Raw genomic sequence first — 69,815 nt, 5'->3', positions numbered from 1 at the left:
TATTATAGACTCTAGTTCCATCCAAGTTGCTGTGAAATTCATGATTTTGTTCTTTTTTATAGCTGCATAGTATTCCATCGTGTATATGTACCACATTTTTTTGACCGAAAAACTGAAAGTTACTTTTTAGTTTAAATGAACACGTATAAAAATATTATTATTTACACATACACAGATAAGTAGCAGGAATCTCAAAATAGCTTTTTTTTTTAAATGAAGTATTATTAGCTGACAGTCCTACTTTATAGTAATCGCTTACCAGAACTTTTGAAAGTGGCCCTACCACATTCTTTAATTCATATTGTAAAGCTGCTGTGAGAATCAAATGAGATGAATTTTAAAAAGTATCTAATCCATGAGAAGAGCTCAATAAAGTTTAGTTGTGATTGTTATTTCTTTGGTGTTGTTTAGGATGTGTTGTTTCTGTTCAGCTTTGTCTTTGCTCAAGTGCCAGGCAGGTTTCTCAGACTGTTGCTCTCTCTAGAGTTTTTGCCTTGAGGCAAACTGCTAGGACCCCTTCTCAGCCTTGAGGCAAACTGCTAGGACCCCTTCTCAGCCTTGAGGCTTTGTCTTTGCTCAAGTGCCAGGCAGGTTTCTCAGACTGTTGCTCTCTCTAGAGTTTTTGCCTTGAGGCAAACTGCTAGGACCCCTTCTCAGCCCCAGTTCTCTACTTTTAGTTAACCCCAAGAAAAGGGAGTCCCTTCTTTTATGATAATGATTAGTTACCTCAGGCTTCAGGTTGGCTGGGAAAATACTTACACTTGATCCCTTCATCTCTCCCAGAAGATGCCCAGGTTCCTAGAATCAGTCTCTTGACCAGTTTCTCTCAATCCTGAGGCAGAGAGAAGGAGTTTAATTTCAAGGATATTCGAATACTAAACCCCTCTTAGTACTTTTTGTTTTGTTTTACCTCTCCAGCAACGTTTGTCCCTCCTGCCCAGAGTTTCTAGAATGAGCTCTGGATTCGGGTGTCCTAGAAATAATGTCACTGGTGGCAGGAGCCACTGTCGCAGAGACCTGGTGTTTCTGTAACTGCCCCTGTCAAAAGCTCCCAGGGACTGAAGGTGGAAGTAACACAACTGCCCCCATTCCAATCTTCAGTTGAACTATGGTGAAGGAAGCTCACATCTGAAGTCTTAAAATCTTACTCCTCTTCTGGATCTTTTAGTGAAAACAAACAAATAAATACAAAAACAACTCAGTTTTGCCTACCCACTTGCTGGGTGACTTGATCAAGTCCTGCTCCCTCTTTAGATCCTAATTTCCCATCCGTACAAGGACTTTTATTCTCAGGGTCTATGGCCTGCTTGAGTTATTTTGAAGTGCATCTAGGGAATTTCTATACAAAAGAAATTGGAGGAATCCTTTATTTCTCAACTACTATTTTTTGGTACAATACAAGTTAGTAGTTTATTAACTGTAGCTTTTTATCCCTTAAGTGGAGGTTTAATTTATTATCTAGGGAAGAGCCTTGTGCCCTCAACTTAAGGACATGGAATGGACCTTAATACTAGAGGAACTTTGCATTCCCCCTCATTTATATGAGTGAACATGTCAGCTCCCACCTCGAGGTTATCACTTTTCAATAATAACATGGGAGTAATGATCCTTGGCTACCTACCCATATCACAATGCTGTCACCACACAATACTTAAAAGGCACTCTAGAACAGCACTTCTCCTGGGATAACTAAATGAGTGGAAAATGACAGTAATCACAGGTGTATATGCCTCTGTGGGCTGCATTAGCCACGGTCCTTTGGAGGTAGTGGGGGCTACTGATGGGGAAATTGTAGGCATGTGGGATCGGGTTCTGTGAGGAGTAATTACACCCAGAATACAGAGCAATTGTGGGAGGAAGTTGACAGATGTAATTGAAGAACATAATAGGATGTCAATGAAGTAAAAAGGAGACAAAAGAGTGAAACTCACAACAACAGGATGGCAGTGAAACGCCTTCTGTTTGATCATTTTGTGTCCCAATTCTTTGTCTATAGAGAAGGCCTATAGAAATCAGGCCAAGATTGAATCCTGACTTTGCCTTTTACTAATGATACCATCTTCAACAAATCACTTACCCTCTCTTAGGCTTAGTTCCTTCCTCTGTGGAAATTAGGATGATAATGCTTTGCAAAATTCTTGCAAGGAGTAAATGAATTGGCATATATAAAAGAAACTGATGATGACACTTCAAGTCAGCAAAAATATTTTCTGAGTTCTCATTGTATGCCAGGCACAGTACTAGTCAGAGAGGCAATTCAGATAAAAATTACACAGTTTCTGCCTTTCAGAAGAATAGAGGTTACTGGATGAGACAAATATAGTTATCTTAGATCAGAAAGTAGACGATTAGCTTACCACGAGAAAACCCAACTCATTTTAAGATATTTTTTCAGATACTTACAGATTTGTCTGATCTCACTTTATTGTTGAAAAGGATCATTTTTATAATTCAGTAAAAGTGAATTTTTTTTTTTTTTTTGAGTTGGAGTCTCACTCTGTCGCCCAGACTGGAGTGCAATGGCACGCTCCCGGCCACTGCAGCCACGACCTGCTGGGCTCTGGTGATCCTTCCGCCCCAGCCTTCCAAGTAGCTGGAACTACAGGCATGCGCTACCACACCCGGCTAATTTTTTTGATTTACTGTAGAAATGAGGTTTCCCCAAGTTGCCCAGGCAGGTTGCAAACCCGCAGGTTCAGGCAATCCACACACCTCGGCCTCCCAAAGCGCTGGAATTATAGGCTAAGCCACCGACCTGGGCCAAAAGTGAATTTATTTGCATATTTTATTCAAGGGCCTCATAGTGAGTTATTACTTTAGTAACAACTATCACAATCACAAATTAATCTATTTGTAATATTGTCCTTGATTTCATGTTTGAGGATATCCCTTTTAAAAAAATTCAATAATTAAATTGAATTGTCAAGGAAAGACAGTGTTCTAAACTGTATCATTCTTAAGCATTAGCCATCTAAAATGAAAGTTGGAGCCAAGAAAAATTGAGATTTGATCTTGGGATTTCCTTGGGCCTAAAATAATCGCTTTAGATTTCCCCAACTCTACACAAATCTGGTCAACCTTCTTGACTCTGAGGTATGTGATAGGAAGAGCTTGACATTCTTACTTTAATAACATTACTCGGCCGGGCTTGGTGGCTCAGCTTGTAATCCCGCGTTTTGGGAGGCTGAGGTGAGTGGATTGCCTGAGCCCGACGGTTCGAGACCCGCCTGGGCAGCGAGACCTCATCTCTACAATAAATCAAAAAATTAGCCGGGCGTGGTAGTGCATGCCTGTAATTCCAGCTACTTGGAAGGCTGAGGCGGAAGGATCGCCGGAGCACAGCAGGTCGAGGCTGCAGTGGCTGGGAGCGTGCTACTGCTCTCCAGTCTGGGCGACAGAGTGAAACTCCAACTCAAAAAAATAAATAAATAACATTGCTGTATTCTTGTCTCCTTTGTAAGCAGTGTCGTTTTGGAACCTGCCAGTCTTTTTAAGCAATCAAACACTGCCCAATTGCCACTATTAGTGCAGCCCCAAATTGGAACCAATCCATATGTCCACCAACTGGTGAATGTAAAAACAAATGTTAACACATTTATACAATAAAATACTCCAGCAATTGAATGAAACGACTACTGATAAATTGCAAATTAAAGAAACCAGACACAACAAACCAAATCTTGTATGCTTCCATTTATATGACATTTTTAGAAAAGGCAAAACTATAGAGCCAGAAAGCATATCAGTGCTTGCTGAGGCTAGTTGTGGGAGTAGGAGCTGAACGTAAATTCTGGCATGAGGACACTTTTTGGGTGCTAGAAATATTCTAAAGTGATTGTGGCAATGATTGCACAACTGGGTAAATTTGCTAGAAATCACTTAACACTTATGGGTGGATTCTATGCTATGTCTTTTATATTGTACCTTAAAAGAAAATAAAATATATCATATATAGAAAAGAAACATTGTTATGGTAATTGCCAAGGAATGAATGTTTGGTATATTACTGGATGCCCTACTCTGTGGAAGTTATATACTCAAAACTCACCTTGAACCCAACTCTGCTATGCCTGGAAATATGACCTTTTCAGGAGCCTCTTTCTTGACTCATCATCCCTCCTTGCTTCGTCAGCTTTCAGCACACAGAATATCAGCTCTGGAATGCTCCAGAGTCTAACCAAACTTGGCTCTGTCATTTACCAGCTATGTGAGATGGGGCATATAATTTGAGTTCTCCAACATTTGGCTCTCTCACACATAAATTTGGACTAATAATTTATATCTCATGGGGCAGCTATGAGCATCATATGATTATTCCAATTATCTATTGCTGTTTAACAAACTAACCCAGACTCAATGGGTAAAACAACAACCATTTTATCACATTGAATGACTCTGCGAATCATTAATTTTGGAAGAGTTTGTTCAGATGACCTGTGTTTGATTTAACTGGTGTCAGCCAGGGCAGTGTGGGCGGGAGGATTTATTTCCAACATGCCTTCTTCACTCAAGTTCACTGAACTTGAATATCTCTTAGATACTTCCCCTCTCCACCCAGAATCTCATCTGTCAGGTTCTTTCTATGCAATTTGGGCTTCTCAAGGCATAGTACACTTTTTCACTATAATTTGACCAATTTTTAAAAATTTTTGTTGTCATTTTCTATAAAGAGTGTAGAAAGATAATATAGTTTGTCTAGCATGGATAATCCATTTTCTTAGAAAGTATTGATGGTTTAGATAAATTTCTTTCGGCCTCATAACTCTTTATTAATAACATCATGCAAAATTTTAGAATTATTTTCCAGTCAGAAGATACTTTTATCAAATTTATTTCACATGTAAACAGAAGGTCTTCAGGGCATTTTTGGTTTTTATGTATAGTGATTTAGCTTAAATACTCTTTGAATTAGTGAGTAACAAGTCTGTTAGCATTTTTATTAACAAGTGTGTCATTGATATCTTTGTGGTAGTGGCAAATTCTAGGCTTTATATTATCTTCACCAGCATTAGTATTCCATGTCAAATCTACAGAATATCTTTAAATTTTCAGTGTGTTATATGATTCACTTTATTCATTAACTGGATTATCAAACAATCTGAGAGCCTATCCATTATTGTTATGGAAAAGTTATCTCTTCTGTTTAATTAGTTACTTTCTTTGGTAATTTTTGTTTTTGTTACAATTTGCTTCTCAATATCAGAAAACGTCTATCAATTTCTTTGTTCATCTTGATAATTATTGTTTTATATTCTGTTAAGTTTTTTAAAGTCTCTGCATTTTATTATAAAAATGTTCAAACACATAAATTGAAAAAAAATACAATAAATATTTACTAAATTTTAACTGAATTTTTCTTGAATTCTTCAATAAATAATTATTTAAAGGACAAAACAAAGTATGCTTCCTGTACATGCAAATCAAAAACCAATAAAATCTCATTTGATTTACTGAGATGCTCCAATATGTCTTTTTAGTTAAAATGGTATATTTAAATATTACCAACTTCCTGCATAAGAATTTGCCTCTTATTCATGTGTAGATATGTGAAATACATAAATGTATTCCACTAAATCCAGACTAAGTGTATCCTCAACTCAACTTCCTCATGGCTGGGCCCCCCCAAAAAATACCTTCAGCCTGTATTATGCCATGTGACACTACTGAACACAAGATGAAGGCAGATCAGAGTTTCAAAAAAAAACTCAGTCTTAACTCAATGTTAGTATAAAATATGTGAACTTTGAAAATTTACAAGAACAAATCAATATATCGCTAACTTCTACCACCATGCTTAGTTCTGTTTTGGGGAATTTTTTTCCTAAGAAAAAGTAGAAAAGGTAGGCAATATAGTACAGTGAGAATCATCGGTTAGAGATCAGCAACCTCTTCCATTAAATAGCCTATGAGACTTACTGTTAATCTCCTTCCTTTTCCAACTCTGTCTCTGTGTCCCCAGCACAATAAGAATCTTCTTTAGCCTAGCTACAAGTGCAAAGACAAGGGCTGAAAAGGAATTCAGATATCCAAGACAAAGTTATGAGAAACATTTGATTAACGTGATTGCTTTGGGTTGTCATCCTTTGGTACTACTTCTCTTCAAACTTTATCTTTCTACAAAAAAAGAGCTGTAAGATTTTTACCAAGTCTTCATTTTCTGCATCATAAACATGATCAAATTATACCCTTTAGTTAAAAATATATTATCTCAGAGGCAAAAGAAAACCCCATTTAATTTCCTACACGATGACTCCAGAAAACAGAAGACAATTGATTTTCACCAGCACAGTCATTAATTTTCATGACACCTTCTTTAAGTTTTGAAAACAAATGGGGTTATTAATATTTGAAGACACTGGGCAGTATTTTCTGGGCCACCTCATTAAAGAGACTCCACATCAACTAAAGACAAGGAGGGAGGTTTAAATCCAAAGTCTAGAATTAGAAACAGGCCAATGAAAAGCTCTGCCATTGTGAAGGGAAGTTGGGGTTTGAAAACATTGGAGGCATTGAACTAGTCTTCAAAACTGACATTTCTCAATCCTATGTAACTAAAAAAAATAGTACATGGGAACAGGCAAAGGGATATGGGAATTCCAGGCCTGAGTCTCACAATGCCACCCTGGATAGGGGCTGAGATGGATTTATATCTTTCTTAAATAGAAACAACAATTCCTTCCAGAATACAATTTTTAAAAAGACCAGCCTATAAAAATAAGGGTGGTTTTTTTTTTAACTGTAGAGTTATGTAGAAATACAAGTTATTAAAAAAAATAAAAAATAAAAAATAAATGAGTTGATTTCAACATGGCTACTTATTTAGAAATCTTGTTTAAGTTCCCATCAAGCTTCCCAGCTTTTTAGTAATAAAGAGAGCCAAGAAATAAGTAAACAGTTCTGCTTAAGGAAATGAGAAGACAAGTTATCCAGGCTTTCCTGACCATTCAATGGTAATTTGTAAAGGTTACCTTAATATTCTCAAAGGTTAGATCCTTGGACAGGTTCCTTCCTCTCTCTGCCGCCGTTTCCCCAGGAGATGTGACTGTGACTTTTAAGCTGCTCCTCAGCTCAGATATTTCATAGCTCCAGCTATGTAACATGGTCAGAATGGTTCCTGCTGCCCTTTACCTCTCCCACTACCAAGGAACTTCTCTACGAGCCAGGACCGTCGGCTTTCTCCTGCACAGCCTAACAATGCTAGAGGCCCCTGCCAAGCTCCACTATCAAGCAGCCCTGTACGACCAGGCACTTAGGGTGGGACAGCCTGAGGGGCCATGCTTAAAGATTTTCTTTTGAGCTCGGATATTCCCTCACTCATGAACTTTAGCATGCTATCATGTGTAAAAACATTCACTTTCTTTTGATTTCTGGGAATAACTCTGACTTCTTCTGTGGAAGAAAAACAATTAGACTATTTCATTTGACCTTAAAAGACAAGATTCTCACCCTGTGGTCAGGTTTGAATCTGGAATGTCGACAGCTGTGATTTTTTGTATAAACATGTCATCTTTTTTTTTTATGACTGTACAGAATTTTTTTAACTGTATCAACAGCAAAGACGGAAGACAGAAGGGCCTCAGCTGTCTGGACTCGCTTTGCGGCTGGAGGTCCTCAGCGCACCTGGACTTTGTCAATCAGGCAGTCCTCTAAGGTTGGCTCCCAACATAAACAAATGAGGCATTTACTGGTTTTTGAAACAAAGTCCAGTGGTAGGGCAAACCTCAGGGCCCACATAGACCTGTGGCCCTGAATCTGACTTCCTCTGAGGTTTCACCTTCAGCCTCCTAGTGAGACAGCTGTCGACATTCCAGATTCAAACCTGACCACAGGCTATCCAGAGAAAATGAGAGGGTCACTTCTTAGAAATTCAATTTGAAAAGTGAAGCCGGGCTCGGTGGCTCGGCCTGTAATCCCGCACCTTTGGGAGGCTGAGGTGAGTGGACCCGCCTGGCAGGTGAGACCTCATCTCTACAATAAATCAAAAGATTAGCCGGGCGTGGTAGCGCGTGCCTGTAATTCCGGCTACTCGGAAGGCTGAGGCGGAAGGATCGCCTGAGCCCAGCAGGTCGAGGCTGTGCTGGCCAGGAGCGGTCACTGCACTCCAGTCTGGGCGACAGAGTGAGACCCCAACTCCAAAAACAAAAAGAAAAGAAAAGTGAGAAAAGGCTTTCCCAGAAGTCCTCTGCAAACTTTTCCTTGCATCCCATCGGCTAGCTTTGTATTTGATGCTCATTTATGAAACAATCACTGTCCAGAGGGATGTGATTTTTCTTGGATACACCAGGTCATCTCTTGATGCTAGGAATGAGACCTTGGGAATTTTTTAAGAGAAAGGGAGACACCCCCCAAAAATGAAGACTTTGTAAGGAGGCAGTGGAAAATGGATGCTGGGCAGGCAAACCACAAAAGTCCACCAAATCATAGTTTTATATCTTGGCTCTGAACTTAACTGCCCCTTCCCCTTGCCTGTTCAAACTTTCTAATTCCAGCCTGGACCCAATGAAAGTGGCTCCCACTTGTCTAGAAGTGGAATTTAGTTGGCAGAGAGCAAAGCAAGATGACAGACAGCATGGAGATGATATTGAGTGTGGAAGACCATGAAGCACAGTACCTAAGAGCAGGTTTGGGAGTGAGGTTTCCAGCTCCGTATTCATCAGTGGTAGGATCTTGGGCAAGATGTTCTATCTAACTGAGCCTCAGTTTTCCCCTTTATCAAATGAGGCTGACTGCACTGGCCTTAGTGTTACCGAAAGTTTATTGAGATACTAGAAGAAGAGTGTAAAGAGTTTGACACTTCTAATGATCATTTAATAAACATTACTACTTTATTATTATTTTGGGGGAGAGCTGAGAAGACAACTCATGCTTAAAATGTTGGGGAGTGTGGTCAACAGAAGATGACAGCAGTCCTGGAGGCCTTGAGAGCAGAAACTTAGGAGTGAAGAGAGAAAGCATTAATTTGAAGAAAGAAAAAAATGGGCCAAAGTTGCTTCTTCCTGTCTCTGTTCTCATTGTTTATAGCTCAAGCCTCAGAGAAATATCCCTCACTCCCTGGCCCATTCAGTAGGTGGGGTACTAGCTTCCCCATCTTAGAATTCTGTTCCTCCTTCCCCTTCCTCTATAAATCACAAAAAATGTGTGCCTCAACACAGCTATGTGAGCTTGGGCAAGTAATGTTCCTTCTCTGGGCCTTCATTTCTCAATCTGTAAAATGTTGATGTCTCACATTTTTTTTGCCTTACCATGCTGTCAGTAAAGGAACTAAATTGAAATCTCTGCCCAGCACTTTTGAACGGTTCCCATTTCCATCCTAGACTTGTGGTCGAAACTTTATGTTACGGTGGTTCTCAACTTTACTAGCCATAAGAAACTTATCTTCTTTAGAAATGTTCACTTATTATTTAGACGATAAAAGAAATCCAAAAACAAACCTCAGAATCAGGGCGTGGGGGTTGATGATTCATTCCCATCATGTTATCTTTTGAAAGGTTAATAGCTACCCCTGTGCTACACCATTCCTTATCTACCTGAATTCCATTTCAGACAAACAAACAAAATGATCATGAAAAAGGCAATCTGAGAGAGACACTGTCAAGACTGATGGACTCTGGTAATGAAATTATTTCAACCTCTGCTGCCCACGCAGATCTGGCAAGAACAAAAGGATGAGTGTTTGTGCAGATGCCTTGTCATAGCGGTAAGCAGCTCGGTGTCACTTGCCTCAGGCTTCCTCAGAGCCCTCCTAGAAGGAAGGACATTAGTATTCACTCTGATGAGAAGCCAGGAAATGAGATTTTTCCTAATGCCCCAAAACAATGCGGGCTTTGCAAACCCACGTGAGGCTTTCTAAGTTCTATGTGCAAGTTATCACTTCTATTTGAGGGAATAAACTATTACAGAATCTTTGAATTTAAGTACTAGAAGGACTTCTAAAGAATACCTGTGCCAATTAAGCACATTCAGTATGAAAATTCTGCTGGTTTAGTATCTCAGCCAAGGCATCAGCTAGCCTCCCTTGAATACCTCCAATGAGAGGTCCAACTGAGAGCACAGAGGTAGAAAGGGAGTTATAGGGCCCAATGTGGAGCCCAGAGGTGCTGAGTATGAGAACTGAGTGACTGTGTGGGGGTGGAGTAGCTAGGGGATCCTGTAGGATGCTGGAAGAAAGATGAAAAGTATCAAGACCACGCCTTGGATTTGGGGCATGTGGGAACAAGAACTCAATGTGGGCTTCCTCACAGGTGCATAAGCAGCATTCTAAGGAGGATGAGTGGGCTGGGCATGTAGGTTGCAGGGGATCCACCACTCCTCTGGAAAGTCCATTCTACGATTAACAATCTGGCTCCTGGACATCTTGGTCTTTCTAAATTATGTTGCAAGGACAAAAATATCAGGCTGGGGATAATGAGACTTTAAGTATCATCTTACATATGCTAGCAATTACCAGTGTGACCATAGGCAGGTAAAAAAGAAATCTAAAACTTAGACATATACCAAAGATATATTGGGTGATCTTTCAGTGCCGGACTTAACTTTCAATTTACTGGACTATTTTGCTTTACCGTAAGGCAAAGTCTCACTTAGAAATTTTGTTCAGTAGAGATGCAAATAATTTCTGTCCAGTGGAACTAATAACTCCAAAGTTTACGATTTAAAATCCTATTAAACATAAACCAGTTTTTGTATAGTTTATAAGTCTGTAAGCTATTTAATTGCCTATATATATCTGGCTTCTCAAATGCTCTTTGGGGAGGTTTTAAATCTTATTGTTTCCCCCATTAACTAATGAGTTCAATAGAATCTTTGAAACATATGCATTATAACTATTTGTATGAGAGACATGATTTTACCTTTTTGAAAATTATACTTTAAGAGACAACTCACTTCTGCCTCCAAGGATTTGCTTTCCTTATCTGATAAAAGATGCATTAGGACTAGAGGGTCTCTAAGAGCCCACTCTAAGGTATCTGAGCCACTAAGACACCTGGGACCCCATCTTTCCCAGCATTCCAACGTCTCCAGAGAAAGGGCCAGCCTAACTCTCTGGAGCCAAGAATTAGTGACTGCCAATACTGCTTCCTGCCACAACCAGCCCCAAGGCGGTGACCAAGTCACATTAGAATACTGAAGATCTCTAGCAACTCTGAGATTCTTTGGAAGTTCCCAGGAGGCAGAATACATTGTTTTGCCCAATTTCTTGCATTCCTCTGCCTCTCACTCCTTTTAACTATTCCCTACTTCCCATTACCAACTTGAGAAATTCCTGGTTCTGCATCCACAACTTTTCATTTAATCCAAAGGGTAAGGCATCACCCCTGAGTGTTTACCTACCTGATTTCCTTAAGTGGTAATCATCGGTGCCTTTGGCCACAGCTGAGCCAGCAGGGGTCAAACAGCTACTCTCTTCCCTCCCACTGAAGGGGATATGTGAGGATTTCACTCTAAAATCACTTCCAGCTCTGACATCTGATGAATATGACCTTCCAAGCCTCCAGAGGCTTCTTTCTGCCCTTTGGCCTATGGATATTTGCAGGGCATCATCCTTTAGGCTAAAAGTGCCTTGAATTCACTGAGGGTCAATCTGAGACACGTAGATGGGGCAGAGGGCAAGAAAGGTATGTCAGGAAAGGCCAGACATTGCACTTTGCCTTCCTGAAATCCATAGTTTTTGGCCCTTGGCTACAATTAATGGCCAACACATGGAAAAAAGCTTTTCCATTTCAAGGGATGACTGATTTTGTTAACAGCAGATTTTTCTGAGCTTTCTTGGGTCAGAGCTCTGTTTGCTTCAGAATCAGCACAATCATGCTGTGATTATAAAATAAATATTTTTCTGTTTTTGATCCCAGCTTAGCTGCCTGGTCTGACTGGTAATACTCACTCATGGTGTGGTGGGGCACTGCTGAATTTCTCTCCAAACATTTCTTCCTTTCAGTGACATCCCAATCCATTATTTCAGAGTCAAATTTACTTCCCCAGCTTGAGGAGGAAATGATGCTTCCAAGGCTGCTATTTCCTGGGGCCTTCACCACTCCAGAATTATGCAGCTGGATGGCAGGAGTGTTGAAGTTTAAGCCCAGTCCAGTAAATCAAACAGTACTTATTGTGCTTTGAGTGGATAACAAAGGTGTCATAGAAACAAAAATCCCAAGTACTTGGATGTGAATATCCTGGAAATCTAAAATGAACTTAGTCAATCAGTGATGCAACTGTTTGACATGGTAAGTGGGTCTTTCTGTAACAACTCCCTCCAGTTCACCACCAAGAGCTTGAGACCCTCAGGTCCAAGAAGTTTCCCCAGGAACATTGGGGACATTTGTATCTCTGAGAAGGAAAGAAACTGAGGCCAACTCCAAACAGGTTCCATATTCCTTTACAAATCCTTGAGCCTGTGCAAGACAGTACTCTCCAGGCTCACATCTCCAGCAAAAGAAAGGAGTTTGGGGAGAGGGACACCCTGCCAGGGAAAGATTCACCTTCTCACCCTGGCCATTCTTAGAATTTCTGGGAGTAATCAGTTCTCAAGTCTGGAGATCTGTGCACAGTGTGATTTATTGGTTAGATCAATACTTGTATTATTAAAATTCAACAATAACTGCAGAATTTTTAGAATTTAGAGGAACAAAATGTTATTTGGGGGAAGTAATTAATCACTGGCATTATTCAGAATTGGCAGCATATGTGGTCATAAAAAATAGACAACTTTTTATTGGTTTTATTATGAATTTGAAATTTCCTACAGTCAATGCATCCCTTGTTGCCTACACTGAGCTCTTCCTCTGTCCCCTTTTTAATATTCATCTCTAGCTAATGGACTTGAGTCTTTAAAAGACAGTGTTCATTTAGGGTTGTCTAATTGTTTATAAAGTAAAAATATCTGCACTATCTGCATTTTTACAGTTGTGACTATATCTAAATTGTGGTTGGAGGAGGAGTCAGAGAAAAGAAGACATGAGAAGACCAGGGGATGCAAAATTAAGAAGGGGAGAGAGGCATATTAGAATAAAGAAAATAAATAGGGAGAATGTAGCTAGGCATGGTGACCACACTTGTAGTCCCAGCTATTTGGGATTCTGAGGCAGGAGAATGGCTTGAGCACAGGATTTTAAGGAAAGCCTGGTCAACTAGCAGGACCTCATCTTCATAAAACAAAATTTTAAAAAGCAGGAAAAATGTGACAGAAATGAATCTTGAATATTGAATAAGTCATTATTTTAAAGTGATATTTTATACTAATTGTCATCAAAGTCATATGTGTAGATAGCTTAAGAAAAGGAGCATACTTCTATTATGTTTATTACAAAAATCAACTTTTTCTGACCCATCTCAACTTCCATTTTTCTCTCCCCAGAAGCAGTCACTTTTCTACTTTTAGCTTTTCTTCTATTGTTTAGCTCCATGTTTCTGTTTCTTGCTTTTTTTAATGTTTGATTTGATATTAATCACTGACTTCCTACCATCAAGATAAAAATTTAACTGGCTTACTCCCTCAGCCCCTAATCAAGCAAGTTTCTCTTACCTTCAAATCATAATTTTTCTAAAACTAATATTTAGTCATACTTCTTAGTATTATATCTGTTTGAATATTAGTATAGCTAAGCCATGTAGGGTACTCTGCATTTATTTTCTAATTACGATCTTTTTCTTTTAATGCCCTGGCATTAATAATTGCCTTGGTTTTTATTTTTTGTTTCTCTACTTACTTTTCTATGTTCTTATCTAATTCATCCTCAAATTTTGCTGGAAACGTAAACTTCTCTTTATACATGCAAATGCATCAGGTAACTTCCTGGTCCTTTTGGCTTTTTCTTAAAAACATCCCCTTTGGAGCCTTCTGTCAGCCTGCTTCATTATGGTTGGGTTTCTCTCTAAGCTGACTCCACAGCCAGTGTTCTGAGAGCTTTTTAGTGTCTCACACTTGGTCTTGGACAGAGAGGCAAGGACACTTTGATATTTGAAGAAATCCTCTAACATGAAAGTAGATACCAAAACAAACATGGGAAAAGTGAGCCAGAAGAGATAGTACAAGAATCAGAAAATGATACACCCAAACAAATAAAGGCAGTAATGCCTCAGAGAGATATTAGATGCTGAGAAGTCCAACACCATTATAATTCCAGTTCCTCTATATGTGACCCATTTCTGGTTGTTTTTATGTTTGCTTGTTTCTTATTTTGTTTTTCTCTCTAAAGGTTTTAAGAATAGCTTCATATTTTGGTGTCAGAAATATCATAATGATGTGACTTGGTTTAAGTCTTTGTCCGTTCATTGTATGCATGGCCCCTTGGTGAACCATTTAAATCAGACAGTTATATCCTTCAGTTCTAAGAAAGTTTTTAAATGTATTCCTTTAATAATTTTCTCTTTCTGAAGCTCCTATTGTTTGGATATTGGGCCTTCTAGTTTACCTATCCCTGTTTTCTATGTATGGGCAAATAGATGAGAATTCAGTAAGGGTATTTCTTAATGTACACAATTAAAAGAAACAAAAAAATGAATGCTCAGGAGACTGAAAGCAGTCTTCCAATTAGAAAACAAACAAATAGCAACAACAAAAGACTTCTTTTTCTGACACCTGAGCCAATTTTTAGACTTATAACTCACTGACTGAAAAGGCCAGGTGTGCAGGAGAAAGAATGCTACAAGGAACTTCCAGTTCTTCCCCAAAGTGGTATATGGCCGTGTATGTGGGTAACTGCATCTTGGGGAAAGAGGGATACTCAGACATTCTGACAACTTTTGAATTCAGGGTATAAATTGATATTGATCCCAAGGCATCTAAAACAAATCATAACCCACTGTTAGAGTGGAAGCATATGAGAGCCAGGTAATAAAAGGAATCTTAATTCAGGTCAGGCTTACAATGGGTGCATTTGTTCCATGGACCACCCGGTGGTCATTTCTCCAATTCTCACATTTATAATTGGAATGGTGCATGTGGTTTAAGCAGAACCCCTTGTTGATTTTTTAGACTATGGGTTAAGAGCTATCATAATAAGAAAACCTGAGGATCCTTCCCCCAATGTCAGCACAAACTCCAAAATATCACATCTCAGGAGTATTGGCAAGGATTAGTGCCACCTTTAAGACCTAAAAGTTCAAGACATGGTGATCTCCAGCATATTTTTATTTAATTAATTAGTCTGGCCCCTAGAAAAACCAATTCAGTCCTGGAGTATGACATTGGACTATCTCAAACAACCAAGTAGAGACCTCAATTGTAACTACTGTGCCAGTAGTGTTATTTTTGCTAAATATATGCAATAGTCTATATGAACATTGATCTGGCAAATGCATTCTTTTTCATCCAGTAGGACCAGAAGTTGTCTGTATTCTTACAGGAAGGATAATATCACCCATTTACCATTTTGTCTCAGGGTTACATTAACTCTCTCACCCTTTGTCATAATATAATCTGCAAAGCCTGAACCATCGGGACATTCTGAAGGAAATCACACTGGTCCACTCTATCAATTACATCATGTCAACAGACAATATGAATAAGAAGTGGCAAGTGTGTCAGAAGACTTGGTAAGATGCATTCACTAGAGAGTATGAGATAATCCCTATAAAGATGCTCTGCCATATCAGTAAATGTTGTAGGTATATTGCAATTTAGAGCATGCCAGGACACCACATCCAAAATAGATCAAATTGTTGTACCTTGTTGCTCCTACCACTGAAAGGAAACATAACCCCTGATAGTTGACGCTGTTCTGACCTATTTATCAAATGAAAAAGAAAGCTAAAGCTTTGAATAAGAAAGGGCTCTGCAGCTGGTCCACAATGCAATGCAAGCATCCCTGCCACATGGGCCATGTGATTTAGCAGACTCTGTAGAATTAGACTTACCTGTAGTAGGAAATGGTGCCATATAATTGTTTATAACAATCCCAACAGAAGAAATACAATTTATAGCACTTGTGTTCTGAAGCAAGGCCATGTCATTTGTATCAGAGAATTATTTCCCATCGGAAGAAAAAAAAAAAACAATTCCTGCAAGCTATATGGCCATAAAACTCCTGACCATGAGCCATCAAGAGACAATAGGGCCAGAGAACCTCATCATGGGCTAGGATCAGAAAGTCATAAGGCTGAACACTCCCAGCAGCAATCCTTCGAAATATGGAAGCAGTACATCTAGGCCAGAGAAGTACAAGTCAGGGCTAGAGAACATAAGTGAGCTGGATAAACTGGTGGTCCAAACCCATATAAACCACCAATGTTGCACTGGCCCCTCTCCCTCAGCTTACATCTGGCTATGCAGTAATGGGAATAGGGGAAGCAATGTCACTTATGACCAGCCAGCAAAAGGAGGAAAAGGTCAATCTTAGTTCACCAATGGTTTAGTTCAAAATATGACAAAAGCTAAAAAGAGAGTGGCTGCAATACAGCCCTAATGAGCGTGGCCTTGAAAGGTAGGGGAGAGAAGAAATCTTCTCAGTGGACAGAGCTTTGATTGGCGCACCTGGTCACCCACTTTATTTGAAAAGTCAAATGAAAACCAAAAAAAAGAAAAGTTAAATGTATCAGTAAGCATAAATATTGGTGGTTGAATTCATGTACAGTGGTACATGGCTTAGTTTGTTAGTTGGAGGCCTGGGAGGAGAAAGTTGAGAAGATTAGAGACAGTGAAGTTTGAAGAACAGAAACGTGAATGAATCTTTAAGGGTGGGCACAAAATGTAAAGATCTCTATATCTTATTTTAATGTCCACCAAAAAACACCCATTATGGATAGGCACTGAACAACCAAGTAGTCAAAATGTCTCGGTTGAGGATGGTAGCCTCTGTCATCAACCATTCCAATACTGGCACTTTGGGTGCATAATTGGAGTAGTCATGTGAGTGAGTATGGAGGGTATGCATAGGCCCAACAACATGAGTTTCCACTCACTAAGATTGATATAAATAATCTTGCTAGCCAGGGTCAGTGGCTCAGCCTGTAATCCCATACCTTGGGAGGCCAAGGTGAGTGGATTGCCTGAGCCCACAGGTTCGAGACCCATCTGGGCAACTTGGCGAGACCTCATCTCTACAATAAATCAAAAAGAAATAATAATAATAATCTTGCTGCTGAATGTCCAATTCGCCAAGAGTAGATGAGTCCTTAATATGGCACCATCACTTGAGTAGACAAAACAGCTACTTGATAGCAAATTATTTACATTATATCACTCCTATCATGGAGAGGGTGATGATTTATCTTGACTGAAATAAGCACATACTCCAGACATGGCTTGCATTTCTTGCTTGCAGAACTTCAACCAGTACAACTCTTCAAGGACTTATGGAGTATTTGATCCTCAAACCTAGGATTCTACATGTTACAGACTGAATTGTGGCCCCCTGCCAACAAAACTTACATGTTGAAGTGCTAACCTCTAGTATCTCAGAATGTGACCTTATTTGAAAATACGATCATTGAAGATGTAATTAGTTAACATGAGATCATACTGATGTAGGGTGGACCCCTTGTCCAATATTATTGGTATCCTTACAAAAAAGGGAAATTTGTACATAGACATGCACACAGGGAGAACACCATGTAAAAGTAAAAACAGATATCAGGGTGATGCTTTCAAAAGCCAATAGACTCCAAAGATTAACAACAAACCACCACAGGCTGGTGATAGACGTGATGAAACTGACTCTCCCAGCCCTAACAAATGAATACACCACATAATGTCACATTAGACAAAGGGACCAAATTTGTAGCAAAAGAGTTACAGCAATAGCAATAATATGACCATTGGATTTCCTGGTTTTATTAAAAGCTGCATCACCCAGAAGCTGCCAGGGAGATAGATCAATGGCAAATCAATGATTCTCAAGATGCAGCCTCGGTGCAGCTTTGAGATACTATTTTGTAAAGATGAGTCACCATCCACCAGAATGCGGTATACACCCTGAATCAAAGACCATGTCATGATACTGTGGCTGCAGTAGGAGAACCTATGGTCTGGAAATCAAGAGGTGGAAGTAGAGGTGTCCCTATCTACCATACCTCACATGAAATCAGTTGTCATTTTCTGTGCTTCACTTTGCCACAACATAAGGCCTGCAGGTCTAGAGATCCTAGATGGTGAATGATTTCACTAAGAAACACAGCAAATATCTCTTGACTAGTGATGGGTGGTCATTCAGAGGTATTTTGCCAGCAGAACAACAGGCAAGAAAAAGAGCATCTTGAACATCAGAGGGAAATAGGATTGTTATTACACAACGGAGCTGGTAAAAATATGTTTGTCACACAAGTGATTCATTAGGTCATCTCTTGGGATTTCCTTGTCCAGTTTTGACAGTAGATGGACATTGGAAGAAGCCACAGACTGAGAAGTTCCTGGTGACTAAGGGATCAAACTCCGCAGGGATAAGGATCTGGATAGCATTATCAGTTAATCTACCTCAACCAGCAGGGACGCTAGGGTAAGAAAAATAAAAAACAGATATTAGAAAAAGAAGATCATGAGTCTCTAATTGCTGTCCCAAGACCAGATACAGTGGTAGGGTCTTAGTTTATCTACTAACCTTCCTCTTGTACATTTCTACGGATAAAGAATCCTGGAGGATTTTCTCAAGATACAGTTAACTTTTTATAAAAGTAAGTAGATTTGAGCTGTGCAAGATGTGGATGGTAGTGAAGGCTGTAGTGCACCACCCAGATCACCTCCTTCAGGACTGAGACACTCATTTCCAAAACTTTTGGAAGCATTGTGTGCTAAAGGCTTATAACTAAAACTCTCCCAAAGATCTGTCTCCAGCCAACAGTAGCTGCCTCATCCGAGTTTATTCCAGAGGATCATATCCATTTCTTGTTTTGTGAATACTATACCTTCCCTTATCTAATTATCTCTCTGCTGTAGAAATAATAGCTTTTCTTTATAAATATATATGCATATTTTAACTTTTGAGTCAACTCTTTCTTCTGAGTTACTTTTTTTTTTTTAACTTTTTTTCTCTTTGCCTTTACATTAGGAGACTCTATCAAATATTTCATAATCCCTGGGCAATCTGTCCAAGGACAAACATAAGACCTTAAAAAGCTGACTGGAAACTCTGTGGGGATATTGGCATTTGATGGGTTTACTCTGGGGTTATCTGAGTTGAATAGTTCATTGTGAAACCCCACCTCCTTCAGTATATATACTTTTTTTTTCTCTTGAGATGACTAGTTCTCCCAAAAAGGAAATCTCCACTCATCTATGTAGTTGAGGGGTGGTCACTAACTTATAAGACTGGCTCCAAGTTTTGAGAATGAGCTAAGGGACTCTTGTTATTCAGTGAATAGACTTTCACAGTCTTGTCTCTGATTAATCAGTGGCCCCTCCTTCCTTATAAATTCCCTGAGCCCAGAGTCCCTATGAGTAAATGTCTTTAGAGAGGAAACCTCTGTCTTTTCCCTGGGTTGGGTGAAGAACCATTACCAGGCTACCTAGGAGAAGGGGGAAGAAACTTGTTACTAAGTCTTTGAGTCAATCCTCCTACAAAAGCCTTCCCAGTGTGTACCTTCAGAGCTACTTCAGCCTACAGTTTCAAGCTTTTCTGAAGTTGCCTTACATCTTGGTTTTCCCATACTTAACTTACATTCTAGATCATGCTACTCTGCTAAGCCGGTTACCAGCATTCTAGCTTCTAACCATTCTCCTTGCCCTTGCATATTAATGCTTCTATTTCCCTTTTGCTGTTGCTCAGTGTGGTTTCAAAAGAAATCGGAGGTAAATACATGTGATTAATTCTCTATGTTTTACCTCTACCTAGTTTATAGATGGAGAAATTAGAGCCTAGGGAAGGATAAAGACTTGCCTTAGGTCATACAGCCTAACTAGGCTATAAATAAAGTCTTCAAGTGGGTTCCCCAGGCCAATGTTCCTTATAAAAGAACCAAGAGGTTATGAAAAGAAGAGTGTAGAAATTCAGTAGAGTGGTTTGGGGAGGGATATAGGTATAAAGAGAGAGTGCTGGTGGGAGTGGCCCATGAGAAAATAAAAGAGACGGCCAGGAAAAAAAGGAATTATTTTATCTTTCGGTTTTCTGGTCTCATAAACTTCACTGCCTTCAAATTCATTCAAGATGCTTACTATCTACAGAAGCCCCTTTCTGTGTTTACTACTATCCTATTGAAAGCCAGACTCTTTACTATTGTTATTCTATACTCCATTATTTCCCAGAAATGTATAGCATTTTAAAAATTTTAAAACTCAAATTACCAATATTTTCAAATGTTTGCAGTGATTTCCCATTGCCTATGGGATAAAATACAAATCTCCAGGTTATTCAATAATCTTAAACTAGGTGGGGAGGGGGGATGAAAAAGTAGAAGGAAGAGATGGAAGCACCTTCAAAAACAGGTAGAAGTTAAAGATGACTCCTCCAAGGTGATAAGCTTGGGTGGCCAGGGGCAATTAAAACAGGAAAGTCAGAGATGCTGTTGAGCTAGTTTTAAACACGATAATATAGAGAAGGCAGCATGAATACACAGAACTACCTAACAGGCAGATGGAAACAGGGATGTAGCCTTGTATCACAAGATTGGAAAGTTCTGTGCTTCCCAATCCAGTGCTGAAAGAAGTGAGAGAATATGATAGCTCCTGGGATCACCAAATCAGAGGGAATCTCTTTGGATTGGGGACATTTGAGTGAGTTTAAGTAGAAGAGAAGGAAGAACAAGACGGGATAGAGAGGATCTATATTTTTAATGTGTAAAGTGCTTTTTTTCTGTCAAAATTGAAGTATACCTAAAATATAACTGCCTGATTTCTACTGAAATATTAATAATTATAGTAGCTTCCTATTGTTGCTGGAACAAATTACCACAGATCTAGAGCCTTAAAACAAGACAAATTTACCATCGTATAGTTCTGGAGGTCCAAAGTCCAAAATCAGAGTTGCTGAGCTAAAGCCATGTATGGAGCAGGGATAGTCCTTCCTCCAGGAGAAAATTCATTCCCTTTTGGGTTTCTAAAAGCTTACTATAATCCTTGGCTTGTAACTCCTTCCTTCAGTTTCAAAGCACATTACTGCAACCTTTGGTTTCATCATCAAATCTCCTTTTTCTGACTTTGACCCTGTTGCCTTCCTCTTATTATCTTCCACCTGGATAACACAAGATAATTTACCCATTTCAAGATCCTTAAACTAATCACACCTGCAAAGTCTATTTTTACATGTAAAGTAACATACTCATAGGTTCTTCGGATTAGGACATGCACATTATGTGGGGCAACCATTATTTAACCAACCCCACTTTCTGATTTCTCTTTATATATATTTATATTGATACCAATGAATGAGCAAGTGAAGACCTTTTAGCGATTCAACAAATATTTATTATTTGGTCCATTATGTGCTTGGTCATGTTTTAGACTATTTTCAGAGGATATCTAAGAGACCGGTGCTTATTCAACAAACTTGAGACACACTTGGTCTCAAAGTAAATTCTATGTCATATTAAAATTACAGCCAATACATTGATTACCATGAAACGTAATGACAAGGGAAGACGGCAAACTTATTTTCATCATTCTAATGAAAAGCATTTGACTATAATAAAAAAAAGAAACAGCAAAATAAATACACAGATCAACGGATCCTGGCAACAGCAGGTCCCTGACCCCTCAGACCCATCCCACTTAGCCTGCTTTGCCTCAGATAACTGGTTCCTGGCTTGGTTTTGGACGTACAGCACATCACCAATTTGAGGCGAGGATCTCCCAATCTTCAAGTAAAAGAGTGGAGATTTGGATGGTTTTGTCACACAGCTTTCTAATGCCTGCATGCAGTAGCCCAGAGCGCATGCTTCACAATTGGCCATGTCATGGGACCCTTCCAAGGGCACCTCCAGGAGCACTGGCATCTCCTTAAACTTCCTCCTGCTACCTCCATGGTATGTCTTCAGAATATGCTGTACAAGATTGTTCAGAATCCTCATTGTGCTATCCGGGAAGAATTCAGGCATCTCATATTGGGACCGAGAACACTTCTGGCACCTCTGAGCAAACAGCCGCATACGCACCTGGCCCTGGGACATACAGTGCTCGCAATACATGTGGCACAGAATCTGCACTTGGGCAGAAGCCCAACTTCGCTGGCACGAGGAACACCGGAACCTGCAATCAGAAGGAAGATGTCCATTATATTCTCAACTAATTATTAACATTAGGGAAAATGATCTTGGTCTCAGCCTCTAAGATCCCTTTAAACTTGAACAAGTTCATGTGATTTGGAATGTCCCAGTCATTGACAAACAGGAACAAGAAGGGTTATATTTTGGATAAAGCTTCTTTTTTTTTGAGTTGGAGTCTCACTCTGTCACCCAGACTGGAGTGCAGTGGCCGCTCCCGGCCACCGCAGCCTCGACCTGCTGGGCTCCGGCGATCCTTCCGCCTCAGCCTTCCGAGTAGCCGGAATTACAGGCACGCGCTACCACGCCCGGCTGATTTTTTGATTTATTGTAGAGATGAGGTCTCGCTGCCCAGGTGAGTCTCAAACCCGCAGGCTCAGGCAATCCACTCACCTCAGCCTCCCAAAGGCACGGGATTACAGGCTGAGCCACCGAGCCCAGCTGGATAAAGCTTCTTGCATGACCTGTGGTGCTCCAAGCCACATGTTATCCCTAAGTCTTCCTCTTTGCTAGTAAAACACCTCTGGATGCCTCCAAGGGAGAATAACTCCTGCCATCTGCCAGAGAAATTTATCCCTCATTTTGGTCACAGAACACTTTGATAAGGTGCCCATTTGGAGGCAAGCACTGTAATTGGTGCTTTACAATGTTATCTCAATTCATCTTTAAAGCATTTCTAGGAAACAGGCATTATTGAGCCAAATACCCAGATTAAAAACTGAGTCTTTAATATGGTACACAGCCTGCTCAAGAACACACAGGGCAAGTGGTAGAAGCATGTGTCTGACACTAGGCCATTTGAATTTAACCATGTTTGTCTACCAACTGCAACAAACACATCACCTCTAATAAGCAACATGACTAGTCTTGCACATAGAGAAGCAGACTAGGACCTGGAGCCCTAACACATGGATTGAGGGGGCCTTGGATAAAGTCCTTCCCTTCTCTGCGCCTCAATTTTTACATTCATAAAAAAATTGTTTCTCAGCATCAAATAAGACAATATATGTGAAAACACTTTATAAATTACAAAATGCTTTTCAGAAGCTGATTGATATTTTCTAAAAGTACGCTGACAGGTCCCATCTCAAAATGACTGTCAAATCAACTCATCCAAAGAGGAGAAACACCTTCCTGTTTGGGAGAGTGCCAAAATGAGGAAAGACATCATGAGTCCCTCAAAGAGCTCTGGTTGATGTAGAGAGAAACACACCATTCGCTACATTACAAAGCAGAACAACATGACTGCTCTGTGGGCCCTGGCAAGTGGTTTGAAACCTGTTCTGCAGAGCCTTAGGAGGCTTTGCTTAAACAATGGATTCCACAGCTAAAAATAAATATATCTTGTATTTGATATAATATGTAACAGATAAATATATATTACTTATAACAGTATTAGTTAAAATATATAGTACATATTTCTATATGATTATATATTATATGCATAACATATATCTTATCCCTTTATCTTATGTGAATGTAGAAGAACACTGACCCTGCCTAGGAGGACTAGGACATGCTTTTTGGAGGAAGAGGCACTTGAATGGGTCTTGAAAAAAGAGTAGGAAGGAGATGAGGAAAGGGCCTGCCAAACAGGAAGAACACCATGAACAAGGGTGTGGATGTCTGAAAATTCATGATATGGCTAATAGTCCCTAAAGAATGGAGAATGGCATACTTGAGGCAAAATGGGACAGGTAGGCAGGGTAACAGGTTAAGTGAAAAGGAGACTGAAGTCTTGTGTGCCATATAAAAAGAGAGGACTTGATTGTCCAGGTCAGCAATTCTCATCTTCCTAACACAGGCAAGGAAGCTGGTTCCTGAAACCTGAAAGCTTGTTAAAGAGAGAGATGGTCAATAAAGGGAGAGGTATTACTTAGGAACTCCAGAACTCCAGAAACTAGATTTTAGATTTAGTTTTTGCAGCATCATTCTTTCCTATTATATCCAGTAAAGCAATGTTCAAAGTGACTGCTTGATCTTAGACAATCCTTAGGGCATTAAGGGAAAGACCTAGTTCCCAGGCTTGTGCTGAACAGGGCCAGGGCTTGGAGAGCTGTTGCAGCCTGGGAATGCCAGTTAGGACTGATGGAAACTACAAGAAACTCTAGCGATAGTCTGGAACTGATAAGGTGGTGAGAGAAAAGAAGGGCAGATTTATGGAATATAGAGGCAGTCCATGTTTTCCAGAAATATTTAGGAAGGGAAACCTAGTAAGAGAAGAAACTTTCTGCAGTTAAACAAGATGGAGGCTTGGCATCTTATCAGTTAGAACCTACAGAACACAAAAGGATGGAAAGCCTGCAGGCATTTGTTCCTTTAATACACTCTCAAAGGATAAATACTGCTGACCGGATCCTCTCAACTCAGCAGGCCTATTCCTGGAGAAACCCGTACTCACCAGCCAAATGCTCTCTGTTGGTACTGCTTCCACCCCTTCGCCAGGTAATCTAGCTGAAGCTTCCCATCCAACTTCAGGGTCCAATGGACCCAGGGTTTCTCCTCTTGGATCAGTTCTTGAAATGTCTGCTCCCACATCCCAATATTTAAAACCATTCTCCTCCTTTGAGGCTCAGAGTCTGTGTTCAGTGAATTACTTTCAGTTTTGCTCGATTCCCAGGAAGAAGAAAACACAGTTTCAGTTTCTGTGTTTCAGTTCAGTTTCAGTTTCTGTGTTTGGGCATGAGCTGATTTTTAACTTTCATTGTAGATTGTTTGGATACAAGCCTTTGTTCCAAAAACAGAGAAAGCAGAATTTTGTTAGTTAACAGGCCTTGCTGAAAGAGACGTCTGAGTATAGAACTCTTGTAAATTTTGGGGTCACATAAAAGTTAGCTTTTATTTTTCCTCTCTCATCTTTATAATAGGCAAAGCACTATTTTGGACACTGGGATAAAGGAGTAGCCTGTGACTAAGAAACAGTTTCTACTCCCACAAATGCTCACATTCTGGGGGGTATGCGTTCAACACTCATAACATGAACCTAATGAATCCTCACTGCAGTCCCCTGAGGGAGGATTATTCCTGGTATTTTTTAATGTGAGCTGCACAGAGAGCTGAGGTATCTTGCCAAAATCTACCCAGTTAGTGAGTAGTAAAGGTGAGACTCGAATCTGGGTCTGTTTGACTCCAAAACTTACAATGTCTCCCCCCAGCTCACTCCCTGAAAGGAAGCTGAGAATGACATTTCAGGGCCCTGGCTGGCACATTGGAGCCAGTGTCAAAGAAACCCTCTTAAAACCCTGATCCTGGCCGGATGCAGTGGCTCAAGCCTGTAATCTCAGCACTTTGCGAGGCTGAGGTGAGAGAATTGCCTAAGCTCAGGGGTTTGAGACAAGCCTGAGGAACACAGAGAGACCTCATCTCTACGAAAAGTCAAAAAATTAGGGTGTGGTGGCACTAGCCTGTGGTTCCAGCTCCTTGGAAGGCTGAGGCGGAAGGATCACCTGAGCCCAGCAGATTGAGGCTGCAGTGCCATGAGCATGCCATTGCACTCCAGTGACAGAGTGAGTTAGCCGGGCTCGGTGGCTCAGCCTGGAATCCCGCACCTTTGGGAGGCTGAGGTGAGTGGACTGCCTGAGCCCACAGGTTTGAGACCCGCCTGGGCAACTTAGCAAGACCTCATCTCTACCATAAATCAAAAAACTAGCTGGGCGTGGTAGCGCGTGCCTATAGTTCCAGCTACTTGGAAGGCTGAGGCGGAAGTATCGCTGGAGCTCAGCAGGTCGAGGCTGCGTTGGCCGGGAGCGGCCACTTGCACTCCAGTCTGGGTGACAGAGTGAGATTCCAACTCAAAAAAAAAGACTGATTAAAAAAAAGAAAAGAAAAGAAAAAAAAAAGCCCTGACCCTGACCTGACCTAGCAATTTGGTCTAGCAAGATTGTCTGGGTCCTGGGGCAGGAGACCAACTAAATCAAGGGAATATTTGACTCTCCCATTCACTATGTAAATTATCTGAATGGGCAAGTATACAAGCAGGTGTGGGAGCCATCTTTCAGAAGGTAGCATAAAGAGAAAGTTTCCGTTCTTGGGGTGTTAGGGATTGGGACTAGAAGACCTTTAAAGATACTTCTAAATCAAAGAGTCTGAGATTCTGCAACACAAGCTTTGTCCCCTTGGGGTTTGCATTCAAATGAGGGAGCTAGGACAAGCAGGACATTTATGTCTTTGGAAGCCACCACAACTTCTGTGTCTGAGACAGGATCAGCCTAAGTTTCCTTGGGCTTTCGAGGCCTTAATGTTCCCTGTTTGGGAGCCAAAAGCACCTTCCTTCTTTTCCTCCCTTTCAGGATCTTCTGTTCTACACAACTTCTCTCAGCTTTCATAGCCTTATGAATTGAGGGCACTTATGTTTATACAGATGATATAGAAAACTCTGGGAAGCTAGATTTGGATCCACAGGAAATCAGAGTTGGAAAACCATTATATATTGACTTGTTTTCTTTCCCTTTCAATGTTTTACATAAGAAAACTGAGATGCAGAGAAATAATGTCTCCTGCCCAAGGCCACACAACAAATTAGGGCCAGTTCAGGGCATGGTTGCAAGCTCTGCTCACTGACCCCACCTATACATAGACCCTTTCCCTACCATTAGCTCTTCTACTTTTCTCGGGGTTTAGGATCACAGGTCCACTGTTTTTATCCTGTACTTTCTGAGTATGTCTTCATAGGGTTCCCTAATCCCTGCTTTTCAAATGGCTCTGTTTTGTCCAAAATGTAGCCTTGCATTTGGAATCCATTGCACTCCCTCACGTTATCCCTTTGCCTCTGCTTTTTGTGTTCCCTTTAACATACACAACTGCTTCTGGTTGGCCTGGTTCATGGCATGGGAAATGGAAAGGAGAGAGAAATTAAGGATATTATGAGTTTGAAAAAGAAACTCAAAGTGTTTTCTCTATTTTATCACTCAATAACAATCAACACAAAAGACATCAAAGAAACTCAAAGTGTTTTCTCTATTCTGTTACTCAACAACAATCAACACAAAATACTTCTATGATCAAATGTGTGTAGCATTTTCCCACCAACAAGCAAATGTGGACAAAAAGGCCAAACTCTGTAAAATATCTAAAGAGGTTTATTCTGAGCCAAAAGTGAGTGACCCAGGCCCATGGCATGGTCCCAAGAGGTCCTAAGAACATGTGCTCAAAGTGGTTGAATTACAGCTTGGTTTTCTACATTTTGGGGAGACAGAAGTTATAGGCAAAATAGAAATCAGTACCAGGTGGATTCTATATTAATTGGGCCCAGAAAAGCAGATCTCAAAGGGGTGAGTATACAAGTCATAGGTGGATTCAAAGATTTTCTGATTAGCAATTAGTAGAAGGATTTAAAGATCAAACCCAAGGAGGGAGTTTGTAAATTCAAAGATTTTCTGATTGACAATTGGGAGAAAAACTTAAGAATCAAACTCAAGAAGGGAGTTGTAGAAACCCCAGTTTATAGCCAGTTTGTCAGAAGCACAGGTAAAAGAGCTGGGGCTTGAGACTGGCATCTCAGTGGGAGAGGGCAGTCTTGGAAACAGTGCCCTCAACCCTTGTGTTAGGTCACAATCTCAGTAAGGCCTCCAGAATGTTAGGTCAGGCCCACTGGGGGTATGGGTGTCTGGTGTGGGACCTGGTACCGTGTGAAAGATGCAAAGTATGACACAGAAGTTAGATTGGAAAATACAGTTTATTTAAAAACTAAATTAGAGAGAGAGGAGATTCACCTCCCCAAGGAAGGGGGGGGGGTGCCAAGGCTAAGAAACAGGTGACTGTGGCTCAAGCAGACCATGGCTTAGTAAGGTAATGGCAGCTGGCTGTTCCAGGTGGAATGCTTTTAAACATTCTCCTTGATGGGGGCAGGTCATTAAGATGATTGGAGCCGGGCTCGGTGGCTCAGCCTGTAATCCCAGCACTTTGGGAGGCTGAGGTGAGTGGATTGCCTGAGTCCGCGGGTTCGAGACCCACCTGGGCATCTTGGCAAGACTTCATCTCTACAATAAATCAAAAATTAGCCAGGCGTGGTAGCGCGCGCCTGTAGTTCCGGCTACTTGGAAGGCTGAGGCGAAAGGATCGCCAGAGCCCAGCAGGTCAAGGCTGCAGTGGCCGGAGCGCGCCACTGCACTCCAATCTGGGTGACAGAGTGAGACTCCAACTCAAAAAAAAAAAAAAAAGATGATTGGGTGGTGGTCTGCTCCATGTCATCATGAAGGACAGATACACACAGGTACTGACTGTCAAGTGATAGACAGCAGGCAGATAAGTGGGTTAGTCCCGTGACAGTTTTTATGTTGATGGGGTCTGTGTCATGAAGGTCATGAAGAGCTGATTAGTTTAACTTGTTTACAAAACAAGCTGGAGATGGGGTTTTAAGGCAATTATCATAGCTACCTCTGAGAAACCAGTTCTATCCTAGGCTAGTGGATTAGAGGGTAAATTGCTAGAGAAATATGACAGATATAAAAAATGTTAAAATGACAGTTCTTTAGCTATATTGACTCCATGTTATGTCCTTTCACCTTGGAATCTGACAATATCTCCAGGTGGGTTGTGTCAGAATTGAATTGAATCTGTGAAGTTGAAATCTGTTAAAGAAATGCTTGAGTTAAAGTAAGGAGAGGTTGTAGCAGCCAAACTTCCAAAGCCTCCAAGTATCACGCTTTAGAGAGGATAGGCAATATATGTTTTAAAAGGTATTATTTATAGATACAAATTTCCTTAAGAGATGGCTTTCCGGGGTCGCTTCAAAATATGTCAAAGAAACATTTTGAGGTAAAATATTTGTATTGCCTTCTATCCATCATGTGATGCAATACCAGAGTCAGGTTGAAACTTGGTGTCTTATTTCCAGAGAGTCTGTTTTGTCAGTCTATTTTAATGTTAATGCTGGTCAGTTGTACCTAAAACTCCACAAAGGAAGGAATATAAGGAGGAATGTCTGACCTTTCCTGTCATGGCCTGGAATTTAGTTTTTCAGGTTTCCCTTGGCCCAGAGAAGATCCGTTCAGTTGTTTGGGGGAATTAAAATTTTATTTTGTTTTACACAAGCAATGGATTCTGCAGCTGACACTAACTGTCCTCTTATTCAATTCAATTCTGACACAACCCACTTGGAGATATTGTCAGATACCAAGGGTTGAGGGCACAGTCTCCAAGACTGCCCCCTCCCACTTAGATGCCAATCTCAAGCCCCAGGTTTTTTCACTTGTGCTTCTGACCAACAGGCTGTAAACTGTGGTTCCCACAACACCCTCCTTAGGTTTAATTAATTTGCTAGAAAGGCTCACAGAATCCAGAGAAACACTTATGTTTATCAGTTTATTACAAAGGATATTACAAAGGATGCAGATGAAGAGATAGGATGAGGTATGAGAAGGGGTACATCACCCTCCAAGAGTCTCCATGTGTTCAGCTATCTGAAAGCTCTCTAAATTCTATTTCTTGTGGGTTTTTATAGAGGCTTTATTACATAGTCACAATTAAACCATTCGCCATTGGCGATCAACTCAATCGTCAGCCCCTCTTTTCTCCCCAGTGATTGGGAATGGGGCTGAAAATCCCAACCCTCTAATCCTGCTTTGGTCTTTCCTGTGACCAGCCCCAATTTGAAGCTGTCTAGGGGTTGCCAGTTATCAGTCAATCATTAGCCAGTTATTAGTCAATCAGTTATTAGTCAATCATTCAAAAAGACATAACTTTGGTGTATCTAAGGATTTTAGAATTCGTATGCCAGAAAACAGGAAGCAGGGTCAAAGACCAAATATGTATTTGACAATGTGACAGATATGCTTTGAGATTTGAGGGCTGGAGAAAGCCACTACCTTCCCTACCACTGAGAAGGAACAGAAAAAGGAAGAGAAGGAAAAGAAGAAAATCATGGCCTCTTTTGCAACCCCAGAGTGCACTTAAGCTACTCATTTTATTTTGTTTTGTTTTGCACCAAGACATTGCAACTCCAGTGGGACCTGATAGTTAAAAGAAACCTTAGAAATCATCTTGTGTCATCCCCCAACCATTTCACTGAGACCCAGTGGGGGAAAATGTCTTACCCAAGTCGCATAGATGGTGGTAAGGTTACTTTAGGTTCTCGACTGTTGGGAACTTATCATAGACTGGTTTCCCAAAATAGTTCCCTGTGCCTCCTGCCTGTTCTTCTACCATTAGCAATTCATTCATTCTTTAGGAATGCACATACTTTTCAGGTATTGTGTGTGGCATCAGACTGCTGAGAGACAGTTGGAAAATAGGATGGATTCCCAAAGAAAAAGAACATACAAAAACTTAGATTCTCTACATTTCAGAGCTGTAATGAATATACAGAATCATGCAATACTGGGATAGCAAGCAATGAATGTCTCTTCCTTATCTTACCCAAAACAGACATTGCCAATCAATCCTTGCACATTTCTCTCAGAGTCTAGATACAACTTCAGAATTTATCTCATCACAGTGTTCTAGGCAGACACTACCAACAGACTGGTAGACTGAAACACTTTTTTGCTACTCCTGCAATTGTTCAACTCCCTTATTTTGGAAGTTGCAGAAACTGAAGACAAGACAGATTTGGTGTAACTAAAGCTTGAATTCAGTTTTTGTAATCTTAATTATGCACTCCTTTTTAAAATATTTCATGACCCATCACAAATAGGACTAGCAGAAAACTTAACATAAAGAAATATGCTCTTCTTAGGGACATTTTAGACTTCAGAAGAAGGTAGGTCAGACATGAATGACAGGATTGTCAAATATCAGACTGAAAGAGGAAATGGAAGCCCTGATTTTGGCCCTTATTCACTTGGTAATTTATTTCTATAGTGAGTCTAACTTGGGAGTGGAAGGGGATGGAGAGATTCAGTTTGGTTAAAGAATAGAAAAAAGAAAGGCACTATTTAAGGTGGCAATAATTCTATTTACATTTTTAAAATCTCTTTAGTTAGAATAATTTGTATAGGTATATCAGGTAAAGACACAGAAAAAATTTAAGGTGATTGAATGGGAAAATGCTTTAGCTCTTCAGAGTAGGAGGAATGACTTCTAGAGGGCTTTCTGCTATGTTGATGGTGCCAGACATATATCTTCACATCCCTCACCCTGAGATGACCTGTCTCATAAGTGGTAAAATCAGGATTCAAATATGTCTGATGCTACACTAAATACCCAGAAAGTATGTGCATTTCTAAAGAATAAATGAGTCGCTAATGGTGGAAGAACAAGCAGGAGGCACAGGGAGCTATTTTGGGTAACCTGAGTAGGTATCCTCATGCTGCTCCTATAAGAACTGTGCTCTCTGGACTGTACCCCATTGGCACATCTTGGAATGGACTACTAATGTTCCACTAGAACCACCTCTCAACAAAAGGTCAGCCTGAAAAGTGAGAAAGGTGTTGACATCACATCATCCTGGAATTTGACAAAAGGAGCTTGTTTTATTACCCATCATGGCCCCTACATTACACATTGTGAATAGTCACAACAGGGAGCCAGTGGAGATAAAGGAAAACAGAATTAGAGAGTTGGTTTAAAAAGTTTAAATGACATATTTAACAGATACCTATAAACTTCTAGCACCACAGTCCTTATCAGACAGGGCTTAGTTTAGCGAAGTAAGGCACATAAAGGAACACCTATCTTAATTTTCCCCATGTCTCACTTTTGTCAGATTTTTCTGCTTGTTAATAACATAGGTCTAAAGCCAGACTGCTCATGCTGAATCCTAGTTCTGCCATTTATCACCTTGGTGGCCTCAGACAAGCCTGTTAACTACTCTGTGCCCCAGGTTCCCTATCAAATAAGTGGGAATAATACTATCTAACTCACAGGGCTCGTGTGAGGATTCAATGTCTTTAAAGTAGTCATTGGCACCTAGTAATCAAATAGAAATGTTTGCTGTTTTGTTGTTGTTGTTGTTGTTGTTGCTGCTGCTACTATGTTGCATGTTTCTTTAAAGTTAACACAAAGTATTTCTTTTTTTTTTTTTTTTGAGTTGGAGTCTCACTCTGTCGCCCAGACTGGAGTGCAGTGGCCGCTCCCAGCCACCGCAGCCTTGACCTGCTGGGCTCCGGCGATCCTTCTGCCTCAGCCTTCCAAGTAGCCGGAATTACAGGCATGCACTACCACGCCCGGCTGATTTTTTGATTTATTGTAGAGATGAAGTCTCGCTGCCCAGGCGGGTCTCGAACCCGCGGGCTCAGGCAATCCACTCACCTCAGCCTCCCAAAGGTGCGGGAGTACAGGCTGAGCATCGAGCCCGGCTAAGTATTTCTTAAACATGTCGGAATACAACAAAATAAAATTGCACATACAATTTTTTAAATTGTAGTATAGAAAGAAAAAAACTACAGATAGAAATATATCTAAGTACTCAGCGAACACAAGAGTCAGTTAAGAATCCAGATTGAGCAAAGATGTACATTCCTCTCATACCTTGTTATCTCTATATTACCTCCCTGTGCAAGACCAGCTCTTCTCCCAGGACTCATGTCCAACCTCTGTCTTGATGGCTCACTCTCCTGTAGAAGGTGAAACAATAAGTGAAATGAAGTGTGATGTCCAGGCCCAGGGCCTAGCTAAGAAAACCATTTAGGAAAGCAAAGATCACACTTTAAAAAAATCCTCTGGGAAAGAATCAGAAGGAATGTATAAAATCAAAAACACTAAAGCAAAAACAAGTTTTCAAAGGAGAATTTTGTTTCACAACTTACATGAAAATCTGTTTAGCTTCAGGCTTCTTGAAGTCCATTACCAAGATTCTGGGATTTACCTTAGTAGACAACCATTTCAATAATTTCTGGTAGAAAAAACTTCCATGAGCTTAAATAAAGCTGAGTCCCAGAGAAGGAAGGGGACCAGCTCAGGAGTGTTCAACCAGTCAAGGCCACTGCAAGTAAAGTCCTGACTCCCATTCTTGATAGCTACTTCCTCTTTTTCAACACTGGTGGTCTTAAAAGTAGAGGCAGAACTATCCCTGCTTTGTTCTAACACTATGGTGAACATAGGTACCCCATAGAAGCAGTACCCTCAGTCACCCCTGTGGCAGATTTTACAGAGAGAGACACACGGGACACAGAGGCTACTTTGCCAGGAGGCAGTGTTATTCATGCCGGCTCCGGCTCAGCGGATTCACACCCAAAGGATGATCCCCGAGTGCAGAGGGGCATTGCCTTTTATACATTTCTAGCTTCTTTGTCTCCCCTATTAGGCTTATATATTGGTAACATACATTATGATTGGGTATTTCACAGCTTAAGGTTGCAGCAGAGTTACACATACGCACTACAGACTGAGAGTCACATTCCTTTCTAACAAATCTTTCTAAGAAAGCTCTTATCTTATGGTGCTAGGAGGATCCTTTCACTGTTCTGGGAAGACTTTCATCTTATTAGGTTGGGGAGCTCCCTGTCTCACACCCACTCAAGCACAGTGTCAGGAAACAAGGAGGTCAAAGCTATGCCCTTTAATGAGCTTTTCTCCTGTCTCTAGTTCATTTTACCAACCTTCACTTCTGTCTTCCTAGGGATCACTTCTCAAATTACTTGCACCAAGTTCTTATCTCAGGCTCTGATTTTATAAGAACCCTAATCAAGATAGAAAGTAACTTATTTTATTTTTCTTCATTGTCACTCCATGTGTAAAAAGTCAGTTTCTGGCTTGTAAGAAATTCCCATCATTATAACAAGAAAAAGGGTGAAAATCAACAACTCTTCTTAAATATATTAAAAAAAAAAAGAGGTCACAGGGGCAAAATTCTGCCCTGAAAACTGGAGAGGCAGACGAGTGGATACAAAGAATCACAGTTTACCAGAGCCAAAGCTCAGGAAATGGGCTGGAGCTAGTACTGGCAAGATAGGAACTGTAATTGGTGATTGCTGGAGGCTCGGTGAGATATAAGATTGAGAGTTAAACCATGTAGGTGGGGCAACAATTTTAGGAGGCTCCTACACGTTCACAAGTTTTACTTCCAGAACCCCTACAGGGTTGTCACTGTGAAGATGAAAAATCTTGTGCTTCCAGCACTGGAGGAGACAAAATAGCATTTTTTAAAAATACCCAAAACTCTCTGTTCTCCCTAACCTAGTCTGCCCTCAAGGAAAACGTTCACCATAGCATTACTCTCTTGAGTTTACCAAAGCATAACCAACCTGAGAGAAGGGAAATGGCCAATGCCAGTCTTCTCTAGCCTTCAATGTGGGGCTGGGAACTACCCTTTTTTTTTTTCCTTGTGTGACTTCCTTTCTGCATAGTAGTCAGAACAAAGTCCACCATGTTTACAATGACAAGAGAAGAGAGCCTGGCATAGTCATTGTGACTCAAGGAGGCAGGGCAACCTATATGCTTTTTTTCTGGGAGCGGAACCAAGTATCACACAGTTCAAACTAATTGTCTAGCAGCTCATAATATCTCAAAGATAAATTAATAATTTAATCAGCCATAAAAATTTCTAAGCATACTACAAGAATCATTAAACTACCAAGTCATAGAAGATATTCTAAAGGTCCCCTAATTCCCATTCTTTACTTGCTGGCTTTGTAAGAGTTAACATTTGAATTATAAGTAAAATCTCAAATACCACTCTTGAAGTCAGTCAAAGGGAAAACCAATGGACTTAAAATTAGAAGACAAGGGTATAAATTTCAACTCCAGCTCTTACTGAGTTAATTAACCTCTTTGAACATTAATGTCTTTATAAAATGAAAATAATACCCATTTCATTCGATTTAATGATGTATATACTAATATGATATAGATATGAATCATAACCACAAAATATCAGATAGTATTATTTCAAAAAGGAAAGAATATGAAGAAGCTTGAAGTAATAGCATTTGGATGGAATAGAACATTTAAACACAATAGAATGAAACTTTATCTCCATATCTTTATGGTCCCTACAATAACACTATGGCTAATGACTCTTATCAAGAAATGTTTCAGAATGGATGCATCTAATGGAGCTTTGTAAAATACAGATGACTAGGCCCATCTCTGGAAATTGATTCCACAGGTCGGTGGGGGAGGGAGAGGGCGGGGATTTTATTTTTTAAAGACTCCAAGAATTACATTGAAATATACTACTGGGTAAATATCACCATAAATACAAAATCTGAAGCTCAGGACATTTGAGTGACTTTCCAAGATCTCATATTTGAGTGGCAGGGGCAGGATGTGAAGTAAGGTGCTTTAACTGCCTTTTGTGTGCTTTTCTTCCACAGTGAAGATCTGGACAGCAAGGTCAGCCTTCATGAGTCTAGTCATTATGGCTGAGCTGACCTGCCAGAAAGTGCCTTGCTTTGATGGATGGAGTTCAGGAGACAGCCACAGTTGTAATGTATGAATTTAATTAATGGCAGAGCACGTTGAAAGCAAGGGAGGAGAGCTACAAGAAATGGAGACAGGTCATGTGGGGCATTACAATACAAAGCTGAGGAGAGGCCACACAGCCTGCCAAAGATAAAGCCTATATTCATAACTTGACTTTTTCCTTCTGCAGACTCTGTATGGGCACAAGAATGCAACTCGGACCTCAGTGAGACCCTGTGCCTCCTCCTGATGTCAGTGAGAATTTTAAATCTAATGCAAGGAGCAGCCAAGACCTCAAAAATAGTAGAAAACCAGCAGTCCCACTCAGGGGTGATTTGGTGAGTATATTAAAGGATTCCTGATTTTGACCTCAGTGCAGATGTTTTGCAAAGATTCAGACATCTCTTTTCCCCATCCCAGTTCACAAGATTCATGCTGGAGTAGTTTCAGAATTTGACCTGGAGTCTTCCACTGAAGTTACTGATTTCTCCTGAGTTTCTTCTGACAGGTCATTTTCACAACCCTTTTTGTATACCTCTGTGGGGCATGCTTTGATTCTCAGTCACAGGATCATGGATTCAGTTTTTCATTGTTATTGGGGCAAACAGGTCGATTCTCTCTCTCTCTCTCTCTCTCTCTCTCTGTCTCTCTCTCTCTCTCTTTCTCTCTGCCAGCTCTTCAAACAGAGAATTTTACTTTTTCATTTATCAAAAATCCAGATACATTATAACCCTGTTTCATGAGAAGGGGCCAGGCTGGCCCTGTGAGCTTTAATTACTGGGTATCAGTAGCATATGTCAAGAAAGTAGAAAGAGATTAGTGCAGGCTACTGCTTCAGAACAAAATCCACTGTGCATACCACATATTTCCAAGATGGGGAGGCTGAGAGATCACAGGCGACGAATGTTGCTTGGGGCAGCAGTGCTAGTGCACTGTTTTCTCTTCTTACTCTTCCTTTACAGCCCTAGGATTCATAAAGCTCTGTCTTATCCAATTTTGGTCACAGTCTGATGGATGTCATAAGGCTGTAAATGCTCTGAAGTTTTGCTTTTTTGTGTGTTTTCTTCTACTTTGTATTTGTTATAATCCATGTCATTCAATAATGGATTAATTTTTGGATCCACTTTTTGTTTTTGCTAAGCTTCTGGGGTTTTGGAAATGAATATTCAGAGTACGAATATGTGAAACTGAGCTGAAAAATTATTCTGGCAAAGACATATAGGAAAAAGAAAATGCGATATTGTCCCAGGGAATATGATAAACACAAAACAGACAAGTTTAGAAATACGAAGATCTGGATTTGAAACCAGGCTGCAACTAGCTGATTGCCATGATCTGGATGAGCTACTTCGTCTCTCTGCCTCAGCTTACCTTTCTACATAATAGAGCACTGGACTGGGTGACCTCCAAATCTAGTTTTAGTTTTGGCATTCTGAAGATGGATCAGGACTCTGGTTCTGCATTAATAGTGCAGAAGTCTTTTGTAGCTCATGTTGGTGCTACTGACAGCACTGGGCTGTGTGTCGTGGAATAATGAACTTGAGTGCAGTCCTTCGGAAGATCAAAGGCCTGCCTCCTGGTAGAGCTTCCTTTCCCTCAGATAAATCTGAGGAGTTGAGGTGAAGCTGGAAGAGGAGCAGAACAGCATGTGTAAGTCAGTGCTGGGAGGAGGGAAGAATAGTGAACTGCTTACCTTGAAGGTAAGCAGATTAGATAGATGGTTACTTGAAAATACCAAAGAGGCCAGGCGCAGTGACTCAAGCCTGAAATCTCAGCACTTTGGGAGGCCGGGGCAAGAGGATTTGCCTGAGCCCGGGGGTTCGAGACCAGCCTGAGCAACTTGGTAAGAACTTGTCTCTACAATGAATCAAAATAAATAAATAAATAAATAAGTTGGGTGTAGTAGTGCTCACCTGTAGTTCCAACTGCCTGGAAGGCTGAGGCAGAAAGATCACCTGAGTCCAGCAGGTAGACGCTGGGGTGGCCGTGAACATGCCACTGCACTCCAGCCTGGATGACAGAATAGGATATTCTGACTCAAAAAGAAAAGAAAAGAAAATACCAAAGAAAGACTGTCCATATGCAAGAAGGAGAAATGTTGCCCCTGATTACTCCAGAGGACTGAACTACATACAGGAGAGAGAAGCCACAAGGAGAGCAGTTCATTCAACATAAGGGTTGACTGCCCCAAACTGTCATTTCAGGTTCCATGAGACCCTATGGGTTAACCCATCTACCTTCTCCCTGCAGCTCCCTCTCCCTAGTGGCAGCCCAGAAATTTTGATATAGCTTTAAAAAGGTCAGATTAAGAACTAAAGACTTGGATTCAAATCTGAGTTCTGCCATGAGAAGTTTGCAGTGACTGAGTGGGGTGGCCACATGGGAAGATATTGAATAATTCAGCATTAAATATCAGCTGGAGAAGATGACCCTAAGCCCATTTCTAGTCCTAGCTTTATGAAAATCTTTGCATGTAACTTCCCCCTAAATAAGACATAAATTGTGAAAGAACCAGGCATGACCCTAGTTGGTCTAGTGCAAGTGAAACTCTTGATATAAGTGGGTTGAGTGGATCTTTGTTTACAAAAAGATTATTATAAATATAGGCTACTACTTCTCCATAGCTTCCTCTAACTCTCAAGACAATGAGCACACAATGATCCTGTTTGTAGTAGTCTGAAATGTTTTCATCCTTCTCTGTGTGATTTCCTTAAGTGTAAGTGCCAGACAGATTTGAAGTTGAACAAGTGCTATTGAGTCTAGCATTATGGATAAAACCCAACTGAGAACTGAAACAAAACAAGACATTACTTAGAATCCACACTTACCTGGAGAGGCGTAATATAATTGTATTTTGGCAAGACAAGTCAGGTTTGATGAAGAAATACTTCTGACCCCCTTCCCTTTCAATGCTTTCACCTCCATTCATTTAAGTTACCCTTTCTTATGGTCACAGACTTGACCTTGTGATAGTCTAGGTCATTCACCCATCTAACCACATTCAGCCCTCTAATTCAACTACTTTCACCAAGTCTATTAGACTTTGCCAGTCCCTGACCTAGCTATCCATCAGTGCCCTGCTGCTATTACCTCCTTCTCTCTTTGGTTTAGATAATGCAGTCCAACACTAGAAATTACAAGATACGACTTCTAAAACTTCAAGTTAGGATTAATCTGCTTCCCATTTTATTCAAGCCTGCTGAGTGATGTTAGGAACACACACACACACACACACACACACACACACACACACACACACACAGGGGGAGAGAGAGAGAGAGAGAGAGAGAGAGAGACAGAGAAAGAGATGCCATTGCACATTTATGTTCTCGTATTTCAATAGAGCCTCCCATACGGTCCATAAATCTCTCTACTTTCTTCTATCCCACTTTATGATTGCTATTTCAAATTATGTCCACTATCCACAGAATTCCAACTCTGCTGTTTCACTGTCTTACTCTCAGGAAAAGATCTTACCTTCTTCACAGGAAAAGCTAAAATCTTCAGATGAGAATCTCCTCAAATTTATACTATCAAACCTATAAACTCTTTTTTACACTTTGATAGTAGAGGCATCCTTCAACCTACATTGAACAATAACTTTAGTCTTCTTCCAAAACCTTGAAATTTTAATTCCCCCTACTCTGTATATCTAATTTGTTTTCTGTTACACTCCACCCAGCATTTAAACATGTTGAAGTAAGCCTTTCTTGTCTCAAATACCTCCAATATTGACCCCAAGTCCTCTAACAACTACCGCTGGTCTCTTTCCTCTTGGTCACAGCCACATTTCTCAAATGAACTGCCCACACACACCACTCTAATTCCTTACCTCTCACTGTCTCCTTAACACACTTCATCTGACTTCGTCCCCAGTACACCACTGAAATCCATCTCACCAACGGTCATCATTAAACTCCTTGTTGCTAAATCCATTGGGCAATTCTCCATGTCTGTATAGTATACTATGAATTGTATACTGAGGTCTCTTTGAAACCATCTTTCTTTGACTTCTATGATACTACACAGTCCTAGATTTGTTTTTCTTCTCAAGTTTCTGGCCACTTTCTAAACTGCCCTTGGAAATTCTTTTTTTTAATGCTGGTTAGTGTTCCTCAGAGTTCTGCCTTCTTATCTCATGCCACACTCTTCTTAAGCTGTCACATTCATTCCCAAATACAATTGCATTATATACCCTGATGCCCACACGCAGTTCCAATCTTTCCAGAGTTTCCTGACCTTATCCTCAGTTACTCCCTAGAGGTTTCCACTTTGATTTTCACAGAACCTTCAATGTGTCCAAATTCAATTTGTCATTTCCTCCCCCAGGCCAGCTTCTTCACCTTTTGTTTCCTGTTTCAGCCAATAGCCTCACTGCCATCACCTACTAGCACAGCCAGAAGCGGCATGCCAACCTGCCCTTCTTTCTCTATTTTTTTCTGGATGCTGTAGCTAACAAATCACCATACCCTGCAAATGCTTTTCCTGAGTTAATACCTCTCAAATATCTCCATTCCCTGTAGTACCACCCTACTGAGGTCACTATTTTCTCTGTACTCCCTGACTCTTTAATCTGTTTTCTAAGCTGCACCCAAAGTGTTTAATTGGGTACTCAGTGGGGAATTTCATTATGTGAATCTCTCATTGAGTGCCACTTTTTCTCTTTAATTGGAAAGCCAAACTTTTCTACTTGGCCCCATAATCCTTCATGACCTGGCCTCTGCTCATCTCAACCTTAGCACTATTGACATTTTGGACTAAAAAATTATTTGCTGTGGGAGGTTGTCCTGTGCATTGTAGCATTGTCCCTGGCCCCTACCCACTAGATGTCAGTAGCACCATTATTTCAGTTGTGATAATTAAACATGTCTCCAAACATTGTCGAATGTCCTATGGAGGGCACAATATTGAAAAAAAAAGGAACATGGTAACAGTCAATATGATGAATGGAACAGCACTTTATATATCATTACTAACCCTGAATGTAAATGATCTCAATGCACCACTTAAAAGATATAGATTGGCAGAATGGATTTTTTAAAAAATCCAAATGGTTGCTGCCTTCAAGAGATCCACTTAATATACAAAGACTCCCACAGACTCAAGGTAAAGGAGTGGAAAAAATATTCCATGAAAATGGAAAACCAAACATGAGCAGGAGTAGCCATTCTCATATCAGAGAAAACAGACTTTAATGAAAACAATGCAAAAAAACAGAGAACGTTATAATATAATGACAAAGAGGTCAACCCACAGGAAGATACAACAATTTTAAATATATTAGCACCTAACACCAGAGCTCCAAGATTGATAAAACAAACTCTACTAGACCTAAGAAAAGAGATCGACAGCAGTATAATAGTAGTAAGAGAATTCGATGTTCCACTGACAAGAATAGACAGATCATCAAGGAATAAGGTCAACAAGGAAGTATTAGAGTTAAACCAGACCCTAGAGCAAATGAACCTAAAAACATCTATAGAGCATTCTATCCCCAAACTACAAATTATACCCTTTTCTCATCAGCACTTGGAACATTCTCCAAAATAGACCATATTATAGGCCACAAATCAAGTCTCAATAAATTCAAAAAATCAAAATCATATCAAACACCCTCTCAGACCACAATGGACTAAAACTAGAAATTAACTCCAAGAAGAACTCTCAAAATCAAACAAATACATGGGAATTAAACAATATGCTCCTGAATGCTTTAGGTCAACAATAAAATCAAGATGAAAATTTTAAAATTCCTTGAAATGAATGACAACAATGACATAAGTTATCAAAACCTCTGGGATACAGCCAAAACTGTGCTCAGAGGAAAATTTATAGTGCTTAAGGCCTATATTCAAAAAGACTGGACTATCATTTATTGAAAACCTATTGTCACACCTCAAAGAACTAGAAAAACATGAATAAATCAAACCCAAAGCTAGCAGAAGAAAAAAACAATGAAAACTAGAGTAGAACTAAAGAAAATTGAACTTCCCAAAAGATCAGTGAAGCAAAAAGTGTTTTTAAAAGATAAGCAAAATTGACAACTAGTGAGATAAATTAAGAAACAAAGAGAGAAGATTCAAATTAATTCAATCATAAATGAAAATGGAGACATTACAACTGATACCACAGAAATACAAAAGATCACCCAAGATTATTATGAACACTTCTATGCAAACAAACTAGATAATCTAGAGAAAACTGATAAATTCTTGGAGACATACAACCCCCAACCTTGAATCAGGAAGAACCAGAATCCCTACATAGATCAATAACAAGCAGCAAGATGGAATCAGTAATTAAAAGTATCTCAATTTTTTTTTTTGAGTCGAAGTCTCACTCTGTCACCCAGGCTGCAGTGCAGTAGCATACTCACAGCCACCCCAGTGTCAACCTGCTGGGCTCCTTCTGCCTCAGCCTTCCAAATGTGCACTATCAAGTTCGGATTTTTTTTTTTTAATTGTAGAAATGAGGTCTCACCAAGTTGCCTGACTGGTCTTGAACCCGCGGGCTCGGGCAATCCACTTGCCTCAACTTCCCAAAGTGCTGGGATTAAAGGCTGAGCCACCAACCCTGGCCCAAAAGTCTATCAATTAAAAAAAAAAAGTCCAGGCCCTAATGGACTCACTGCTGAATTCAACCAAACCTTAAAAAGAAGAACTAGTATCAATTGTACTGAAGCTTTTCCATAAGATTGAAAAGGAGGGAATTCTTCCTAACTCATTCTATGAAACCAGTATTACCCCAGTACCAAAGCTAGGAATAGACACACACACAAAAAGACCAATATCCCTGATGAACACAGACACAAAAATCCTCAACAAAATACTAGCAAACCAAGTTCAACTGCACATAAAAAAATAATTTCCCATGATCAAGTTGGTTTTATTCAAAAGATACAAGGATGGTTCAACATATACAAGTCAATAAATACTGTACACTACATAAACAGAATTTATTTATTTATTTATTTATGTTTTTTAGTTGGAGTCTCACTCTGTTGCCCAGGCTAGAGTGCAGTGGGACACTCATGGCCACCACAGCCTCAACCTGCTGGGCTCAGGTGATCCTTCCGCCTCAGTCTTCCAAGTTGCTGGAACTCTTAAACAGAATTTAAAACAAAAGTCATATGAATGATTTCAATAGATACAGAAAAATCATTTAATAATATCCAGCATCACTTCATTTTAAAAACTCTCAGCAAAATAAGCATAGAAGGAATATTCCTCAAAATAATGAAAGTCATATATGACAAGCTTACAGTCAATGTCAACCTGAATGGTGAGCAGTTGAATACATTTCCCTTCAGAAATGGAACAAGGCAAGCATGCTCACTTTCACCACTCCTATTGAACATAGTACTGGAAGTCATAGCCAAAGAAATCAAGCAAAAGAAAGAAAAAAAAGATATCCAAACTGAAAAGAAGAAATCAAACTATTTCTGTATGCTGATGATATGATCTTATACCTAGAGAATTCTAAAGACTCCTCCAAAAGACTCCTGGACTTTATAAATGAATTTAGTAAAGTCTCAGGATACAAAATAAATACACACAAATCTGTAGCACTGCTATACACTACTATTAACCAAGCTGAGAATCAGACCGAGAACTCAATTCCATCCACAATAGCAACCAAAAGCTACAATACATAGGAATGCATTTAACCAAAAAGTTTAAAGATTTCTACAAGAAAAACTATAAAACACTGATGAAAGAAATTGTAGAGGATACAAACAAATAGAAAAACACCCCATGCTCATAGATTGGAAGAATCAACACTGTTAAAATAACCATATTACCCAAAATAATCTACAGATTCAATGCAATTCCTATCAAATTACCAACATCATTTTTCACAAAATTAGAAAAAAAAATTATAAAATTCACAGGGAACCAAAAAAAGAGCCAGAATATCCAATGCAATCCTAAGCAGAAAGAACAAAGCTGGAGGCATCACATTACCTGACTTCAAATTATACTATAAGGATATAGTAACCAAATCAGCATCGTACTGCTGCAAGAGCAGAAACATGGACTAATGGAACAGAATAGAGAATCTAGAATTAAATCCCAAAACTTACAACCAACTGGTCTTAGATAAAGCAGAAAGCAGACAAAAACATACTGGGGAACACCCTATTCAACAACTGGTGATGGGAAAATTGGATAGCTATATGCAGAAAAATGAAACTTGATTTCTATCTCTCACCATATATACAAAAAAGAATTCAAAATTGATTAAATACTTAAATCTCAGTCATTAAACCATAAAAATCCTAGAAGAAAACCTAGAAATTACTCTTCTAAACATTGACCTCAGTAAAAAGAATTTATGACTAAAACCCTAAAAGCTAATGCAAAAATAAATAAACAAATAAGTGGACTTCATTAAACTAAAAAGTTTCTGCACAGCAAAAAATAATAATAATCAACAGAGTAAATAGGCAACCTACAGAATGGAAAAAAATATTCACAAACTAGGCATCTGACAAAAGACTAATATCCAGAATCTACAAAGAACTCAAATATATCAGCAGAAAAAAAGTAAATTAATCCTGTTAAAAAGTGAGCAAATGACATGTACAAAGAGCTCTTAAAAGAAGATATACAAATGGCCAACCAACATATGAAAAAATGCTCATCATCATTTATCATCAGGGAAATGCAAATTAAAGCCACAAAAAGATACACCTTACACCACTCAGAAAGGCTATTATTAAAAAATCAAAAAACAATAGATTCTGACAAGGATATGATGAAAAGGGAATGCTTATACACTGTTGGTGAGAGTATAAATTAGTACAATCTCTATGAAAACCTATATGGGGATCTCTCAAAGAACTAAAAGTAGATCTACCATTTGATCCAGCAATCCCATTACTTGCAATCTACCCAAAGGAACAAAGGTTGTTATACAAAAAGGACCTGCACTTTGATGTTAATTGCAGCACAATTCACAATTGCAAAGATATGGAATCCATCTAAATGCCCATTGACCAACCAGAAGATAATGAAAATGTGGTATATATACACCATGGAATACTATTCAGCCATTAAAAAAAGAATAAAATAACGCAGCAACTTGGATGGAAATGGAGACCATCATCCTAAGTGAAGTAATGTAGAAATGGAAAACACCACATGTTCTCACCTGTAATTGGGTGCTAAACTAAGGAACTGCAAAAGTATATAGAATAGTATAATGGACATTAAAGACTAAGAAGGGGGAGGATTGGAATGGGTGGAGGAATTTAAAAAATCACCTATCAAGTACAATGTGTAAAGGTAGGGGTGGAGGGTACTCTTAAAGCCCAAACTTCTTCTCCACTATACAATACAACCTTGTACCCAAAAATCATTTGTACCCACTAAAGCTATTGAAATTTTTTAAAGTGTTCTGTGGAGAGCAAAATTTACCCTGATTGAGATCTACTACTTTATTTTTATTATTATTATTATTTTTTTTTTTGAGTTGGAGTCTCACTCTGTTACCCAGACTGGAGTGTAGTGGCCGCTCCCGGCCACCGCAGCCTCGACCTGCTGGACTCTGGCAATCCTTCCATCTCAGCCTTCCAAGTAGCTGGAACTACAGGTGTGTGCTACCACACCCAGCTAATTTTTGATTTTTGATTTATTGTAGAGATGAGGTCTCACCAAATTGCCCAGGTGGGGCTCGAAATCCACTCACCTCAGCCTCCCAAGGCGCGGGATTACAGGCTGAGCAACCAAGCCCGGCTGAGATCTACTACTCTAGACTAACGTCTCACTACACCCTCTTTGTTTGAAGTCCTAGCCATACTCAACTTTCCTCTATTCTAATTATTTTATTTTATTAATACTTTTTCAAGGGTGCCTGCATGATGAACATTTGTATATCTAACCCTGAACTGTACCCTACCTCTTTAAAATTTAAAAAAATACCTTTTAATATTTTAACAGCTTTATTGAGATATAATTCACATAACATGCCATCCATCCATTTAAGGTATACATTCAGTGGTTTTTAGTATATTCACAGAGTGGTACTACCATCACTATAATCAGTTTTAGAATGTTTTCATTAACAAAAATGTAACCTCAACCTCATACCCATTAGCAGTCACTCACAATTTTCCCCAATTCCTCCACCCCTAGGCGATCACCAGTCTACTTTCTGTCTCTACAGGTTTCTCTCTTCTGGAAATTTCATATAAATGAAGCCATATAATATGTGGTTTTTTGGTGATTGGCTTATTTTCCTCAGCGTGTTTTTAAGGTTCATCTATGTTGTAGCATATGTCTTGCTCCATACCTTATTATTGATGAATAGTATTTTCTACAATGATATTCTTAAGATTTATTCCTATTTTAGATTTTCCTGAATAGTATTCTTTATAATGAAATTCTTTAAGATTTATTCCTATTTTATAGACACTCTGCATTTGTTACTCTTTCATTCGGATACTACCTTTATATTCATCATACATATGTCTCTGTCTTTGTACACTGCCAACTCACAATCTCTATCCTAAATTCTAGAATATTATGAATTATATAATATTGTATTCTAAAGTGGCTTCAACAGGCAATCTAGAAGCCATCTTGCTTTGATCCAATATTAATAATTGGGTTTCTTTTCAGTGACTACTTTCTCAGTCCTATTTCCCTACCCTGCCTCCATTCCTTACATCTCTCTTCATTCTTGAAAATGAATTTGGTGAGGTCAGAATTTTGGGGTCGTTGCCATAGTGCCCTGTGCATATTTTTATCAGAGTTTCATATCATCTAATATCTCTGTCTTCCTCACTAGTTGAAACCTTTTGAAGGCAGAGACAATGTGTCATTATTAATACTTTCAGGCTGGGCTCGGTGGCTCAGCCTGTAATCCCGCGCCTTGGAAGGCTGAGGTGAGTGGATTGCCTGAGCCCGAGGGTTCGAGACCCGCCTGGGCAACTTGGTGAGAGGTCATCTCTACAATAAGTCAAAAAAAAAAAAAATTTGCCAGGCGTGGTAGCATGCGCCTGTAATTCCGGCTACTTGGAAGGCTGAGGTGAAAGGATCACTGGAGCCCCAGCAGGTCGAGACTGCAGTGGCCGGGAGTGGCCACTGCACTCTAGTCTGGGCGAGAGAGTCAGACTCCAACTCAAAAAAATACATAAATAAATACTTTCCGTACCTGGCACATTGTCTGGCACAAGTTAAGCATTTTAACATTTTTATTAAATGAATGAGAGAAATAATAAATTGTTACTTTGATAATGAGTTATTTACATTGATACTGTGGTTTTCTTTCATCTGGGTTGTCTTGGCCCTGGTCCTGACTTCCCAGAGAAGGTGTCTTACCTGTTCACAGAGTACAGAAGCTGTGAAAAGGACGTGCTGTCAGTCTCTCTGACCACCTGCCTGAATTGCTGACTGTGGCCTTGCCCTGGATTTTTTTTTTTTTTTAGATGTCCTAGTGGTCTTCTCTACTGAATTCTGCATCAACCCTCTTCATATGGACTCACTGACTAAACTTCTGTCTCCCCACTTTCCCTGTTCTTTTCTGATCTTGTACATTAGCCCCTATCTCTTTTGTAGGCCAGAGATTCAGGGATAGATAGGAGCAAGCAATCTAGTTTAGGCCATTCAATCCATTGCCATGGAGGTCAGAGAATAAACATGGCCATCTTCAACAGGAGAATCTAAAATATAAACTTTCTTACTCATTGCTGATTGATGCAATATGGAAAGTTGTTTTTTTTTTGTATGTAAGCATCATTTTTTTCTTATGTAACAAAGAATTGTTTTAAGTCCCTTACAAATATTAACTTGTTCAATTTTTATGACTTTTTTCTCTTCCTTATGATTTTCTTAATAACATTTTCTTTTCTCTAGCTTACTTTGTTGTAAAACTACAGTAAATAATGTATAAAACACAAAGTGTGTATTAATCAATGACTTATGTTATCAGTAAGATTTCCAGTCAACAGTAAACTACTAGTAGTTAAGTTTTAAGTTTTGGAGGAGTCAAACTTATATGTGGATTTTTGACTGTGTAAGAACCAGTGCTCCTAACCCCCTATTGTTCAAGGATCAACTAACTACTTGACAAGTAGTGCGTACTCAAAAATATTTCTTCCCGCCTGGGCAACTTGGCGAGACCTAATCTCTACCATAAATTAAAAAATTAGCCGGGCGTGGTAGCGCGCGCCTGTAATTCCAGCTACTTGGAAGGCTGAGCGGAAGGATCGCCGGAGCCCAGCAGGTCGAGGCTGCGGTGGCTGGGAGCGGTCACTGCACTCCAGTCTGGGCGGCAGAGTGAGACTTCAACTAAAAAAAAAACAAAAAACAAAAAACAAAAACCGGGCTCGGTGGCTCAGCCTGTAATCCGCGCCTTTGGGCAGCTGAGGTGAGTGGATTGCCTGAGCCCGCGGGTTCGAGACCCGCCTGGGCAGCGAGACCTCATCTCTACAATAAATCAAACATCAGCCTGGCGTGGTAGCGTGTGCCTGTAGTTCCAGCTACTCAGAAGGCTGAAGCGTAAGGATCGCCGGAGCCCAGTAGGTCGAGGCTGCGGTGGCCGGGAGCGGCCACTGCCCTCCAGTCTGGGCGGCAGAGTGAGACTCCAACTCAAAAAAAAAAAAAAAAATTGCTGACATGAATTAATATACCCAAATACCCTTATTTTAATATCAAAATTTACGATTACTGTATAAGCATCCATTAGCCTCCCTTCTCCCCCCACAATGAATTTGTATTGACAGAGTAACAAAGTGAAACAAAACAAAAATAACAGCTGAGGGTCTTTCCCAAACTCACGCTCAAAATTGTGTTACACTATTTGGATAAACTGTAACCAATATGCCAGACTCACAAAACTGAATGAATGTCTCTCTCTTGTGTTTCTACCGCTTCTGAAACTTGACTCTCACTTTGAGAACACAATAAGAGTAGCATTAAAAATGTGAATAAATTGTGGATGACTTCTCATTACCCATCTAACCCTTTCCCCTGGGTAGCAGCTGTGTGGTGGGGCAGCAAATAGTGAACTAACCCCATCGTGGCCCTGGGGGCAGAGGGAGTGACAAAATGGGTCTTCGCAGATTAGTGGAATCTCATTCTTATTCAATAACACGTTCAGGTATTCCAGTCTGAACTAGTCACTCCTGCTCCTGCTGGGTCATGTGCTGTGCAATGCTGAACTCTGAAACTGCTACAACTACTTCGCCTTCTTTTTTTTTTTTTTTTTTTTTTGAGTTAGAGTCTCACTCCGTCACCCAGACTGGAGTGCAGAGGCCACTCCCGGCCACCGCAGCCTCGACCTATTGGGCTCCGGCGATCCTTCCGCTCAGCCTTCCAGGTAGGTGGAACTACAGGCGTGCGCTACCACGCCCGGCTGATATTTTTATTTATGGTAGAGATGAGGTCTCGCCAAGTTGCCCAGGTGGGTCTCGAACCCACGGGCTCAGGCAATTCGCTCACCTTGGCCTCCCAAAGCGCGGAATCACAGGCTGAGCCACCAAGCCCGGCCTACTTTGTCTTCTTAAAAAGGTCCTCCTTGGAGTCCTTAAGGAAGGTCCATCTGGGAGGTAGAGAAGAAAGTTCAAAATAAACTTTGTCCTTGACAACGTCACCAGAATATGGAGTGGGGAGGGGGGCAGGACCTGTAGAGTTTATTTCAATTAACTGAGCACCTCGCTCTCTTTATTGTCTGGACCTGTCTGAATTGGGTCTCCTGGTCCTTGTACAATAAACTGGAACATGCTCAAAGACATGAGCTGGGTCGCTTGGAACTCTGAGGATGGGAAAACGAGGCCACTGCCCCAGCTAGCTCCCAGATCACACAAAGGAAACAAAGAAACCCTGTGAAAGAATGTGAAGACTTGAGCACTATTGCCTTGAGCCCTCTGCCTACCCTTGCCATGTTTCAGGAATACAGACCAACAAAGGAAAACTACTGTCAGTCCAAACTACTGTAAGTCCAAGAATCTCTCCTTGTCTGGAACTAAACAAGTAAAGGGGCCAAAAATAATTCTTGAGAGATTCTGGCTCAACATCTGAAACTTGGAAAGCACAGACTTCAGGAATCTAAACAACATCTTTATATTAAATAAAATTGCTAAGGAACAGAAAGAACATTTAATTTGGATTCTGAGAATGTTTAATTAAATAAATATTTCTTTTTAACAACATCATGCAGTATTATAAAGGAAAGACAAAGAATACCACCAACAAAATTCAAACAACTGGACACTGAACACCAAGGAAAACCAAAGCAGGAGAGGGCAAGTTCAAAAACATCTCCCAAAATCAAAGAAAAGGAGAAGGTGGTGGACAATTGAAGAAAAATAAAGATGTATGGAACAAATGCAGAAGATTCCACTTATGTATAAATTTTGATTGTTCCTTATGGAACAAATGCAGAAGATTCCACTTACATATTAATTTTGATTGTTCCTTATGAGAAAAGTACAAATTAAAGGGAAACAATAAAAGAAGAAAGAGAAAAATAAATCTTTCTTGAGTCAAAGAAAGACATGTTTTAGTTTGCAAGGATTTCATAAGGAGCAATCAAAATTAATTAAGAGTTCTATGTATACACATACTCTGGTAATTTTTTTTTTTTTTAAATGTGAGGAGGCAGAGCGTCCTGCATGCATCCAGACAAGGATGGAAGGAAGTGGCTTACCTACAAAGAAACAGAAAATAGGTTGGCTTCAGATCCTTTCTTATTAATATTAAACACTAGAAGAAAATGAAGCAACATCTGCAGAGTTTAAAGGAAAAATATTCAAGGCTGCAAAATCTATTCAAGTCGTTTTCACTAGCAAAAGGGGAGAAAGGTATTCTTAACAAGTAAAACTTCAGATAGTACATATATCTGTACTTCCCAGAAACCTTATTAAAATTGTGCTCCGAAAGATAATTAAAATAAAAACTCTAGGATGGGAATATCTTTAGTGCTGCAATATTTATTATAAATAGTGCTGGTGGTTTCTGGCTTTTTTTTTTTTTAACCATATTTAGGGTAGTTCACAGTCTTACTGTTTGCATACAATTTTAAACCCTGGAGGGTAGCCTCCACAAGGCAGGGAGTTTTGCCTGTTTTTGTTCACTCCTTACCCAAACTATAAAAGCATCTAGCATACAGTTGATGCTTAAGAAATATATGTTGGAGGAATGAGTCAACTAATGAGAAATGGATGTTGAGTCAAGACCAATGACTTTCCTCCTGATAGTTTTTAAAAATAATTAAGGTTCTTATTTACATTCAGATTTCCTAATGCTGAACCATAATCTATGAGTGAACACATAATTCACTGGCCAGTTGGAACACCCAGTATCCTGGCCACAATGATGGTTTAGTGATGGCATGGGATCCCTTCTGGGGACTTGTGCTGGAGTTGTTGATAAAGAGATGCTGCCATTTTGCTGGAGTGCCAAGCTGATAGAATGTCTACTTGTACCTACTGGTTGATAGCTTGCCACAGGCAGATGAAAATGGGCTTGAGAATAAAACCAACAAAAGAAAAGCTTTAAGTACTTGTTTCCAGAATGCCAAAGGACATATACACATATCTTTTTGCAAAAAGAACAAATCAGCTCCCATTTCCCTTAAGTTACTTTGACATGATTTAGTGTAACACTCATAAATTAGAATTGTCTATATTTTTATTTTTTGTTCTCCCCTTGTCATGTTTGGTGTTAGGTCTATGCAAGTCCCATAAAAAGATTTGAGGGGATTTTCATATTGTGCACACTTTGGAATATGTTGGAAAGCTAATTACGCATACTTCCTTCTACTTGTTTTTAGAGCACATTAAAATACAGACACTGACCTAGGAGGTAATTGAAATACAGTGTACCCTTTATTACTGGCAAAGCCAGATTGAAGGACATTCTAAGCCCTGAAACCAAAACAGAGTCCTCCTAAGTGAACTGTCCAGGCACTGGAAGGTTCTGGAGAACCACAGTCTGTCCCATTGCTGCCCCTGTGCCCACATACACAGGTCAGTTTGGGTTATTTTAATTTGCCTCAAGAATTATATATTTATATCATATATTTCACTTAGAATTTCCATCTAGTTACACTTTCCTCATTCTTAATGTTTTATATTTTTATTTTCTCCCTTTATTAAAAACCTAAATTCCTAAAGACTTGCTTATATTAGTCACCTTTTTGAAGAATTGCCTGTTTTTTCCTTTCATTGTAATTTTTATTTTTGGCATTCTGGTTTATTCATTAATGCTTTTGCTTTTTTTGATATTTATTAATTATATAATTATAGATTTGGCTTATTATGTAAACTTCTACTGCCTTAATTTTAAATCTTGGTTCTTATTTTTGGTCTTTTGAGTTTAAATCTATAAACAGCCCTTTTGCTTAGCACCTGCCCAGAGTTTTGTTGCATGCTGCTCTCATTTTTGATTTTTTTTCTATCATCTCAGAGTACAGTTTTGATATGATTTACAATTTATTTAAATAAATTGTGTTATTTCATTTGTTTTTGAATTTTCCAGTAGATTTCAGTTTTGAGCTGTCATTTATGTACCTGTAGATTGATTGTGTGATAGTCCCAGAATGTAGTTTATAGAATTTTTGCATTTTAAAAGATATTATTAAGGATTTTCTTTATGACTAAGTTCATCACACTTATTATCTACTTATATGGGCATGTGAGGTTATATGTATATTCTACATGGAATCAAGTACTAGTTTATCTAGTGCCTGATGATCTATTCATCCTATTGATTATGTGACTAAACTTATTTAATTTTTTTTTGGTCTATTTGATCAATCAAATTCTAAGACAATGTGTTACAAAAAAACTCTTTTATTCTTTTTACCAAATTTTGTTTTTATGTGTGAGCTGTGTTTTTTAATCTCTTACAATGCATTGTTTATAGTATATGAAAGTTTATGACAATTACAATCTGGATGTTTTTAATCAAATAGATAATATACCCTCTTTCCACTTTTACTCTTGGCCTCAAAAATATTTTATCTGCTAGCAACATTGCAATCTTCAGATCTGGTGGTTTTTTGCTTTTTTGTTTTTTTCACATATATGTTTGTTTATTTATTTTACCATAGATATTTATGAGAGACAATATGATGTTTATATATATGTATACATTGTGGAATGATTAAATCAATCCAATTAACATATCCATCATCTTATTTTTTTTGTAGTGACATTTAAAATCTACTCTCTTAATTTTCAAGTATATAGTACATTTTTATTAACTACAGTCATGATGCTTTACAATGAATCTCCAGAACTTACTCCTCTATCTAACTAAAACTTTGTACCCTTTGACCAACATCTTCCCATTACCATCCCACTATTGCTGCCCTAGCCTCTAGTATACACCATTCCATTCTCTACATAAATGAGCTCAGCTTTTTTAGATTCACACAATTAGGAAAGACAGACTCTTCAATAAATGGTGTTGGAAAAAATTAATATTCACATGCAGAAGGATGAACCTGGACCCTTATCTTACCTCATATGTAAAAAACTCAACTAAAAATAAAGGCTTAAATGTAAAACATAAAACTATAAAACTTCTAGGAAAAAATAGAGAAAAAGCTGCTTTTTGTTGGCTCCGGCAAAGACTTTTTGGATATAACCTCAAAAGCACGAACATAAAACATAAAAAACATATTTAAAAAAGCACAAACAACAAAAACAAAAATAGACAAATGAAAACCTTCTATGCTGCAAGGGAAACAATCAACAAAATAAAGAGACCACCTCTGAAATGAAGAGAAATATTTGTAAAATGGTGTATCTGATAAAGAGTTAATATTCAAAATATATTAGGAACTCAACTCAATTACAGGAAAACCAATAACCTAATTAAAAATTGGGCAAATTACATGAATAGCTATTTATCAAAAGAAGACATTCAAATGGCCAACAGTTGTCTGAAAAAACGTTCAATGTCACTAATTTTCAGGGAAATGCAAATTAAAAATACAATAAGATAACATGTCACATCTGTTAGAATGGCTTATGTCAAAAAGACAAAAGATAAAAAATGTTGGTGAGAATATGGAGAAAAGGGAACTCTTGTACCCTGTTGGTGGGAATGTAAATTACTATAACCATCATGAAAAATGATATAGAGGTTTCTCAAAAGTTAAGCAATAGAACTACGTGTGATTCCACTCCTGGCTATATATTCAAAGGTTATACATTCAATCCGTATGTCCAAGATACAACTATATTCTAATGTTCACTGCACTGTAGCACTATTCACAATAGTCAAGACATGAAATCAACCTGTGTCCATCAATGTATGAATGAATAAAGAAAATGTGGTATATATACACAATGGAATGCTATTTGGCTTTAAAAGTCCATGTACAACAGCACAGATGAATGTAGAGGGCATGATGAGATAAGTCAGGCACAGAAAGAAAATGAAAGACTTTGGATTTATTTTGTATTTTACTGATATATGGTAAATATTTTTATTGTGAACTATAATATACAGAAAAAGATACAAAAAACATAAACGTATGGCTTTAGAAACACTCATCTGCTCACTAGCGAGGCCCCGTAAAATAATGTAGAATATGACAGACCTCCAAAGCCAAAAGTTATTTTCAACCTTACCATCAAGTACATATTACCACTGTCCTGACTTCTACAATATTGTCTCCTTTCTCTTCATATTTAACCACCAAAGAATGCATTTCTTATGTTAAGGTTTAGATTTGCCTGTTTCTGAAATTTACTTTAAAAACTACTCAGATACATTTTATGTCTTCTTTTACTTGATATTATGTTTTAAAGATTTATGTTGCATGGAGTTGCAGTTTTTTGGTTTATCGTTGATGATTATTTATACATTTCCATTGTTTTAAATATGCATTAATTTAATTTTCACTGTTGTCTGCCATTTGGGTCATTTCCAGTTTGAAGTTATTTCATATAATGCTGCCACGAACACCCTCGTACAAGTTTCTCGTGCATGCATTCACATTGGCTATATAATAATATATAGAATGATTGAGTCATAGTATGTTTCATGAAATTTGAGATTTACCAAACTATTGTACAAAGGGATTGTACCTTTTTATAACTCCCACAAGTATTTATGAGTTTCTGTTGACTTGTATTCTCACTGACATATGATTAGTCCTTTTAATTGTAATCATTCTGCTGACCATTTAGTGATATCTTCCAGTGGTTATAATTTTGCATCTCTGGGATTACTATTGAAAGTGAGTTTTTGTTTTTTACATGTGAATTTCCCACTAGGTTTTCTCTTTTGTGCAATGCCTGTTCTAAATTCTTACTATTGGACTATCTGCAATATTGATTTGCTTTTTGAGTTATATTTTTTGGATATGTGTCCTCTGTTGCAAAAATCTTCTCCCACTCTATGGCTTCTTTTCACCCTCAATAATATCTTTTGATTAACAGAATGACTTCATTTTAATATACTCAAACTTCTCATTCTTATCTCTTATGGTTAGTGTTTTTTGTATATTTTTAAATTAACATTTAATTACCTTGTCATATAAAGAAATTCTTCTATTGCATATTATAAAATATTTATTTGTTAACCTTTAACATCTAAGTCACAAATTCTCTTGGAATTAGTTTTTGCATGTGTTGTGAGATAAGAATCAAGCTTATATCACTTACTGAAAAAAAAAACTGTCTTTTCTCTACTTCTCTGCATTGTCACCTATATCACATATTGAGTATTCATATATGCTAGAGTCTGTGTAGGTTTTCTCTTCTAGTCTATTGGTTATATCCCTGTGCTGAATTCACATTGTTTTAATAACTATAACTTTATAATAAGTCCTCATACTTTCCATAGCATGTCTTTATATGCTGATTTCTTCTTCAAAAATGTCTTGGCTCTTCAACTCTTAAAATTTCCATCTTGCAAAGGCCTAACATCTAGGATCTACAAGGAACTCAAACTCTCCAAAAGGAAAAATACAGCCCCATTAAAAAGTAGGCAAAAGACATGAATAGACACTTCCCAAAGAAGATATATAGGCAGACAACAGACATATGAAAAAGTCCTCAGCCTCACTCATCATCAGGGAAATGCAAATCAAAACCACATTGAGATACCACCTAATCCTAGTAAGAAAGGTCATCATTAATAAAACAAATAACAACAGATGCTGGCGAGAATGTGGAGAAAAAGGATCGCTTCTACACCGGTGATGGGAATGCAAACTAGTGCAACCTCTTTGGAAGACAGCATGGCAATTTCTGAAAGAAGTAGAACTTGACCTTCCATATGACCCAGCAATTCTCCTATTGGGAATATACCCGGAGGAACTCAAGTCATTCTACAAAAGAGATACCTGCACCCGAATGTTTGTTGCAGGTCTATTCACAAGAGCAAAAACATAGAACCAACCATGCTGCCCATCGAAGCTGAACTGGATTAAAAATGTGGTACATATACACAATGGAATATTATACAGCCATAAAGAAGGACAAACATATAGACTTCACAGCAACTTGGATGAATTTAGAATCGATCATATTCAGTGATCTATCACAGAAACAAAGAACAGAGTATCATATGTTCTCACTCATAAGCGGATCTTGAACAATTACAATACTATAAGAAAGGGATTGGCAGTAGTGGGAAACTGTCAGGGGAGGGGATGGTAGGATTGACAGATGAGGGAAACTACTAGGGGAGAAAAGGCATACCTCATCAACAAGAGTACCTGCATAATCAACGTTTGTATACCCAACCCTGAATTGTATCCCACATCTTTATAATAATTTTTTTTTTTAAAGAAGATAGAAATGCAAAACAACCAAAAAAATTCCCATATAAATATTATAATCAGTATAAGAAGTTCCTTTGGGAACTTTTGGAAAAAATAATCCTTTGGGATTTTGACTGTATTGAATCTTTATATTAATCTAGTAGAAATGTCATATTTGCAACACTGTCTTCCAGTTCATGAGCAAGTTCAGTCTCTCCATTTAATTTGGTCTTCCTTAATGTCTTGCAAGAATATTTTATGTTTGTTTTCAGAGACCTTGCACATTTTTAATTAGATTTGATCCTAGATATTTCACATTTTTAATGTTCTTATAATAAACGATATAGCTGCCAGGCTCAGCGGCTCAGCCTGTAATCCCGCGCTTTGGGAAGCTGAGGTGAGTGGATTGCCTGAGCCCACGGGTTTGAGACCCGCCTGGGCAGCTTGCCGAGACCTCATCTCTACAATAAATCAAAAATTAGCTGGGCGTGGTAGCGCACACCTGTAGTTCCAGCTACTTGGAAGGCTGAGGCGGAAGGATCGCCGGAGCCCAGCAGGTCGAAGCTGCGGTGGCCGGGAGCAGCAACTGCACTCCAGTCTGGGAGACAGAGTGAGACTCCAACTCAAATAAATAAATAAATGATATAGTTTCAGAATTTTATGTTTTAACTACTTGTTGCAGGTATATATTGAATACATTTGATTTTTGTAGATTGACTTTGTGTATAGAGAACATAATAAATTTTTTAATTAATTCTAATAGTTTAGCTACAGATTCCTTTATGTTTTCTATGTTTATAATCACATACCTATAAAAAGACAGTTTTAATCTTTCCTTTCATACTTTTTTCTTTGTCTTTTTTTACTGTGCTAACTAGAGCCACCTGAATATAGTGAATGCAGAAGTAAAACCCAGGTATTCTGTATTATTCTTACTTTGAGAGAGGAGCTTTCAACATTTCACCATTATGCATAAATATGCTAAAGGATTTATGTAACTAACTTTCAGCCTTGCTAAGAGCTTTATCATAAATAGATGCTAAATTTTATCAAATTCTTTTTCTTTATCTATCCCTATGATTATATGGCATTTTCTATTCATGTGGCAAATTAATTGGTGATTTTTTTGTAATTGTTAAATGAAACTTGAATTTTTGCAGTGAAGTCCACTTAAATGGGATGCATTATCTTTTTTATATATTGCCAAAATACATTTGTTACTATTTTATATTTATGTCTAGAGGTGAAAGTGATCTATAAAATTCCTTTTGCCTACCATACTTGTTAGATTTTGGTATCAAGACTGTTAAGCTTAGAAAACAATTTAGAAAATGTTCCCTCTTTTAATTATCTGAGATAGTTTGTATAAGATTGGCATCATTTCTTTCTTAAGTGTTTAGTAAAATTACTCATTGAAACCACTTTGGACTTGAGTTTTTTTATTTTGTGTTCGACATTTATATAGTTTCTTTTTACTTGACTTTTTTACTTGACTTTTTTTCTTTTCCTTACTTATCTGATTTGATTGTCTTTTTTCATTTCAGTTTTTTTCTCTTGTGATTTGTTTTAGCTTGCTATGCATTTCTATTTTACTAATGGTTAGTTTTAAACATTTAACAAACACACTTAAATCTATTCAAAAAACTTTAAAACTATGAATAACTATGTATATATTCCCTGAAGATTAGACACTTAAAATGCTTTCTCTGGGTTTCCAGACAAGATGATGACAAAACAGTTCGGACTATGAGAGTCTCCGCAAAAGCGAGTGTCCATAAAGACTCTCTGCATGAGAGGGTGTGTGGTGGTGGGTGAGTGAAACCCATCTGAGGGGAGACTTGTGTCCATGCGCCCACGGCTCTCCTCCGGAGGTGACTGCAACCCACCACTGCCCTGAAATTAGAGACCAGGGCACACCAGATTGTCTGCCATCTCAGAGCTGTCCTGAGAGAAGGCAGCAAAGAACAGCTGCCTCTCACCACCTGGCACCCAGATCATGCCATTACCTGCAGCAACAGACGGGAAACAAGCAGGAGGAACCATGGAGAAGTCAAGTCGTGGAAATGTGGAATAAAGCGCCAATGCAGGTGACAAGACATGGCATGATGCCAATGGATGCTATCTTCTCACTTCCAGAGGGGCAGAGACCCTCACTGCCCCACCCAGCTCTGCCCAGCCTCCATCTTGGGACCCAGAGGCTATCCTCTCATTGGACTCAGAGAGACAGATGCCCCTCCCCCAGGCAAGAACAGTCACAGAAACAGATCTGAGTGAAAGACTTGACAGCAGCAGCAGCAAGTAGGGTAAGTCCAGATCTGATCCACCCTCCTCCCATAGTACTGTGAGGCATCTGATCTAAGCTGAGAGCAGCCCTATCAGCCTGCACTGAGAGCAGCAGGGAGAGGCTGGAGATCAGAGCTGCTCCCTAAGGTGGCGGTGGCCCCAAAAGGGTCCTGGAGTTGCAGAAATGGTCAAAGAGTGAGTTTTGTTTTTTGTTTGTTTGTTTGTTTGTTTTCTTCTTGCTTGTTCTTTGTTTTAGTTTTTGACTTTTTTTCTTCCTTATGTTTTTGTGTAAATCTTTGTACTTGCTTTGTTTTTGTTATTTTAATGTTTTTTTTAGATTTGCTGTTTGTGTATGGGTATTTTTGAGGGTAATTACACCAATGGGGGGTATTTGTTTATTTGTATGATTGTCTGCATGTTTTTGTCTTTTTTGTTTTTTCTGTCTTAGTGTGTTTCTCTGTTTATTGTTAGTTGGTAAGCCTGTCTGTTTTCCCTCTTTTTCTTTTCCCTTTCCACCTTTGTCTTCTTCCTTCCTTTTTTTATTGTGACAAACAGACACTCCCACTGCAAGGACAGATTGTAAGGCAGTGTGGGAAATCGATTCCAGAAGGCCCACACATCTGTCAGCAGATCACAGCTCCCCTCTTAATTAAATCTCAAAACTGCACAAAGCACAGGCCCCCACCCCTAGTCCAGCTTCAGAACTGAAAAAAACCAGAGGGTCTACATAAGGAAGAATGGGAGACTGAGCAAACAGGAATAAAAGTTATCTCCCCTACCACTGAACAGCAGAATTAAAGAAGAGGTAAAAAAGTGGAGGAAGGAAAACCCACACAAATGAAGAAAAACCAAAGGAAGATTATGAGTCTCACACAGACCCCTGAGAAGCCAGACACTAAGAATACAGACTTTGGAACTCAAACAATGAAGAGCCTCTAGAATGACTGGTCTCAAACTACAACCCCAGATATCAAGATATTAATAGAATAAATAGAAATGAGGAGAGACGAGGAAAGAATGAAAGAATTGATAACTGAGATAACAGCAATAAAGAAGATGGCAAATGAAATAAATAACCCACTGGTAAGTATGGAAAACAGAATTAACCAAGCAGAAGAAAGAATATCAGAGCTTGAGGACCAAAATATGGAACTAACCCAAACTGTTAAAAACATAGAAAAAAGCTTAAAAAGACAGAACAACAGTAACCAAAAAGACAGAACAAAACCTCCAAGAGATGAGCAATTATTTCAAGAGGCCAAATCTATGATTAATTGGAATCCTGAAGCAGATAGAGACTGAGACCACCTTAGAACAAACATTCTGTGAAATTATCCAACATAACTTCCCTCATCTCATCAGTGATGCAACCATTCAAACACAAGAGATTCAGAAAAGCCCTGCAAGACAACAAATGAGAAGACCAACTCCTAGAAACATAGTAATTTGCCTACACAAAGTAGGTAAAAAAGAAAAAATCCTAAAGGCAGCAAGAGAGAAAGGTCAGAGTACCTACCAGGGAAGACCAATTAGAATAGCAACAGACTTATCTACAGAAACACTTCAGACTAGGAGAGCTTAGTGTCCAGTCTTCAAAGTTCTCAAAGATAAACACTTTGAACCAAGAATTACCTACCCAGCTAACCTAAGCTTCATCAGTGATGGAAAATTAAAATTCTTCTCAGACATTCAATCCCTAAGAGTTTATGCTGCCTCCATACCAGCTCTACAAGAAACACTTAAGAAAGTATTAAACACAGAAGAAAGGAAAAAAAGAATGACAACACTTTTCCCAAGAACACAGGAAGAAGATTGAAAACACACATGAATCAACCAAAAAATCAAAAGAGAAATAAACAAATAAGCAGTAGCAACAAAAACAAACTCTTTAAGAATCTCATGACAGGAATAAACTCTCACATCTCAATAAGAAGCCTGAACGTGAATGGACTAAATGCACCACTGGAAAGACATAGAATGGCAAAATGAATAAAATATCATGAGACAACACTATATTGTCTCCAAGAAACTCATCTCACCAGAAAGGACACACAAAGACTCAAAGTAAGAGGATGAGAAACAAAATTTCAGGTGAATGGAGTGAATGGACCATAAAAGAAAGCAGGAGTCATGATCTTAATGTCAGACAAAATACTCTTTAAGCTCTCAAAAATTTAAACAGATACAGAAGATCACTACATAATGCTAAAAGATTCAATTCATCGGCAAAAATATCCATTCTAAGCATATATGCACCCAACATAGGAGCACCAACTTTTTTTTTTTCCTTTAAATTTTTTTATTTTAAAGATGTGAGGTACGGTTCAGGGTTAAGTATATAAATGTTCATTATGCAGGGACCCTTGTTGATGAGGTGTGCCCTCCCTCCCCTAGCAGTATCCCACTACTGTGAATCCTGCCTCTCCCTGCAATTTCCCACTACTGGCAATCCTTTTCTCTTAGTATCATGATAATCATTCAAGGTCCACTTATGAATGAGAACATGTGATACTGAGTTCTTTGTTTCTGTAATAGATCACTCAGAATTATAGAATCTAATACCACTCAAGTTGCTGTGAAGTGGATAATTTTGTCCTTCTTTATGGCTGCATAATATTCCATCATATATATGTACCACATTTTTTTTATCCAGTTCTGTTTCAGTTGGCAGCATGGTTGGTTCCATGTTTTTGCTACTGTGAACAATGTGGAGGATCAACTTTCATAAAGGGGCTTCTAGGTAAATTTTTAAAAGATATTGATTCTAACACTATCATAACTGGAGACTAAAACACCTTACTAACAACCCTAGACAGATCATCAAGACAAAATATCAACAAGGAGACTTCCAGAACCTCAACATGATGCTTGACCAAATGAACTTAATAGATACCTATTAAACCCTCACCCAGCAATCACAGAATATACATTCCACTCATCACTACATGAAACATAATCTAGGATCAGCGACATCCTTGGTCATAAATCAAGCATAAACAAATTACATAAAATTGAAATTCTGCCATGCACCTTCTAAGACCACAGTGAAATAAAAATAAATATCAACACCAACAAAGCTACCCCAAAACCCACAAAGACATGGATGCTAAACAGCATGATGCTAAACAACTGGATCAACATGGAAATCAAAACAGAGATTAAAAGATTCCTGGAAACAAATTAAAATGAAGAAACATCTTACCAAAATCTCTGGAATGCCATGAGAGTACTATAAGAGGGAAATTCATATCTCTATAAACACACATGAAGAAAATGAAAAGATCACAAGTTAACAACCTAACAAATCACCTAAGGAAGCTGGAAAAGCAAGACCACCAAAGCCCTAACTTCAGGAGAGGAATCCAAATTGTGAAAATAAAAGCCCAAATTCGAGACATAGAAGACAAAAACATAATACAAAAAAAAAAAAGAAGAAAAGAAAAAACCAAAAGCTGGTTCTTTGAAAGAATAAGCAAAATTGATGGACCCTTAGCTAGACTGACCAATAAAAAGAGAGAGAAAACCCAAATAAATGCAATCAGGAATGCAAAAGATGAAGTCACAACTGAGCATGAAGAAACACAAAAGATTATCAGAGATTATTTTGTACACCTGTATGGAAACAAACTTGAACACCTAAATGAAATGGAAGACTTTCTGACATCTCACAACCTCCCCAGGTTGAAACAAGAAGAAACTGAGAACCTAAATAGACCAATAACAACCCAGGAAATCGACTATGTCATAAGAAAATTACCTACAAAAAAAAAGCCCTGGACCAGATGACTTTCCAGTAGAATCCTACAAAACATACAAGGAGGAGCCTATAACAATCCTATTGAAAGTATTCCAGGCAATCGAGAAAAATGGAACTCTCCTCAAATCATTTTATGAAGCTAACATCACATTGATACCCAATCCAGGTAATGATCCAGCAAAAAAAGACAACTACAGGCTAATATCCTTTATGAACATAGATGCTAAACTTCTCAACAAGATTATAGCAGCCTGGAACAAACAACACATCTCAAAAATCATCCACCATGACCAAGTAATTCATCCCAGGGATGCAGGGCTGGTTCAAAATCCCAAAAACCATAAACATTTTAAATACATCAACAGATGTAAAAACGAAAAACACATGATTATATCATTAGATGTGGAAAAAATGTTTGATAAATTCCAGCACTCCTTGATAAAAAACCCTAAAACAACTAGGCATAGATGGAACATATCTCAAAATAATAAGAACCATCTGCGAGAAACCCACAGCCAACATACTGCTAAACAAAAAGAAATTGGAACCACTTCCCCTGAAAACTAGAACAAGACAAGGATGCTCACTCTCACCCTTCCGTTCAACATAGTATTGGAAGTCCTAGTTAGAGTGATCAGACAATAGAAGGAAATCAGGGGTATTCAAATAGGAAAGTAGGAAGTTTAGTTCTCTCTCTTTGCACATGACATGATTCTATACCTTGAAAACCCAAGAGAATCTGTCAAAAACCTTGCACTGATAAAGGACTTCAGCAAAGTCTCAGACTATAAAATAAATGTGCACAAGACAGTCACATTTCTATACACCAACGATAAACACACAGAAACCCAAATAAAAAGCACAATCCCATTCACAATAGCCACAAAAAATGAAATACTTTGTTATCTTCCTAACCAGAGAAGTCAAAGACCTTTACAATGAAAACTACAAAACACTGCTCAAAGAAATCAAAGATGACACAAACAAATGGAAAAATATTCCATGCTATGGATTGGAAGAATCAACATTGTTAAGATGTTCATCCTACCCAAGACAATCTACAGATTTAACGCAATCCCCATTAAATTGTGAGCAATATTCTTCTCAGACCTGGAAATGACAATACAGGAATTCATATGGAAACATAGATGGTCACAAATAGCCAAAACAATCTTCAGCGAAAAAAAAAAAAAAGCAGGCGACATCACACTCTCAAACTTTAAGTTTTATTATAAAGCTACGATAAAACAAACAAACAACAACAAAAAAAAAAGCAGCCTGGTATTGGTACAAGAACAGGCATACTGACCAATGAAACAGTATAGAGATTCTGGAAGCAAAATCTCAATTTCTCAACCAACTCATCTTCAACAAAGCCTCCACCATCAACCACTGGGGAGAGGAGAACTTATTCAGTAAATGGTGCTGGGAAAACTGGCAGACCACATGCAGAAGATTAAAACAAGACCCTTACCTAGAGTCATACACAAAAATCAACTCTAAACGGTTCAAAGAGGGAAGTATAAAACCTCAAACTATAAGAACCTTAGAAAATGCAGGAGACTCTCTTATGGAAATTGACCTGCAACCAATTCCTGACCAAAACCCCAAGCGCCCATCCCATAAGAGATAAGATAGACAAGTGGGACCTCATCAAACTGACAAGCTTCTGCAAAGCCAAAGAAACCATTGAGAGAGTGGGGAAACAACCCACAAACTGGGAAGAAATATTTGCCAAATGTATATCTGATAAGGCTTAACATTTGGATCTACAAGGAATTCAAACATGCCGAAAAGAAAAAAAAACAAACAGCCCCATGATAAAGTGGGTAAAAGATATGAATAGACACTTCTCAAAAGAAGACATACTAGCAGCCAACAGATACATGAAAAAATGCTCAGCCTCACCAGTCATCAAAGAAATGCAAATTAAAATCACACTGAGAAACCACCTAACTTCAGTCAGGATGGCCATCATCAATAACTCAAAAAACAACAGATGCTGGAAAGGATGCAGTGAAAAGGGAACATTTATACACTGTTGGTGGGAGTGTAAACTGGTACAACTTCTATGGAAAACAGTGTAGTGATTCCTAAAAGATCTAAAAGTCGACCTCCCATACGACCTCACAATCTCTCTACTGGGAATATACTCGAAGGAACTCAAATCACTCTGAAAAAGATACCTGCACACTCATATTTATCGCAGCATTATTCACAATAGCAAAAACATGGAACTAACCGTGCTGCCCACCAACGAGGACTGGATTTTAAAATATGTGATACATATACGATGGAATATTATTCAACCACAAAGAAGGACAAAATTATGAACTTCACATCAACTTGGATGCACTTAGAGGCTATAATACTGACTGATCTAAAACAGAAACAAAGAACCGAGTATCACATGTTCTCACTCATACTCAGACCTTGAACAACTATCACAATACTACAAGAAAGGCTTGGTGGTTCAGCCTGTAATCCCACGCTTTGGGAGGCTGAGGTGAGTGGATTGCCTGAGCCCGAGGGTTCGAGACCCACCCGGGCAACTTGGCGTAGACCTCATCTCTACAATAAATCAAAAAATTAGCCGGGCGTGGTAGCGTGCGCCTGCAGTTCCAGCTACTTGGAAGGCTGAGGGGAAGGATCGCCGGAGCCCAGCAGGTCGAGGCTACGGTGGCCAGGAGCGGCCACTGCACTCCAGTCTGGGCGACAGAGTAGAGACTCCAACTCAAAAAAAAAAAGAGAAAGGGATCGGCAGTAGTGGAAAACTGCCAGGGGAGGGCAGGAGTAGGAATGGCAGTAGTGGGAAACCGCCAGGGGTAGGGGGGCATACCTCATCAACAAGAGTACCTGCATAATGAACATTTGTATACCTAACCCTGAATTGTACCCCACATATTTAAAATACATAATTTTTAAAAATGCTTTCTCCTTCTCTATCTTCCTTGCATCTATTGAAATTATTGGAATTTTTACTCTGAGTTGTTAAAATATTGATTTTAGTACTTATTCTATTTTAAGAAACTCAATTTAGAGTTAAAAATGAGATTTACTAGGTTCCTTGAGATTCAGTATTTTTCTTTTATATTTTATCTTCCCCAATTTGATCATTTTTCCTGATTAAATTTTAATTTAGAAGGCATGTTTTTTCTAGTCCTTTGTAAGATGGTTTAAGTCCTTGCAACCCCTAGTTGTAAGATTCTTGAATCACAGCCCTTTCCCACTGATATTTTGAAACTATTTTCCAATGTTTTTAGCCTCTGGTGTTGCAAATAAGAACTCTCATGCCAAAATCATTCATTTTTCCTTGTAAGTAACTTATTCCTCCTTTCTAAAAACTTGTAAAGTATGTTTTTTATCACTGGGAATTAAAATTTTACAAAATTTTGTATTATCTTATTAATCATGAACATAATTCATGAACTTACTATCCAAAAATGTTCCTTTTTTTCAGCTCCAGAGTTTTTTTTACTCTTATCATTTTTTTCATTCCTTCCTTTTTTCACCTCCAGAGCTCCATATCTCTTTCCATCATATATTCTGAATCTATCATCCATTTCTTTATTTTTGCTAATACTTTTATTAATTTGTCATTTTTGCTTTATATTGTGGAGTATATTTTTAAGTCTATTTTTTAAATTAATTACTCACTTTTCAGTCTCTCCACATATATTCACTTCTTCTATAGATTGTTTTAATTTCAGAAATCATTTTTTAATTCCTTTCTCATTTCTGAGAGGTCTTTTGTCTTTTTTTTTACTATGGATTTTCTCTTATGTTCATATCTTCTTGAATTTCATTGGGAATTTGTATCAGAAGCTTCCCTTTTTAGCTTTCCTCTTTCCCCCATTCTGTCCCACTTTATTTTGATTTGTCAATGTTATATTTCTCCCTTTATCCTTCTTATCTCTCAGATTTCCACTATGTATTTACTTTTATTTTTCTATTTTCATTCTTATGACCATAGGCCTAGATAGACAGCAGTTAGTATAAGCCCCTTCAGCACTATTAAGGCTGAACTGTTTTTGCTTGTTTGTTTGTTTAACTATTTATTTTAAAGATGTGAGGTACAATTCAGGGTTAGGTCTACAAATGTTCATTATGCAGGTACCCTTGTTGATGAAGTGCGCCCCTCCTCCTCTGACAGTTTCCCACTACTGTCAATCCCTTTCTTATAGTATTATGATAGTTGTTCAAGGTCTGCTTATGAGTGAGAACATGTGATACTCAGTTCTTTGTTTCTGTTTTAGGTCAGTAAGTATTATAACCTCTAAGTTCATCCAAGTTGCTGCGAAGTTCACAATTTTGTCTTTCTTTGTGTCCGCATAACATTTCATTGTGTATATATAATATTCCATTTTTTTTAATCCAGTCCTCTTTTGATGGGCAGCTCAGTTGGTTCCATGTTTTCACTATTGTCAATAATGCTGCAATAAACATGCGTGTACAGGTATCTTTTTCATAGAGTGATTTGAGTTCCCCTGGGTATAGGCTATTGATGCCTTTTGGTGTTGGTCCCTTTCTAAGTAGGTCAAAGCAATGGAGAAGCCAGGCTTGGATTCCTAAATAGAGGAAGTAGAAAGGCTATTGGGTTTGTGAATGTCTCCAGGTACACTGAGAGGGAAAATTGAGCACCGGAAAAGAAAAGTGCCAGGATAGCCAGCGTCATCAGGGCTGAGCTTCTCCTGGAGCTGTGAACTACACACTATCTGGAAGGCCAGGTTTCTTCCATACTTTGCTCCTTGTCCTCTGAGATGCAAGCTATCACCCATTGCAAGTCTATCCCCAGACATTGCCTGAATCATCTCTGTGGAAGCTGAGGCTGCAGTCAGGTAAGTAGAACCTCTTCTAGGTTTTCTTTCTTCTCTGGACTTTGACATCATAGTTAAGATATCTCAAATGAGTGTTGAGACAGGGAGTGAGTTCAAAACATATAGTTAAAATATTTCATGTCCACTCTAGATTCAGAAAAAACACTATAATATTTTTGAAATGGAAGATAAAAATAAGAGTCATCATTACAAAGGGAATGCCTGACATAATTGAAATCACCTCATATGTGGAGTCAAAAGGCTCTGTACTAGATTCATAACTGAGAGTCAGACAGGCCTATGTTCCTAATCAGTGAAGTGGCAGTGATAAAATAGGCCCAGGCCTCTTCCCAAGAACCTTGTGAAAATCAAACAATATGAATGTGAAAATACTTTCTCAGCAGTAAAACACCATGAAAAAGAAAGCTGGCGTTACCATTAATATGAATAATATCAATAAGAATTAGAGTTATAATAAAAATGAAATGGACTGCCTCTAATGGTAATAAAATTCCTTGCCACTAAAAGCGTTCATGAGGAAATTGTACTACCTTCTGTTAGAAATGTTTAGGGAGATTGATGCATAAGACCTGAGAATCATTAATCTCCGAGTCCCTTTTCAATTTTCTAAAAGTCTGTGATTTATCCAGCACTTGGAAGTGTCATAGGCTTGGGAACAAAAATTCCCCTGAAGTTAAACTCAACTCCATGAATTTGAAATCAAGTAGGAGCAAGCGCATATTCTAAATCAGGGAAAAGTATGACCACAACATGTGGGTAATACACACAGACTTCTCTTCCACTAATGACAGAAAAAAAATTACACTGGGAATTCTCCAGCAAAATAACTAGCAGCAGCCATTGGCATCACCCTGGCAGGCTGAGAGAAAGATGAATCCCAGATTAATTAGCAAAATTTGACAGATTCTCTCTTGAGTCCTAGGTTCCAAGTCCAGCTGCTTCTGCTGTTTCAAAAACTCAGAGCTCAAAGTCTCCAGTCTGTGTCTAGATATGGTATAAATGGATGAGTTTATGGGCTACAAGTTATCAAGAAAACCTATCTACTTGGGTTCAAATAAAATCTGAGAAAAAAAATCGCATCCCTGGGCAACCCCCCCGAGTCCTGCCCACTGTGGGAGCTTTTCTGTCCTCTCAATAAATCCTGCTTTCTAAAAAAACAACAAACAAACAAAAGAAATGCATCATCGTCAGTTATGTCTAATATATACTAAAAACTAATGAGACTTAAAGAAACTGACAATAGAGCCCCAACCTCATGAAAATAAAATATAAGAAAGCAAAATGAAAGGAAAGTCAATCTGGCTATTAAGGCTTTGTTTGATTTATTTGATTCATTTACTCAATCAACACTTAACAAGAATTTTTTATATATTGAGGCCCTTGGTTTGGCACCTTGGAGAGGATCCAGAAAAGAACTGATGACATGTTTTGCTCCTAAGATATTTATAGTATCAGGTATCAACAAACCATGACAACGTAGAAAATAACTGTGATGTGCATAAGTAAGAGGTTCAGTTAAGGGTGAGTAGAACATGGGAAGGTAATTTCTTATCATGAGAATCAGGGCCGGGCACAGTGGCTCAAGCCTGTAATTCCTGCACTTTGGGAGACCAAGGTGAGAGGATTGCCTGAGCCCATGGGTTCGAGATAAGCCTGGGCAACTTAATGAGACCTCATCTCTACAGTAAATCAAAAAACTAGCTGGGTGTGATAGCATGCGCCTGTAGTTTCTGCTACTTGGAAGGCTGAGACAGAAGAATTACCTGAGTCCAGCAGATCAACGCTGGGTTGGTCATAAGTGCGCCACTGCACTCCAGCCTGGGCAGCAGTGAGACTCCAACTCAAAAAAAAAAAAGAGAGAGAGAGAGAATCAGGAAAATTTTCCTGGCCAGTCCGTATTTGAGCTCACTCTTGAGAGTGAAAAGAGCACAGATGCAACAGGATGAAGGTGAACCAAGGTCTTACTTGAGAGGCAGCACAATATGAGGAGTATTTATGTGACAAGGAGCTAAAATACCTAGCATTTATCAAGTGCTAACCATATGCCAGGAGGTGTGCAGAGCTCTTGAAACAAATTGTGTCATTTGATTGAGAAAATAGAGGCGCAGAGAAGTTGATCACTTTGTTTGAAGTCATACAGATTAGCAGTGGTAGAATTGATTAATGTCCAGTAGGTATTACAGGAGGGTATGTAAAAGCTGCTGACACTAAATCAAGAAGATAATGGATGCTAATTTTAGAAAGCAAATTTATTTATTCAGCTCTTGAGATATTCTCTGTAGATCTTCTTATGAACAAGAGTGAGAGAATATCTGTTATTGACCAAATTTTCTACTTGTCATAGTGGTTTGAGAAATCTTGAAAATCTGGATTTCTTTGACAAAAGTGAAAATGGTCAACTGTGCTTACTTTCTTCACCATGTGATTCTTGCCAAGGAATTAAGCGGAACTCCAGGATAACCCAATGAAAGCTTTCCCAAGGTTGGAACCCCTTGACTCTGACATAGGAGAAGTAAGGAGTCTTGCCATAGGTAGTCAATGGACTGATCTAGAATGGAGCCTTCACCACTCACTTCAGACTAAGAAAGGTCTATTATGTGGAGAATAGATAGAAGAGACTAGAACAAGGCTTTAAAAACCAGGGGTCAGGAAACCAAGTTGGGTCTTGAACTTGCCACTTGCTTTGTAAATAACATTTTATTGAGACAAAACCATGCTCTTTCATTTATTTCTTGTCTGTGGCTACTTTCACACAATAATGACTGCTGAGTAATTGTGACAAAGTCCACGTGATCCACCAAGCC

General features: G+C 38.8%; 1 protein-coding gene across 1 annotated transcript; it reads right to left on the bottom strand.

Moving 5' to 3' along the window:
- Window positions 1-21,319: 21,319 nt before the first annotated feature.
- On the bottom strand, window positions 21,320-24,678 carry RTP4 (receptor transporter protein 4). Its single transcript, XM_008056377.1, has 2 exons — window positions 24,524-24,678; window positions 21,320-22,108 (listed from the first exon to the last, which is right to left on the bottom strand). The coding sequence occupies exons 1-2, from the start codon at window positions 24,676-24,678 to the stop codon at window positions 21,520-21,522; spliced, it is 744 nt and encodes a 247-aa protein (XP_008054568.1). The 3' UTR covers window positions 21,320-21,519.
- Between the last annotated feature and the right edge of the window lie 45,137 nt (window positions 24,679-69,815).

Source organism: Carlito syrichta, unplaced genomic scaffold (genome assembly GCF_000164805.1).
Source record: "Carlito syrichta isolate Samal-C Ts95f unplaced genomic scaffold, Tarsius_syrichta-2.0.1 Scaffold302333, whole genome shotgun sequence".
Classification (NCBI taxonomy): domain Eukaryota; kingdom Metazoa; phylum Chordata; class Mammalia; order Primates; family Tarsiidae; genus Carlito; species Carlito syrichta.
The sequence above is the reverse complement of the archived record's forward strand: the minus strand, read 5'-3'. Positions and strand labels throughout refer to the sequence as shown.

Bases quoted from the DNA above. Each gene is read 5' to 3' on its own strand.
- RTP4 (XM_008056377.1), bottom strand. From the start codon at position 24,678: ATGGTTTTAAATATTGGGATGTGGGAGCAGACATTTCAAGAACTGATC. The intron at 22,109-24,523 runs GTGAGTACGGGT...TTCTGATTGCAG, and splicing joins CAACAGAGAGCATTTGGCTG to GTTCCGGTGTTCCTCGTGCC.